This window comes from Coffea arabica, chromosome 8c (genome assembly GCF_036785885.1).
Source record: "Coffea arabica cultivar ET-39 chromosome 8c, Coffea Arabica ET-39 HiFi, whole genome shotgun sequence".
Classification (NCBI taxonomy): domain Eukaryota; kingdom Viridiplantae; phylum Streptophyta; class Magnoliopsida; order Gentianales; family Rubiaceae; genus Coffea; species Coffea arabica.
This window is the reverse complement of record NC_092325.1, coordinates 4,546,773-4,617,939: the sequence shown is the minus strand read 5'-3', so window position 1 is coordinate 4,617,939 and position 71,167 is coordinate 4,546,773. Positions and strand designations below refer to the sequence as shown.

At 34.8% G+C, this 71,167-nt stretch overlaps 7 protein-coding genes and 1 pseudogene across 16 annotated transcripts in view; 3 read left to right on the top strand and 5 right to left on the bottom strand.

Moving 5' to 3' along the window:
• Positions 1 to 4,125, top strand: part of LOC113707308 (uncharacterized) — a 5,015-nt gene extending 890 nt beyond the window's left edge. The window contains exons 2-3 of the mRNA XM_072063219.1: positions 687 to 872; positions 3,644 to 4,125. Of these exons, the coding sequence (XP_071919320.1) occupies positions 687 to 872; positions 3,644 to 3,838 (381 nt within the window). The 3' untranslated portion in view covers positions 3,839 to 4,125. The remainder of the gene's footprint in view (positions 1 to 686; positions 873 to 3,643) is intronic.
• Positions 4,126 to 17,158: 13,033 nt separating this feature from the next.
• On the top strand, positions 17,159 to 23,442 carry LOC113702758 (26S proteasome non-ATPase regulatory subunit 13 homolog A). The gene is made up of 6 exons (XM_072063479.1): positions 17,159 to 17,587; positions 19,453 to 19,899; positions 20,740 to 20,820; positions 21,720 to 21,916; positions 21,997 to 22,096; positions 23,026 to 23,442. Exons 1-6 carry the CDS (start codon positions 17,438 to 17,440, stop codon positions 23,209 to 23,211), a joined length of 1,161 nt encoding a protein of 386 aa, XP_071919580.1. The 5' UTR covers positions 17,159 to 17,437; the 3' UTR covers positions 23,212 to 23,442.
• Positions 23,443 to 24,307: 865 nt separating this feature from the next.
• Positions 24,308 to 27,212, bottom strand: LOC113702971 (uncharacterized; annotated as a pseudogene).
• A 1,213-nt stretch (positions 27,213 to 28,425) lies between these two features.
• LOC113702756 (extra-large guanine nucleotide-binding protein 3) lies at positions 28,426 to 38,920 on the bottom strand. Its single transcript, XM_072064127.1, has 10 exons — positions 38,565 to 38,920; positions 38,244 to 38,431; positions 36,801 to 38,096; positions 36,565 to 36,702; positions 33,796 to 33,900; positions 33,518 to 33,697; positions 32,190 to 32,367; positions 31,267 to 31,514; positions 30,201 to 30,373; positions 28,426 to 29,432 (listed from the first exon to the last, which is right to left on the bottom strand). Exons 3-10 carry the CDS (start codon positions 37,779 to 37,781, stop codon positions 28,835 to 28,837), a joined length of 2,601 nt encoding a protein of 866 aa, XP_071920228.1. The 5' UTR covers positions 37,782 to 38,096; positions 38,244 to 38,431; positions 38,565 to 38,920; the 3' UTR covers positions 28,426 to 28,834.
• Positions 38,921 to 45,213: 6,293 nt separating this feature from the next.
• On the top strand, positions 45,214 to 47,564 carry LOC113693197 (pentatricopeptide repeat-containing protein At1g31920-like). The gene has a single exon (XM_027211769.2). The coding sequence runs from the start codon at positions 45,716 to 45,718 to the stop codon at positions 47,531 to 47,533; it is 1,818 nt and encodes a 605-aa protein (XP_027067570.2). The 5' UTR covers positions 45,214 to 45,715; the 3' UTR covers positions 47,534 to 47,564.
• Positions 47,565 to 48,700: 1,136 nt separating this feature from the next.
• Positions 48,701 to 56,506, bottom strand: LOC113693957 (phosphomevalonate kinase, peroxisomal-like). 10 transcript variants are annotated; one of them, XM_072063452.1, is made up of 11 exons: positions 56,105 to 56,501; positions 55,529 to 55,593; positions 55,254 to 55,404; positions 54,715 to 54,812; positions 54,385 to 54,497; positions 54,244 to 54,296; positions 52,884 to 53,243; positions 51,480 to 51,584; positions 50,702 to 50,929; positions 50,060 to 50,179; positions 48,701 to 49,338 (listed from the first exon to the last, which is right to left on the bottom strand). In XM_072063452.1, the coding sequence occupies exons 2-11, from the start codon at positions 55,534 to 55,536 to the stop codon at positions 49,072 to 49,074; spliced, it is 1,503 nt and encodes a 500-aa protein (XP_071919553.1). In that variant the 5' UTR covers positions 55,537 to 55,593; positions 56,105 to 56,501; the 3' UTR covers positions 48,701 to 49,071. The 10 variants fall into 10 exon arrangements, with proteins under 10 accessions (XP_071919553.1, XP_071919557.1, XP_027068564.2 ...); XM_072063456.1 differs by having other exon boundaries at positions 55,254 to 55,336; XM_027212763.2 differs by having other exon boundaries at positions 54,385 to 54,494; positions 56,105 to 56,499.
• A 4,917-nt stretch (positions 56,507 to 61,423) lies between these two features.
• LOC113694166 (cytosolic sulfotransferase 15-like) lies at positions 61,424 to 62,784 on the bottom strand. Its single transcript, XM_027213029.2, has one exon. The coding sequence runs from the start codon at positions 62,670 to 62,672 to the stop codon at positions 61,686 to 61,688; it is 987 nt and encodes a 328-aa protein (XP_027068830.2). The 5' UTR covers positions 62,673 to 62,784; the 3' UTR covers positions 61,424 to 61,685.
• Positions 62,785 to 67,448: 4,664 nt separating this feature from the next.
• LOC113692106 (cytosolic sulfotransferase 15-like) lies at positions 67,449 to 68,824 on the bottom strand. Its single transcript, XM_027210462.2, has one exon. The coding sequence runs from the start codon at positions 68,732 to 68,734 to the stop codon at positions 67,745 to 67,747; it is 990 nt and encodes a 329-aa protein (XP_027066263.2). The 5' UTR covers positions 68,735 to 68,824; the 3' UTR covers positions 67,449 to 67,744.
• Between the last annotated feature and the right edge of the window lie 2,343 nt (positions 68,825 to 71,167).

Below are 71,167 nucleotides of genomic sequence, written 5' to 3'. Positions count from 1 at the left end.
GGGGTGCTTTCTAGGACTAGTTTGACTTAAATTTGGGCTACACAGTTTTTTACCCTTCTCTTTGTGCAATTAGAATTTGATAGCTTTTTGTGGAGAAATTGATCAATTAATTGCATATGTTGTCGCACATCTTACACTTGAGAGAAATTTGCTGGTCTAGTTGTAGAGTCATGGCTGAGCTGAATGGTTTTATAACTGAAAAGGATGAGCATTTATTTTGATTTTGCATGATGCAAAAAGGGGAATAATCAATCTGAGGCTTAGATGCCCTGTTAAGTAACTTGTAAGCTAACTTTTCCTATAGTAGTCGACATTGTTGGTAAATTGTAATGTTTTGGTCCAGCCAGAGTGGGGAAAGGAATGCTTGGAGTTTTGTTACCATGTGATGCATGCATTTAGCTTAGTTTGAAGATCATTTAGCTTAGTTTGAAGAATTTGTTGCGCAATTTGAAGTTGATCATCTGAAATTGCTCCGATAGTGGAGTATCCATCCACCATGAAGTCTATGCTACAGCTGCACGTTTCATGTCTCCCTTTCGGTTTACTGTTTATCGTATAATTAATAGATGATATACATTAAATAAGAGATTTGGAAAACCTGCCTCTAGCATTTCGATTTATTTATGTCTTTGTTTTGACTAGCGTTTTGTTGTCTAGCATGTGCTAAGATCTCTTGGTTTCTGCAGGACGAGAGGGAAGTATTGCCCCCTAACTTAGAGGCAACAGGGGCAGTTACCCTTGCAGGGGCAACCTCTGCTACCACCCATGGGATTGAAATTGCCGTTGAATTTAAGCCGGTAGAACATCCAATTGAACCTCATGACAATGATCGACCAATTCAATGTCCATTGCCAGAGCCTTCAATTCTTAATGTAAGTATGATAGTTTTATGTTTCTTGCGCTTGTGCTTAAGATTTTTTATTTTCCTAGGAGGAGTTAGTTGCATACCTACCGAGCATAATCACTTTTGACTCCTGGTCGAATAAAAGAGGCCTGCCCTTCAGTGCAGATGAACCACAGTCAAATACACTTTTTAGCAGTCTGTTTCATCACTATACGTGTCATGGATCCTCCTTTTTGGTATGTACAGATTAGGTATGGTGCCAACTTGGATCACTACCTCTGTGGTTGTAAGTAAACTCTGTGTGAATTGACTTTTTCATATCTTGTGGAGCTTATGGTATTCAGATTGTGACTGGCAAGTGATATTTCCAGCTTCACCTCTTATGGTTTGCCAGCTTGATGACATGTTATGTTTAATTTCTTCAAAGTTACATCTTGGTTGTACCCTAAGAGTCGATCTTCACCATTCATACCTTGAAAACTAAAATTGGGCCATACTGATCTCATGTTCATTTTACAATGGAACATCTAGCATGTTAGTTTCTTGAGGTTTTGTAGTATCTGTCACGGTGTCAGGTTTGTTTCTTAACACAAATTAATTCTTCTCTAACTGTCTTTGCACCATTTAATCACTACCACCTTTGAATCTCTATATTGTTTGAGGGTGATTATCAGAAACCAATTAATTCATGATGACAAACAAAAGTTTCACTGTGACAGATATGAAAACCTCAAGAAAGGCCAACTTTTACCCTTTGTAATTTAATCTCCTGGAGATCTGTAAGTTTAAATCAGTAAGGATAAAAGTTTCTTGCTTGAGGTTTTTCATTCTCTGTCACAGTTTCACTTTTGTAAATAAACTAATTGTTTTCCAACTGTCTTCATACCATGTAATGACAATGACCTTCACATCTGTATGTTGTTAAATGGTGATTACAAGAAAAGGAAAAGCTTTTTATGGTGTTAGGAGCCTTTAACAGTGTTCATAGACTAACAGCAAAGATTTTGCGAGTGTTGTCAAAGGTTTATGATTAGGCATTATGGAAAAGCTTTTGAATTGTTTGGCAGTTTCAGTGCTAAAAGAATACAAGATTTCTGTTTTATTGATTGCCTGATCTTGGTGGTCTTGGATAAATTTTTAAATGCTTTTTGTTTGCTTGCCTTAAATCACCGCATTTGATAGGTAAAATTTTTCTCCTACTGGAGAAGCAGAAAATGAAAAGGTCTAATCTTGTCAGCTGGCAATCAATTTGGCAGCAGTGGTCTTCCATTAGAAGGTAGGCAATAATAGCTTGAGTACCATATGACGACATGAACTTCATGGTGGCTCTTCGAGCTTTTAAGTCCTGTGACTTACAGAGCATAAAACTAGGGATTTTGACATTTTTTAAGCTTTTAAAGGATTTAAATACTGTATATCAGTTTGGGGAATTTTGCTTAGGCTCACTTCATTGTTTTGTTAAGACTTTGTTCATGAAGTCAAACATTGATATTCCATCAGTGTTAAATATGTGATTGGCTGTTTAAACCTGGTGTAGTATTAGATATTTGATGTAGGATCTTATAAGGTGGTCGGATATCAGAGTATTAGATCTTATGAAGTCAAATCTGATGTAGGATCTTATAAGGTGGTCGGATATCAGAGTATTAGATATTTGATTCCTCTTGCAGTCAGGAGCTATGAAGTGGTGTACATGGTAATGCCAGAATGTCAAGCGTGATCTACAACCAATTATATTTCCATGTGGAGTCAAAATAAGTATCCAAAGAAATTTAATTATGATAAGAAGATAGGCACCACAATGAACATATTCGTGTTTTTATATAGTTGATTTCCTCATATTTTAGACATGTTAGAAAATGTGGTGCACCCTTTGCATGAATCACAGCATGTTACTTTGAGTTTCTGTGTTACTTTCCAAATAACTTCCTATAATCTTGGACTTTGTTCTTTCTCTTGTTTAAAATACTTAATCTTTTATCTGTCCATATGCATTAGATGGAAAGTTCCAATCATGCTAAGGAACTTGTAATGCTTCTAGGCATTAAATAAACTGTCGAGGCATTTTCCTTCACTAGATTGAACTTGACAATTATTTGGATGAAGCAAGACAAAAAAGAGATTCATATGAATATTTCTTCACCTGTTTGTTACAAACAGCCATGTAGCAGGCTATCTTGCCACCTTCCTTTTTCCTTTACTTTTATTCTTGGATCTTTTTCTTGAAGGGGGTGCGCCAGTGCGGAGGGGTGAGAGGGTGACTGGGAGGGGTTATGCTTAAGGGAATTTTTGCTAAGGAAACCCATAACTAGTTAAAGCAAGTGAATGAAATGCAAAAGGCATTACAGAATCGCATACCTTGATTTTGGACACCGTAGAAGAAAGATTACCCTGAACAGTAACATACTGCCAGCATCAAGTTCATTTTGAAGCTGGCATGAGGTCGAATATGATCACAAGAAACTGATGATCTAGTGAAGTGTTATGCTCTCAAACACAGGATCAACTGGCACAGTTTAGTGGAATGTGTTCTCAGCTTCCGATTTGGTTCTGATCTCTAGAAAGAAGAATGATCTATATTTACCCAATAATTCAGTTTGAATTTTTAGTACAGCATTAGTTGTTCTGTGTTGTCCCTAGTGCCAACCGGACTAGGAGAGTATGTTTTTAGAACCATAAGAAGGAAACAAGGCGAGGGACTGAGGATTGCATTTAATCATTTTGCCGGATATGGTATGACTTCTGTTTTGTCTTGTATTGTATGTTTATCTTCTGACCGTATATCTCTTTGGTCATTAGGATGGGAGAATATGGAAGGAGCGAGTGTCTGCTGGAGCACGGAGGTCTGACCTGCCAGTTATGCAAGAAGGGACTGCCATAGAACCAGAGACCACTGGACCTAAGCCTCGGCCCCCTCCCCACCGTGTGATTTTGCCATCTATCAGTGCCCCTGAGCATAACATCCTTAAGTTGCTTGAAGAATCTGGAATATAGAATTACATGGTCAATATCTGAGCATAACATCCAGCAGTGCCCCCGAGCAGAACATCCTTAAGTTGCTTGAAGAATCTGTAATATAGAATTACATGGTCAATATCTGTTGTTGCAATCTGCACAGAAACCTCACTCTTTTCTGTTTTATTTATTTGTCTTCTATAAAATTTTCCTTTCTCCTCCTCCAGTTCCAGCTTTGTCTGAAATGATGTACAAGGAAACAAAATTTTCACCATATGCATGTACATACACCGATTTCAAATTATTCATGTTTATCATTCAGAAAATACAGTTATTCCCATTTACCTGTAATATTTTGCTTGTAACTGCTGTTACTCTGATAGTTGGGCCAATTGTTTCTTTCATCCATTTGAATTGAGGTTCCTACCATTCTCTTTGCTTTTGTGCTGATTGTCCAAAGTGTAAGTATAATGACTGCTTATAACTGCATCAGACGGTCAATGTTATTTCAATATCTACTCCGGAATTGCAAGATATGCGTACAGATTATTCCAGATGAGGGATTGCAGCATGTTATATTTCTGCTGCAAAGCAACTAGACTATATATTATACTTGATTCAACATGGATACAAGTTAATGGACTTTGCAGAAAATGAAGTGACGACTTAGGGTGATGGCGCACGGAGGAGTTGCCTGTATACCTTGCGATGCTTTTTATCATCTATCAGGTGTCCAAACTACTTTGATGGCATAACTGAATATGTCTGGATGCCAAACAAAGTTTCCTGAGTTTGTATTAATAGCGTTGTTCAGAATAACCTATTGAAAAGAATGACCAAGAATATTTGTGGCTAACTTGCTTTACTATCTTAAGATACGAGGGTGCATCTTTCCTTTCAAGGAAAATCGAAATGCTATATCGAATTCGAATGGATTTGAAGTTGAAGATTCCAGCTGTGGCACAGGTTGGTACCGTATAACAAGAATGATACGGCTTGAGATTTGAGAGAATAGAAAATTTTAGATTTTGAACACAGGTGCATATACAAGAGATTGCGAGACCATGCATAGGAATAGATACACGAAGTTGACAGACACTGGACTAATTATAACACATCCAGGTGATAGCATCAAATATGATAGAACACAGAACAACTTCCGTCTTCTCTCCTCCAAGGAGCTAAACAGCTAATTTGCTGAACACAAATGGGTTCTCAGCTGTGGGATCAAGAAGGTGTTTCTGAGGCCCCCGAAAGCTTCCATGATTAAACCGTGGCCTCTTCTGCTGCCTTCCATGCTTCCCTTGTGCTCTCCTATGGACTCCTGCTGCAGCAGAATGGGCAGAGGAGGAGCAGAAAAGGAGAAAAAGGGCTAGTAGAGTCAGTAAGGCTCTCAGTTGCACCATTCTGCTAGAGTGCTTGTGTTTCTGTGCGGCCTTTTTTGGGAAGTCAGGATAAATAGAGAGTAGCCTTTACCTTTGCTTTGCTTTGAAGTCAGCTGGAAATGATTCCAGCTCCTAGGCAGTCATTTGGTATATTGATTGCTAGCTGCCTAGCTCTATTAGTATGATTGCTTGGTTTGGTTTCATTGGTGGGGTAAGTCTAGTGATGTTGCTGTCATTATTCTGTCCGGTCTGTAAACTAATTCAGGAAAATCAACAATCAATACACTGAATTAAGATGGCTAGATACTGAATGATTAATCTCGATGACTGGGAGGGATTTCACCGACTCCAGTTTTTCTTTTTTGTTTCTTTCCTTGAAAACTTAATTATATCCTCATTATAAATAAGATAATGCTTTTGTAGCGTGTAAACACTAAACACTAATAATCATTAGTATAATAACGGTTGAGGACAAACGGACTTCACAATCCTCATAGTCCTCCAACCATCAACAAAAACTGCTGCTGGCTGGCTATGTTTTAGTATCTTGATTTAGATCTTTTTCTTTCATTTTTTTTTTCCTTTTCATGTGTTCTGTGGTAACTCTTATGTCACATTATATTGATGATCCGGAAGTTTCACCCAATTGAAGTTCCTGTATTCATATTTTAGTGTGGTTTAGCTAATTAAAATTACATGATCTGGTACAAAAACAATGTTTTAAAACTCAGTTTGGACTAACTAATCGAACCGATTGAACCGTCGACCAACCTGCTTTCCAATCTAGGTTAGTTTTAAAAACTAGTTAGTATCAATTTTACTAGGAGGGACAGCCCGCGCGGCGCGCGGGAATTTGGTGCTTGTGATTCAAGATAATTAATAATTATTGTTTAATATTTTGTAGTATAGGAACTGAAGTATGATGATTTTATCATGTGATTTTAATAGAAAAATCATAAGTTATATAGTGAGTCAATAAAAATAATGTGCAATAAGACATCTTTATCGTTATACTATATAAGAATCTGTTGTGATCAAAAGTTATGTTTGAATTTCAACTGCAAAGATAAAGGTAGTTTGAAAATATATGAATGTTTGAAGTGCAATTGAAAAGTATTCAAAGGTCTCTTCTAAAACTTATCCAAAATGATAAAACATTTTAAAGTATCAATTGGACCCTTCATCTCTCGAATCTATATATGTTCGTGAAAGATCCTTCAAGCAATGCTTCTGATTTTTCCCTCGACTTAACCTCAACCTGAATTATCAAGTCAAGTTTATCCATCAATCACTTTGCATCCAATCTAATCTAAAATAATTTTATTTTTTACTAACTATTTATATAATTTGATGGGTATAATACGACTTAATCACATGTTTCTTACAGAGATAATAATGCCCAAAAATGATAGATAGATAAGAAACTTAAATGGTCTTTTTCAAAGTTTTGTAGAAATTATTCAGATTTGGTGTTTTTTGCTAGGGGCATTTCTTTATAATCTCATAAATAAGTTCAAATCTGCATAATTGTTAAAGATCTAAATTGAAACTATCTTGATTATAAAAAATTGGCGCAAATAACATTTTCTAAATTTGAAATTGTAGAAAATGGTAAGTAAAATCAGAAGAAATTTCTCATATGAATTCGAATTGCAAACTATAGGTAGAAACTGCTTAATGATATTTTCCAATATTTACTTGCATAAGTATCTAATATAACATCTCTACTAAATTGACTCGTTTGAACTATGGATAATAGTTGCTTCAATCAAATCAAGAAACATTATTTATCATTGTACAACATACAATTATGAGTAAATGAATTAATACAATGCAATCAAAATGGTGTTGTAGCTAAAGCATTTAAACTCAGTTCCACTACAAATTCTTTTACATAGCATAAAAAAACAAATTTTTTGTATTTGAAACTATATAAACAGTATAATACAAGAACGAGATCATAACATGGAAAGCAAATAGAGTGCAAATGACATCTTAGTACTATGTAGCTTGATTAATTTTCTTTTTTAGTTTCAATGAAGTACAAAATTCTAAGTTAATAAATTTTACAATGATAAAATTCCCAATTAAAATAAACACAAGTTGAATTCCAAATCATATTACATGAAAAAATAACTACTTGAACCATAACTGTTGGAATGTAGTCAACAAATCCCTGGAGTCAAGAATAATAGGAGAAAGTTCATGAGAAATAAGGTTATTTGACTTAAATAAAGAGATAATACCTTGGCTGAGGAGGAGAAGATGATAAAATTGCTTTTCTGATTATTTTAGAAAGTGACAACATTATCTCAAATTGTACTTTGACCAGAGACAGAATCTCTAAAATTTACTAAGAAAAACAATACAATTAGTAAGTTTTTGGAATTAGAAGTATCAAAAGGCAAACTATATGGAGTTCTTGAATAAACCAATCATCAGAAAAAAAAAAAAACTACAATCGAAGAAAACAAATCCAAAGAACTCACCTCAATTTAAAGGAAAAGCTATGTATTCCACCAAATATTTAATAGCCATAATAAAATTAAAGAGGTGAAACTGAAAAAGAAGAAAGGGTATCGGCTAAACATGGGGACATAAATATGATAATGATTGTTCAGATAATAATTAAGTTAATTAATTGTAATTAAAATCCAATTATGTAAACATCCAATTAATTCCTTAACGGATGAGAAAGGTTTCAAGAAATTGGAAGGCTTGGATGTTAGTATAATAAATGATTAAAAGAACTTTTATGTAATTCTATCAAAATACAATACAAGCTTTATTCAGTTGTACTTGATACTCAACTTGGCACTAAACATTGTAATATACCAAATCTGCCCCTAACCTTAAATGTCTGAAAGATTATATAAGTAATTATAGTGAAATTAAAGTTATAATGACGTGTACTCAATGTTCCAATTACTCTTCAAACACTCTCACATTTCCAAAATAGCCTCACCCCTGCGGTTGAAATCTAGTTCTAAACTCGTTTTTATGTAGTATAAGGATAAGGATATTGAACCAATTGAATCATCCGATTCAACCACTAAACCGTTGAACTGGGAACGGTTTTGTGAGCATCGGTCCAACCTTAATTAAGCAAACAATTTTGAATTTGTCAACAAATCCCATTAATGACATTCTAAATTTAATATCTTACCAATTACCCATGCATTATTATCTCCAATTAATTAGACAATAACAATTATTGACGTATTTTACACGTTTCTCTCTCTCTCTCTCTACTCTATAATTATATACTAACTCTTTCTAACGTTTATAACATATACAACTATATTATTTGTTTCAAATCTTGAATGCATTTAATTTATTTGTTAATGTCTTTTAAGCTTTTTATTTTTATCACATCAACTAGCACTCATATAATTTAAGAAAATCAAAAATATATTAAATAATACTATTTAAACCTTTAACGTATAAAGACTATTTTTGAGTCTCAGACAAATAATACTACTTAGAAGAATATAATGAGAATTGAAGTGATTATCTTTAACAATATGGCTTAAGTTCTTACAAATATTTGTTTTTTAGATGTTTAATATTTATTAATAATATTTATGATGTCACGATTTAATAATGGTTAGTCCAACGGTTGAACCAGTGACTCTTGACCCATTTATTTTTCTAGGTTAATGAATGGTTTGGTTTTTAGAACCTTTTATAAAAATATATCTTAATATTCATCTCATCAGGGATATTTATCTAAACTTATGATATCTATATAAAAAAAAAAAAAAGGATACAAGTTACCTAATTCCATCCTTGATAGACAATACAATGTGCAATTTTATCCTGCACAATTTTGTTTCTAGCAACAAAGTAGTTAAGGTTGAGACCCCAAAAATTAAAAATCATGGATTCAAATCCCCCTACTTCTTACTTGCTTCTTAAATCTCCTTTTCCCTATTGAAAAAAAAAAGGATATTTCTTATATACAAAATCACTAATTTTTTAAGGAATGGGAAAAAATGAAAGAGAAGGAAGTGGAGGAATAAGGTTTTTGATGTTTGGATTGGTTTTTGAGGTGGGAAAAGGAGAGATAAAATCTAGTTATTTTCTATATGCCTATTTTGAGTCTAGAAGAGGGTGAAAATGGAAGGAAAGGAAACTAAGATTGACAAAAAATTTTTAATTTTCTAAAAAATCTTATGTATTTACAAATTAGACTTTTAAATTATAGATAAAAAAATATAACTAAGACGTGATAATTTCTTTTACTTTCTTTCCTTCCATAGTCCAAATAATATTTTTATTGTTTTCTTTCATATTTAATCCAATCAAGATGGATGGAATTTGATTTTTCCTACTCTTCTTTCTTTTCTTTTCCACTAAAGTCCTCTTCTTTTCTTTTCTTACCTTTCCTTCAATCCAAACAATGCCTAGGGATGAAGAGATCATTGAGCAAATGATCTCCATAATCCCTCAACTATTTTACTAAGTCAAATTAGTCTATCAACTTTATTGTAGCCAATGTAATTCTTAAACTACTTTCTTGTATCCAATCAGAACCTTATTTAACTAAACCATTCAATTACTAAGATTTCTCTAATAATGAATAGTCAAAGTGGGAGTAAGGAAATCCACTTAGAACCCTTCTTATAACTAAAAAAACCAAATTAAGTTGGAAAAATTATAAAGAAATTGGACCGGATTGATAGTTAACAATTAAAGTTTTTTAAGTAAAAAGTTATTGCCAAAGCCCTAATATTTTTCTCTTGATTTCATCCAATTTCTTTGCAATTTACTAAACTATGACCCTATTTAATAACTCAATTCAATACTTAAAATTTAATGGGTTCAAATCTTAACATATTTAGATGCATTTGATAGCCAAACATTGAATATCTGAATTAATTAAATGAATTAAATTTTCTAAATAAAACTTGTTCTAAAAAATAAGTGATAAATTATTTACTCATCAATTAATGTGATATACACTCAAATATATCAGGTTCAATACTTAACAATTTAGTAATTTAACGGATTTAGACTTCAGATTTCAAATTTCAATTTTTAGATTTCAAATTTATCAAACGCATCCTAAATCCAATTTTCTTAAGAAGGATTTTAGGTGGCTTTCATATTTTGCACTGCTTTGACTAGTCATTAGTGGAAAAATCTTACTATTTTGGATGGTTTAGCCAACAAAGATTGGATTGACTATAACAAAATAGTAAAAGGATTAAATTGGAAAAATGAAGGTTAAATCTATTCTGGCTATGTTAAATTAGTTGAGGGACTATTAAGGTCATTTGGTAACAAATCATGAGATGGAGTTATAATTCTTTTATATTTCACATATTTCTATAATAAGCAAACAAAATACCAAGCCATTCCATCTTTCCCATCCCACAAGTAAGGCACATGTAGACATACATACATACATAATCTCTTATATTAGTTTAAAACTTTCAAATTTTCTCCATATTGTTTCATGTGTATTAAGCATAACAATGGCCCAAGCTTTAAATATGCTGCTAAATCCTCTAGTCAAAATTTGGAGATGTCAAAATTTGAGATCAAACTATTAAATTCTTGAGTTATAGCTCGAAAACAAGGGTCCATTTTGGCACCCCTATTTTTTGCATGTTTTTAATGGACAAATTTTTTTTTTAAACTTTAGCTATAGGAACTTGTTAAAACGCCCTAATTTTTATTTTAAAAAATACACTCCAAAATTCCCAAAAATACATTCCCAATTGTCTCTTCTACCACAATCCTTCCTAATTATTTCCACTTCCGCCATTGTCGCCCCAACCTCATCCCACCATTGTTGCCATCACTTCCACCCCCACTACCCCCATTCGCCACCTTCTTGCACTTATTTCTCCCTTCCTCTCTTCTTCTTTCTCCCCTTTCTCCTCCATTCCCCTCTTTTTTTTCTTTTTCCCTCTTCCTCCCCTATGGATAATACGAATAATAAATGACAAGTATGTGAGATATTAATGGCATGAATATATTTAATTAGAATTCTTATTATCCATTTAATATAATTTCATTCTAATTTGCATCTCATTTCATTCTAAAACCCTTAATATCATTATTTAAAATTCAAGAAAATATAATGATTCAAAATCAATATATTGGGGATTAAAAGTACAAATTTAAGGTTGTTGATTAACTGCAATTTGATATTGACCGTTAGTGATTCTTGAATTTATTGTTTCAAATGTGCCTAAAACTAGAAACTTTAGAGATAAAATTTGCTTTAGACGAAACATTAGGGACTAATTTAACACACTGTTCAAACATTAGAGACAAAACTACAATTTTCTCTTATAGGTAATATGCACTTATTATCTTATCAACTAATAATATAATTATTCTAACAATTTCTTAAAATCCTAAATATCATAGATATATTGGGTAAAATACACAAAACTCCCTTGTGCTTTCGTCGAAAGACACATCACACCTCGATAGTTTAGAAACCTTTACCTAACCATCTTATGCTTCTAACTAATATGGAATTTGACCCTTAATTGGCTAGGTGACCTACTAGTGAGGTCTACACGACATCCTTTTGAGGAGACCTTGACGACATGACAATTTCATTCCCAAATTACCCTTAAGTGGCCAAATAGAAGAAAGATATTAGGGCAAAAGAGCTTTTTAGCGTCCATTGCAGCCGTTGGAGATAGAAAGAAAGAAAAATCAATGCATGAAATGAAAAGAGATCGAAGAATTCAGAGGTGCAAGGAAGAAGGAGATCTGAAATACAACATGTCTACTTATGCAAATTCTAGAGGAGAATCAAGGGATTTGAGGTACCAGTAGTGACAGTGCTTGTGCAAAAATAGAACAAAAATCAAAACTATCGAGTTAGATAAACCCATGAAAGAAATGTTGTATTATGATTGTGAAAGTAATTCCCGCTTCTTTTCGTTATGGTGTAATCTGATAAGAAGCGATCTGATTGGCAATCAATCTACCTATCAAAGCCTAGAAGCAAGAGTGGACTCAAGTAGTGGGTTTCCTCTAAGAATGAACAATACTGAGGGAAGTTTGGAAGAGAACAATAGTGAGGTCCTCTTGGAGCTATATGCGACAATGAACTTGATTGAAGGCACAATAGGAATGTTGAAATTGATAATGATTGTGTCCTTATCAATTTGTTGTTTCTTACTAGTTATTGCTTGTATTAGACAATGATACCATTTTGGTTTTTAGAAGAATGTGATGTGCAAATTAAGCGATAGATGTATGAATGATTTTGCTTAATGGAAAAAAGTTCAATTTGCTAATTTGGTAATTGTAGCCTGTATGATTGGTAGGTTGCTTACTGGATTGTTAAGTGTAATATGAAGTATAATAGAGTTTAAACCAGCTAAACATGACCATATTCCATAGTTTGCAATGATAAGAACCTGACAATAATGCCAGTTTGTATTGATAAAAACCTGGCAATAGTGTCTGTTTGTATTGATGAGAACCTAGTAGTAATGCACTTTGTATTTACAACCACTTCAATTCAATTACAAAAGATGGCAATTCCAGAAATAATGCATTACAAAAACCTGGCAATAATGCCACTACTATTACTAAAACAAAAAAGATCCAGCAACACCAACTAAATAACAAAGTGCAAAGGTGACAACATCAAATAAATAGCAAAAAAGAGTTCCTGAAATGTTATCATTCCCTAAGTGTTGAATTCATGACAATTGGTCACTTTTGTGGGGCTTCTAACCCTTTAATTCTTCTTGATCATTTGGCGTGAGAACAAGCACTACTAGTACTAGCTTTAACAGTGCTATTTTGTTGAGAAAATGGAGGGCTTGTGGCTTGTGTAGCTAGGGTTGAAGTAGAAGTTGGCACAGTTCGGGGGCCACGTGAAGTCAATCCACCAAATAAAGTAGTTTGGTTGTTGCTTGCTTGGGTCTATAATGAAAAAGAAAATACAAAGTTATCAGAAATTAGGTAGAAAAAAAGATGTCACATAATCAATATTCACGTAATTGAATTTATCCTGTACAATTTAGACTTGGGATGAGGGGGACACTTGCAAGTTCTCTAATTGTGTCTAGCCCCTTTAGTACCTTCTGCAATAACTGTCAATCCCTTTATGAATGCTTTTGGGGATCTCTAGGCTCATTAGGACTCTTTTCCTTAGTTTTTTTGGTCTGACAAGTTGTTTCTTCATAAGTGGTAGATTGAACAGCTGTATTTGATTATCAACCCAATGTTCTTTAGAAGGCACAGTGCCAATACTATAAGCATACGCCCTCAAGTATGCCTCATTACTGTAGCACTTATCAACATAGTCCTCAACTTTAAGTTGCGTACTTTGAATGGTAAAAATAGCAAGCACTCATGGATTCAAATTAGCTGGAATGAACCCCGTGTATATGTATTAGTTGTCAAATTAGCAGCTGAAGTTTTGTTGAAGCCATCAACTTTTAACGAATCAATTCCATCAAAAAACAGCTGCCTGCTTTTCTCAATACCCTTGTGCGGTTTCTCAATAATGTTTGGACAGAATTTGCCTCCATATTTCTCTATGCCTTGTCTCTTCACAATCAGCCGCTACATCATCTTTCTTCTAAAATTCAAGAAGAGTCACAATTGGCTCGCTTCTTGCTTTGAAAACATGGTTGTTGAAGCTTTCATTCAAGTTATTGACTAGTATGTCAGTTTTTGCACTGGTACCATAGTGTGCCCTAGACCAAAAGTGTAAAGGCAACCTCTTTAACCAAGCTGCAGCAATCAAATTATCTCTATGTTATGGGTCAGCTCTCTCTAAATCAGCCATGGCCCTTTTGAAGTCGTCAATATTGGTAGCTAATGCTATATTCCATAACAATTCTTTAAGATCATTGTCTTTGAACCTTAGCTTGAAGTTCTTGAACAAATGCTTAAGGTAAAACCTATGCTCTATATCTGGAAATAGCTTCTTTATTGCATTTACCTGCCCTTTCTATCTATTTGAAATGAATTTATAAGGCACTCCATTTCACCTCCCAACATGAGTAATCAACTTTCTCAAAAACTAGGTCCAACTATCATAACATTCACTCTCTACAATAGCTATGGCTATAGGAAACATAGTATCATTTCCATCTCTTCCGAATGTTGCTAACAACTGACTATGATTGGTTTATAACCTACTAGAAAGCCATGTTTTAATCCATAGAAAGTCTTTCAAAGGTTGCCCTTTGATCAATAGTCCTCCTATCTATTTGTATAGCTATGTGTGTGTAAGGACTTGATTGTCTAATAGTAGCTGCATAATCCTACAACCGTTTATATTGCTCCATATGGCACCCTTTGATTGCCTCATTGGCTTTCTCTTAGTCCTATATGTTTTTTTTCAGTAACGTTAACCATATAAATCCTCCTGACATCATTCATTTTTCCATTTAGGCTGCAACTAGAGTCATTTCTAGCCTTCTCTTAGAACTTGTTGCTCAAATATGTTGAGGTTGTATGCCTATTTGCATAGTGGTGCTCTCCATTTAAAGTCTTTATCTGACAAGTACTAGCCCCATTAACCTTTCTTGCATGGATCCCATATGAGCATCCTTTCTTGCACTTGACATTTATCCTCTAACTATCATTGTTAGCATAGAGAAACTCATAGCTTTCTCTAATGTTCCACTCCCCTAATCTCCCTAAACTTTTTAAAGCTTGTGAACTTTTTCCCAATTTTTAACTCGAACTTCGGCTTCTAAAACTCCACTTCAGCGTTGAGGTATGAGTAATCAAGACCATTCTCATCATCATTAGAATATAGAAATACTTCATTTGTAATCATTGGCTCATTCCAATTGTCATTGTTATACTAAATATGTTCATCTCCATGTTGTTACTATGCTAAGGAATCTCTCCAATGACTACTCTCAGGTTGTTGATTTGTCTGTTGTTGCTCTTAAAATTAACCAAATTCCTGATTTGTCTGCTGCTGTTCTGAAAAGCTACCAGATTCTTGATTTGATTTAGGTATAGGTGAACCACTAACTACAAAGTGACTAGATTCCTGATTTGTCTGCTGCTGTTCTGAAAAGCTACCAGATTCTTGATTTGATTGGGGTATAGATGAAACCACTAGTTGCAAACATGCCCTCATCTTCTGGAAATTCTAGACCTTTTCTAAACTATTATGAACCTTATGATGATTCAAATTTGAACTCTCCATCATCTGTGCATGGTTGTTCTTGATCACCTCTAATTTCAGCCTCCAAGTCAACATGTTGCTCCTCTCTTTCAATAGGTTCTACTATTGTGCTATTGTTGACTGATGATGCCTCTTGGTCGATAGATTCTGTTGGTATATTCTTCTAGAACAACTTTTGGACAAATTTATTTGATGTTATCTTCACCAATTTCACAACTATCTATGCCCTTTAACTGGAGTTTTACCAGATTTTTTCCTATGCTTCTTAATTGCTTCAGGTGGAACTTTTAGTCCTCTAGTTTCATCACCATCTAATTCATCAATACCCAAATCTATGCAAATTTGTGAAGGTCTATTGTCATTTCCAATCAAATCTTTGTTCATTTGTAAAGAATTCTCATGGTAATGTAGGGCAAGTGGGCCGTCATGTTGGACCCTCATGAATAAGACTTGCCATCTGGTGAAAGAACTCTCAGAGGTGCTTCATTTACCTCAACATAAATATGCATATAGGGCAACGCTTCATAGCAACTAGTCTGCAACTCTATATTTACATCATCATTTATACTGATCACACCCACATCTAGGTCATGGTTTGGAAGGGAATACCAAAACTTTGCATAGGGCACATGTTTTTCAATATTGGAGTACCAATTTAATAGCGAATATGTTAATAATTCATTTGGGCCACATCTAGGAGATACCTTCACTATGTCACTTGTATACCTTATCTTGGCATTGTATATAAACCGCCTACCATAGTGCATATGGATATTGATTGTTCTAAAGGCTAATGACTTGGTCCCAACCTAATTAATTTATGAAAAAGTAGATTTCAAAATTCATATATAATAACTAAATTAAGCAAGAAAAACACATAAATCAGACCACTAATTCACTGAGTAAACAAAAGCTAGTCAAATTACATGGTCAAATCCAATATATTAATCACATACTACAAAAAGCCACAAACTTTTTTTAACCCTTAATTTGACTGTTAAACCATCTAAATATGTACTAAAGTTAACCCATGTGAGCATGATCATCTATATCCGAAAATGTTATATCCACACAAATACTCACAAATATAAAGTAGATGTCAAAAAATAAAATAATAAGTTGCTTAATATTCTACAAATACAAGAACAGCTCTATGTCCTTACCTCTAAGCTATCATTCTTCACAATTAGATGCAACCTAGTCTACTTCTCAATGACATTCATGAGATTTTGCCAACAATGCACCAATTGATCGGATCCTCGATTTCGTAGGGTTTTTGCTCTTCTAATTCTATAGACGAGAAAGAAAGGAAGTCAATTGTTCAATCTCTCTCCTGGTTGACATTATAAAAGAGGATATTTTGGGTATTTCACCAATTGCCGATAACTTGTTGGTTTTACAGTCAACTCCACTATAGTTGGAAGCATAAGGTGGTTCTATGGGTGTTTCTAAACTATAGGGAGTGATATATCTTTTGATGAAGCCAAAAGGGGTTTTGTAAATTTTACCCAAGGTATATTACATGATCATTTTACATATTACTTGTTATTGATTTAGAATAATTTAAATCAAGGGTTTTTTTCACATTTACCATATTTTAGAGTTTTCGATAAATTAAACTTGGATAAAAACTGTGATCACTTGGTGAGAAAATCAAATTTAACACAAAACTTGGTGAGGATTAGGGTTTGTGTGAAGTCAAGTATCATGTTATTAATTTGAATTAACTTTGCACAACTTTACTCGAGTTTTTACTATGTTGTTTAAGGTATAATATTGAACTAGGAGGGAGGTTTTATACTTTTATTCCAAGAAACATGATGGACCCTTCCCAAAGGCAAAGAAAAAAGATTAAGGAAAAAAAAAAGAAGAAAATACAATTAAAAAAATCCCTAACAATTGGCTCAAGAAACCCCAGATAAACTCCTTTTTCTATTTCCTTACCCCAGAATTATTTTTTCTTTTAATTTTATTCCTTTCTTTTTACGGAAGAAAAGACACATATAAGTTAGGCGCGGAGAGAGGGTTTTTCATAGCAGTTTTCCCCAAAACAAGAAGCAGCTCCAGCTCTCTTCTGTATTCGGCATCATTTTTTGTCCGCAACAGTCAGCTATGGCGGCACTCCAGTATCTGGAGACCCTCAGGAATGTCCATCCCGAGCTCTCCGAGTGGTACGACTCCCTCGCAGATCTGTACCAGCGCAAGCTCTGGCATCAGCTCACTCAGAAGCTCGAGCAATTCGTGGCTCTTTCCGTGTTTCAGGTGGGTTCCGCCTTAATTTTGTTGAATTGTGGACAGGCATACTGATTGACATTTGTTTTGGCTTTGTTTGATTTGATTGGAATTTTTTCTGATTGAATGTTGGTTTGATGCATTGGAATGGGGTGGGATTTGGGGAATTTGGGGGTTTTGGTTGTTTGACTTGGTGGGTTTCGTTAGTTAGGGTTGGGGATTTAAGAAAATGGTTTTCTCGGGGAGGGTTGAATGGTAGTAAGAAGAAATTGGGTTTATGGGGTTTTAAAGGGAAATCGTTATCCTTTGTGCCATGCGTATGCGCTGTGATTCAGTAGATGGGGAGCTTTAGCATTAATTTTGATTTGGGTTTGTACAAAATTGAAAAGTTTTGGTAGAATGAAGATGGAGTACAATTGCTTGGTGTACAAACAATTGGAAAAGATTTGGGCGCTGATAGAGAGAAGAAAGTGCAGGTTTGGCAGGAAGGTATTAGCTTATTTGGCTGGGATTTGGAGTTAGCCAATTTCATCTAAATGACCCTTTTCTCTGTCCATAGAGTGTATAAAATGGGGTGGTGTATTGTGTGTTGATTGATTATAGGTTGGAAAAACTTCAGATGGGAATTAGGCATTTCTTATCTGGAAATTTTGAGGTATTTCAGTTCTAGTGTCAACTTGTGAGATGGATGACGTGGGATTATTGATGAACAATAACCGTGATTTTATGATTTGTCATCAACGTAGTGGAATTCTCGTGACGCGTTTTGAACCCAAAAAGCAACAAAAACGTTCAAATTCCAAAGCGGCTTTTAAGGACTCTCTTAAGTTTTGGAAGGAACATATTTTGACCGTTCATTGAATTCCTGACGTGTAAAAATCCAACGTTCTTCCATTTTTTTGGCTTTTTTTTGGGGGCCGGGAGGGGGGGGGGGTTCTTGAAGGTCCCTCATGTCACCGAGTTTCAGCCTGGAACAATTATGTCATTATTATCTTTCCTATCTTGAAAATAAATGAAATATTTGGCACACCAGGTAGTATTCGACAGTAGCCCACCACAGAAAAAATTAGTGGAAGCGTGCTTATAAAGTTCATTAGAGAAAATAGATATCTTAATCCACCACAATAAAGACCTTTGAGGATTTGTAAATCCTTACTATCTCATTTTTCTGACTGTGTGAATGGAATGTACTTCATATAGATCTAATTTGTGGTGGGCTGGCATTTACAATAGCCCACCTCAACAAAAACCACATGATGGAATTTGTTTTTTCCTCCTTTAATTGTTACTTATCTCTTTTCTGAAACAGTGTGCTTCTAAATTTTGTTAGAGAAAATAATATCCTTCCCCACGACCAAAAAAGACCTTTCAGAATGGCTAAATGTTTATCAGCTCATTTTGTTGACTGTGTTTGGAAAGTATTTCAGAGAGATTAATGTACGGTGGGTTAGCATTTACACAATCACATATTGGAATCCTTTCTTGGTTGTCAGTCATCTTTTTCTCAAACACTGTGCTTCTAGTGTTTGTTAGAGAAATAATGATGCCACCCCTCCACAATAAAAATTTTCAGGATTAGCAAATGCGTGTCATCTCATATTTCTTGTTTTTTGTGGTGGGCTAACAATTACACTAGCCCGCCTCAACAAAAATCACATATTGGAATCTTTTTTTGTTTTTTACTTCTCTCTTTTGTCGTGCTTCTAAAGTTTGTTAGAGAAAATATAGACCCTATCCCACCATGTTAAAAAACTTTTAGATTTGGTCTATGCTTATTGCCTCATATGTCCAACTGTGTGTTTGGAGAGTATTTGATACAGATATGCTTTGCAACTTATTACTCTTTATTGACATCTAATACTTTTTGGTCCTGATTCTCTTATTTCCTATTTCAGGCTGGGGATGCTTTGATACAGTTGTATCATAATTTCATTGCCGATTTTGAGACGAAAATTAATCTTCTCAAGCTTGCACATTTTGCTGTTATAGTTTCTAGGCAGTACTCAGAGAAAGAAGCAGCTATTAGCTATCTTGAAGGGGTGATTGAAAAGCTTCGTAACACCAGAGAGTTGCGTATAGAGGAACCCATCCTCTATATTAAGATGCAGAAGGCTTTATTAAAGCTTCAGCAAGGGGATCAAAAAGAGTGTAAAAAACTTTTGGATGAAGGAAAGAGTACGCTTGATAGCATGACTGACATCGATCCATCTGTGTATGCGAGCTATTATTGGGTTTCATCTCAATATTACAAAGCTCGCCAAGAGTTTGCCGAGTTTTACAAGAGTGCCCTCCTTTTTCTGGCTTATACATCAGTGGAAACTTTATCTGATTCGTTTAAGCTTGTAAGTTGTCAACCTAATTTCTCTTTTAGAGAATGCTCTCTTTGATTCCCTAATTAAATATGCTCTTGGTTTTTATTTAATTAAATACGCTCTTGGTCTTTTAGAGAATTCTCACTTTCACTTTTCTATGTGAATAATTTATGATATGCTCCCTGTTTCATTTTTGTTGTCCATAAATTCATTTTCAGGATCTCTCAGAAAATGGCTATTATCAGAAGTCAATGATAATTTTTTGTCAAATTCGGAAAAATACCACAAGGGAAAATGCATACTCCAAAGGAAATTTTAAATTTTGCAAATAATCGGTTCTTAAGCTGTTGATTCTGATGGTTCATAATTTCCTTTAAAGCTAGGAGATATAAAGTAGATTTTTTTTATTAATTAGCAGACAAAAAGGTCAAACTAATCTTATAGCTGTTGTTTGTGATGATTAGTAACAAGATGTTTAGAAGAGAATACATGTATGTTTACATAATCCTACTGCCACAGCTGCTTTGTCTATGGACTATTCCATCTGATGGGAGAAGGATAGTATGCTTACTTTTTAGGCCTGTTACAGGTGTTGGTTTCATACTGGTTAGGTATATAAATCTGATGTAGCAAGTGCTTTTACTTTGTGGGCTGACTGAGGGAAGTTGTGAAGCATTTATTCTTTTAAAGATATTAACTGTTGTTTATTTTAAGTTGTAAACTGTTGCTACAGTTGAGGCAATGTTTCTATCTAGCCAGTAGCCAAGAGAATAACTGATAAAAATCTTCATGTTTTAAACTTTCCTTATTTTAGTACTTTAAACAAATAAGTTGCTGTTATCGTTTTGATGGGTGTTTATTTTCTACTAGGATTTGGCTTTTGATCTATCCCTATCAGCATTGCTGGGAGAAAACATTTACAATTTTGGGGAGCTGCTTGCGCATCCAATTGTAAGTAACTACTGATTTGTTGGATCTTGTACAAGTGACTTTGTTTTTCCTGGATGAATATATTTCTAGCATCTTATATTTGATGGATGGAACTTATTTTCTTCATTTTTTGTACATTTTTATATTTCTCATGTTGGACTCCGAAATCACTCGTAATTCCTATTATGTGTTTGCTTTTTGAAAATGCAGAGGAATAAGTTTATGTGAGTTTCTTGTCAAATGAGTTGTTGGTTACACAGCACCTTTATGTTATATGTTTTAGCTACCCAGTGTTGATAGTCATGTGATTGTAGTTCTTTTGTTTGTGATTGATAAGTCAGTTGCTGATTCTTTTCTATGTCTACACTATATAGATGTACTCGTGGTCTTGGCATAAAATGAGTAACGGATGTACTCGTGGTCTTGGCATAAAATGAGTAACAGAGCTTTCTGTCTGTTTTTTGTCAATACTTTAGATGTCCATTTGGAAAGGGATTCAAAGAATTTTCCTCTTATCTTTATTGGTCAATTAATGACAGTGGAAATAGTTCAAATTTTACTCTGCTATAGATACTTTAATGTTTCAACACAATGAGGGAAGTGGTGATTCGATATTGAAATTTGCTAAAGTTTGGATGTGCTAATTATTTGTGTTTATTATTTTTACAGTATTATGTATAGTTAGATCTCAATTATTTTTTGGGGGTTTCTGTTGGAATTCTTTTGTTGTTCCGTATCTAAATCTGCTATAAGTGCTTATGATCACAGTGTTTTTTTGTCTTTTTTTTTAAATGTTATGGTTGTTTAAAGTTAAGCAACCCAACACAAGATGGGCAAGTGAATGCTGCTTATTCTTTGCTTTTGTAAATTTTAGAGCACTTATGCCCTTACCGGGCTAATTCATCATTTCCCTTCTACAGATCAAAAGTCTTTTGGGTACTAAGGTTGAGTGGCTGTATTATATTCTTGAAGCATTCAACACTGGTGATTTGGTTCGTTATCAAGAATTATGCAATGTTCATAGAGCTGCTCTTAGTTCTCAACCAGCACTGGTGCAGAATGAGAAAAAACTCATGGAGAAGATTAACATTCTCTGTTTGATGGAAATAATCTTCAGGTATAACTGTTTGCTATATATCTAGCAAAACTTCTGGAATTGAGTTCACAGTTCAACTAAACATTTGTCTTTGCCTGCAGTCGACCATCTGAAGACAGAACGATCCCCTTAAGTCTGATTGCTGAGCGCACAAAACTTTCTGTAGAAGATGTGGAGTTTCTCCTGATGAAGAGCCTCTCTGTAAGCTTATCATTCTTGCTAAACTTAGTAGACCTGGAGTCTTGCTTTTCTTCCGTTAGTAGCACAGATGTTCGTTGAATATTGAAAATTCATTTTATCTGCTGCATGTATTCTCCCTCCCCTGCCCTTCCCTTTTAAGTTTGTTGGACAAAGCATGGATAGCAGTAATTGATTTTGCTTTTTAGTTACATCGTCCTCTTCCAGTTTAAGTATTGGTTCTATCATAATTGTTTCAGTTATGAGGCTAAATTGTTTATATGCTTGCCATATGAAGGACCGAATTTGGGTTACTTGATCGCATAAGTTGATATCATATCTTTCCTCCATTCAATTTTCAGATTTCTTTTAAATGTAAACATCTGTTGGAGATGAAACTGTCGACTAAGGTTGTCTGAATTACACTTTTGGTTTCGCCATGGGCTGATACCAATTTTTATTGATATGGAATTAGTGATTGATTGGTTGTATGGTATTCTATTCCATGTCCCATTTATTGGATGCATAAGTTGGGAATACAGATGATCTCCATATGGTAGGAGTTGTATCTGCAGGAATATTTCACTTGCATGTGCATTTCAGATATGTTAATATTGTTGCTAGTTTCTTTCATGTTGTTGAGTTCTTTTTGTCCTCCCCTCTCGCATCTTTCTTACGCTACATATCTCTCATGTATTTGTCTTGATGACTCTCTGGAAATTTAAATTCAATGAATTTCCAGTAAAATCCCTCCACCCCGGTCCTCGCCTCCTAGAAGAACAGGGTTTTTTTCATATTTTCTAGGGGGTGTGGGCATATTGGGGTAGTTTTGGTTTAGAATGTTCATTTAACTTTTTCCATGTATTTGAATCGCTTCTGCTCCGTGTTATATGTTATTTGTTTTTCTGAAGTTTTTGAAAAGAGTTTTGAAATGTTTTCAATATGATTTGTAGGTTCATTTGATTGAGGGAGTCATTGATCAAGTTGATGGACTAGTCCATGTTACCTGGGTGCAACCAAGAGTTCTAGGGATCCCTCAGATCAAATCTTTGCGGGACCGGCTGGATAACTGGGTGGGGAAAGTACATACTGCTTTGGTATCTGTTGAGGCAGAAACACCTGATTTAGTTGCTGCTTAAGTTTAGGTCCTGACCTCAATTTTCTGTAACATAGTGCCCTAAACTAGCTAATGTTCCAGCTGGGAAATGAAAGAAGATGGATTTTTTTAGTTGCCTGGGCCTGTTACCCCGCTTTACATGTTCAAGTATCACATTTTGTTGGCAATGTGTTGTTTTTTCCTCTGTTTTTCTGTACTGTGGAATTTACATCATTCTAATGACATGACGGGGGCAAGATACATTGATGGATAATCTTAAGACCTGTTTTTTTTTTTTTTATCCAAAAATACTTTTCCAAACATTAGACTGGACAATTTCAGCTACGTATATTTGGCTATGACTGGACAAAATGCATTTTCTATTCTTAGCGTGAGCTGGTGGCTAAACGTTGTGGTACACTTCTGTTTACATCAAATCAACCAAAGTGGTTTGGTAGATACTAAGATGATGGTGGCGGCAGCAACACAAAACCAGTGTAGTTGGCCGTTTTGTGGCTGCTGATGGCCAAGAAAGAGAGGAAGGTTTGATGGCAATGGAGGTGGCAGGAATTGAGAGAGGATCCTATGAAATAAAAGAAAGAAGCAGCCTGAGTGGACGGTTGATTAAAAATGGCAAAGATGCTGATAACCAGCTTGCATTTCGTCTTGTTTGATATTGTCATAGAAAATTGATTAAAGAAATGGCTAGTGAAAGACAAATGCCTACCAAGAAAACAATTTTTTTGTTTCAGTATCGTCTGAACAATAGATAGGTTTAACTACTTACATGATAGCAGAATTAAAATGAGCGCAAAATCGAGAGTTTATGTTTTCTTTCTTGTGGTTGCAAACGAGTTCATTACTTCGATTTACTGTACTATTAATTATTTACTACTTTCAACTTTAAGAGCAAACAAGAACGTTGAAAATCAGAAAGTAGGAAACATGTCTACCCTCTTTTGTTGGGGCATAACTAATTTTTGTAGCTGCAAGTGCAGGAAATTACACCAAAGAAAACAGGCTTGCTTTTGAGATTTTGTTCTATATTTTCAGGTTATTTAAAAACAAAATCAAAGAACAAAATACTAACAGCCACTCAATAAAAATAGATCCAGGCTATCAAGAAACTAACGAGAGAATTTTGGAAAGTGGCAAGAATTCATTTGGCAACAATTTATTTTTTAAATAGTCACCAAAGATACACGACCAGTAGCCAGAGCCCAAAAGCAAGACAGAAAAGTGAAGAACACAAGCCAGACAAAAGAAAACTACGATGGAGGATTCAATCATGTCAGTCAACATTCCACAAAAACAGCAGACCTTCCAGACAAAAAACTTTTGCGTGTCTGAAGAACTCTCAACTTTTGCATCAAAACCATAACACCAGCATCCTGTCTCATCCCTTCCTTCCCTAAATGCTTGAAGTACATTGCGAGCCAAATGATGCACATCAACCAGACTGCCTGGTGTCAGCAAGTTGCAGGAACCATGACGCCCCAAAAACAGTAAGCCATTCCAAACCCATTTAGTAAGAGATCCACAAGCAACAGCAAGAAAGATGATACATAGCCCCACTCGCTCACAAAGTTAAAAAATGAAGAACTAGAGTGGCCAGCCGTCATGCCTGCAAATGCCAGGAAGCACCCCAAAAAGCCTGCATATTTTGCATCACACACACGTATTACTCCATGACAACCAAAATGCTTATATACACAGTTAAAACATAATATAGCTGTCAAGAAGTACAAAAGACATCCCATCAATCAAATGCAATTCGTAATTTAACTTTAAACATGAAACCAAACAAGAGTATCAAGTGTTCAAGGAACATTTACAACATAAAATAATGGTATTCAGAAAAGCAAAGCGAAAGACTGTGGAACGCAGCATCATCCCAACCTTTTCCAATTTATAGACACAAGGAAACAAAAAAAAAAAGAAGGGAAAAAAATAAGGTTGACATTTCTGTGCCTATGGTAACTACAATAGTAAAACCGACAAGCTTATATTGAAGCCATAGAGATACAACCAACAGAAACATAAAACAATGTCTTAAGGCAATAGCATGCTTATGATACTCACATAGAATAGCTTTCAACGATTTTATGCATTTCATGGCTTCATGGGATGTCAAGTCACCTTCAAGGCAATATGTGGAATGTACTGTCAATTTATTGGATATTCAGGTACTGGCAGTGTAAGTAGCAGCCTGTAAATTTTTACGCAGATTGCGAGTTGGCTTCTTAGTGTAACAAGAATTCCATTCTCCACCATCCTGAGCATAGTAATCCATGGGATAATCCACAACAACCTCATTCTTCTCCTTCCTATCTCCATTATTACTCGCACAACATGATTTATTCTCAGAACACTCTGATCCACTGCTGCAACTCAACTCCACACCAGCCTTTGATTTCCTCTCCCACCACCCCGATAAATCACCAAGAGCAATCTCTGCTTCAAAAGTAGTCAAAAGCGGCTTCCCAAATGCATCCCCCCAATCAATTGACAACCTAGGACAAGCAATTTGAACCCAAGCATCCACTGAGTCCTCAAACAATGCAATCCTTTGAGGAGATAACTCAGACATCAAAACCACCATCCAATCCAAACCTTTCTCCATCATCTTCCCTTCCAACCTCTCCAAAATCCTCGGATTCCCTTGCCTCCCCAACGTCCCCAACACAAGCCCCCAATTCTTAGCCCCTCTTGCCCTCTCAATCGCCCTCCTTCTCTCCTCCTTCATTCCGTCATAATCATACTCCTCCAAAAACAACTTCCCCAAATACGGATCATACCTAAATGTTTTAACCCCAGGATTTGCTATCATAAACGCCTCCAAATGAAACCTGCCATCCGCCACAAATATTATAACCTCCTCATTTTCCTCCTTTCCCTCCCTCTCAACGCGGGTGAATTCTTTATTGATACTCACACTAGGGGCAGTGCACCCCAGTACCTCCCCAGCGGACAGGGGTTTTGCCTGGGGAACTAAAACCCTAAACCCTAATTTCTCCAACTCGGGCTTTACAGCCCTAATAGCATGGGAAAATTGTATAGTCCCAGCTAAAATAAAGCTGAAATTTTCAGAACTCGAAAAATTCAGCTTTATTTGATTAAACAATTTATTACTATCAATAAATATCTCGACAAATATATATAAACAAGGAATAGCAGTAAAATCAATGGGAACGAGGCAACTATGACCGAAGTGGATTAACAGGTCGGCGGAGAGAGCGGCGGCCGAGAGGTCGTCGACGCAGCACGCGCCGTATGTGACGTCACCGAGGACGAAGCAGTGGGTGACCGAAGTAAAGGTCTGGAGGATATCGGAGATGATGAGAGAGTACATGAGAAGGCCTTCCGGGAACTGGAGGGCAACGCGCTTTGCGGCGGAGGAGCGAACGCGCCACACGCACTTGTGGATTTCGAAATTGTAGTTGGATGGTAAGACGGAGATGGCAGAGTTCAGAGCGGCGTCGTTCAGGATGGAGTCCGGAATTTGGTTTTTTACAAAGCGTTTGGGGCGGGCTTTGGAGGCGGCGGCGGCGGGGGGTGGAAGGCGGAGGAGGTCGCTGGATTTCAGGTCGGCTTGATCCATTTTATGGTGATTTTGTAAAATGGGTGGGGGGCCTATCGGAGCTTTTGTAGAAAGTGGAGGGAAATTAGAGTTAGAAGGTGCTATCACGCCTTGAAGTGTACGGGTAATGGGTCGAAAAGAAGGCACAACTTCGAGACAGTACATAAACCGCGCTTTTTCCACGCAAGTGTCAGTTTGTCCACTTAATAATCACGCCTTCAAGGTAGTAGTTTTACTGGTGAAATAACGATTTGGAGAATCGAGAAAGAAGGCGTGTCCTGATTCGGCAAGCTAAAACTCAGAGCCTCGGCAGTAAGGGCGATTCAGGGTTAAATATGTTGAAATAAGGATGACAACTGGTAGGGAAACCCCAACTAGCCGTGGGTGTCCAACCTGATGGTTAATCCGATTATACAATCAATGGATTATCCGTTAAAATTTGGTCATCGACGGGTAGTCGGGTACTTTGATAGGATTTTGTAACAGGATCCTAATATATATATATATATATATATAATTTTATAGTCTGTTATCGCTTTTCTTAATTTTATAATTCAATAAGATACGACTCTCATCCAACACAATTAAAGATAATTATGATTAAAAAAACAAAAGAATGTTGATTTAACCCTTCATTGAATGTTGACAAAAAGAAATATCAAGGTGAATCTTTAAAGTTAAAGTAATTCCTATAAAATAAAATAAAAAAAGTACAAAAGCTATTGCAAAGGATTTCAAAGATTTAATCTATTAGTTTTTTATTCAACCCTTTAATTAAAATAGCTATTTACTAAAGGTCTTATCCCCACTCTTCTAGAAAAAGAGATTAATCTAACTTTGACAAATAGGTCGACGGGAAAAGTTTTACTTAATGTTGGATTTTTTCCATGTAACTTCAATTGCTTTACCCACATTTAAAACTCAATTTAACATGACATAAGTATTGATTTTTGTTTGATAAAGGTTAATTTTTTTTTAGCTATTAAGTTTAGTGAGTAGAAGGTATTCGATGGATAATCCGAACCTCCAAGTAAGAGGGTTTGATAGTGGGAATTAAAACCCGTAGGATTATTCGATAGGATTGGATAAAATATATAGATATGTGGATTAGAATTTGATAAGAGAGATTTTAGATGGTACTCGATTTGCTACCATTTCTACGGTGAAATAGCAAAAAATCACGACTTTGGCAGTTGGGCATTTCAAGATTAAAGAAGGATATCATTGCGTCTGAGGATAAAGCGCAGTTTTCTAGATATGCCTTTCGGGTGGGCATGATTCAGACAACAAGAGGTAAAATCATGTTTTCTTTTTTTTTTTTTCCCTTGAACAATATGCGTTTCATGTAAACTTGGACAAGAACTGAGCTTTAGGTACATCATTCAGATTAGCGAGGTGATGAAAGTACGTTCGAGATTCATCATCCTCAATGCTCATTTCTACTGAAGTGAAAATCAACTCAGACAAAATATTAACATGGACCACAACTTGTATCAAATTTTGAGGTGAAATGGAGGTTATAGACAAGCTAATCTCCAAAATTTTACACACTTTAACTATAAACACCATGTTTTATGTTGACACTTCCAATGAACCAGCTCTCAATAACAACATGAGCCACCTCATGAGTAATGAAGCATCATGGATGACAAATCCGTTACCAGATACAGGCATCTGTGAGTTGAACACACTGAAAAATATTAGTTGTATGGACCTGGAAAAGTGCCTCTGAAGCAAAGATACAAGCAATCTCCTACATGTATTACAACAGCATCAAGTGCAATAAGATAGAAGACACCCTGCTCATTTGTAACATGGCAGAAGTGGTTACACAAAAGTACATGAAGTTGGGATCAAATTCAACATAAAACTTTCATCGTTCTTGTCCACCTGTGAAAACTTACAGCCTTAATATACAGTTGGGATGGTCAAATCGGATGACTTCCAGCTCAAATGCTCAAACAGCACCATAACGGATTGAGCTTTGATGGCGAAAAACTTCCAAAAACAGGGTTTATTCGATAATCATCTCCTCTCTCTTCTCCCTATCCACAATCCCAATCATATCTAAGATTAGTTTATTATTTCATTCTTGTCTGACAAAGGGTGAGGAGCTCACATCTGTCGTACTGTAAAATGAATCCCCTTCCGCGCCATAGAAATTTTCTTCCCTGTCCTCGTCCCACTTGACAACCTCCCTTATATACTTGAAGGCCTCATCAATTGTCACCCGGTCTCTTGCCCTAGCTTGCCACACAAATAGCTTTCGAGCTGTAAGGGATGCATAAAGATCTTTGAACTTCATAGCAACATAGTAGTAAGCTTGATGCGCCAGTGATTGGTTGTTGTGGTGGGGTCGCACCGGACTAAAGTCGGTAAACCACTCACAGGTACTCAGAGGCGCCCTGTTGACCTTTTCCTCGAAAAGGTCATACTTGTTTAAAATCAACACAAAAGGAGTGTCTTTGAAACAAGGGTGCCTGATCATTGTTTCAAAGAGTTCTTTACTTTGCATCATCTTGTTTTGGAGGAGCACTCCGCTACCACCTTGCTCCGGAGCCACTGAAATTTGATCGTAATCACTAAGAGCAGCACAGAAAACAACTACACGAACATCTTCAAACATCTCCACCCATTTGCATCCTTCATTCATTCCTTTGGCATTTACTCTAATAAGCTGGTATCTAAACAGCAAAACAGAAAGCTAACATTAAATATCACAAGTAGGTATTTTAAGTACACTGCATCTGTTTATCGGTCCTAGGAAAAAAGAAAAAGAAAAGAAAATTGCTCCACCACATTTGGTGTCACAGATGGTCAAAATCATTTGCCCCAAAATTTTGCCATTTTTATTCTGCCAATCTGTAATGCATAAGAATTCTGCCCTTTTCCCCTATCAGATATCAGCATGTCCAAATTATTCATGAAAAAAGATAGCATTGTCTGCGGATAAGAGTGTCTGAGCCTCTTATGTCTTCATTTCGTTGCATAAACAAGAAAGATTGCAGTTAAGAGATCAAAGTAATAACATTTTCCCGTGGTAAGACGTAGTAACATTTTCCCATTCCTAACCACAGTCAAAGGAAAAATACCTACATTTCCAGCCTGACACTAAACAATTAGGCACAGAAATTTCATCGAGTCTTAAGTTTTGGATTTACTAAAAAGAATTGTTTAATGCAAGTGCTGATGCTAAATGCCAAACAAATGAAAACTTGGGAAAAGGATGAATTTTCGAATGCAAGGGCAGTAAGAATTTTCCCCCAAAAGATGATATTGTATAGCATCTCTGCCCAAGTCAACTTTCAATTACGAGATGTACCAGACCAATTATTGTAATAATACATTACTTTGAGAGTGAAGAACTTCATCAGCAAAACCTCCAACTTATTAGCTTTATTCCCCAATAAAAGGAAATACATGTGAATATATGAGACAGGAAAGATAACCACCTTGTAAGAGGAGGGGGTGGAGCATCCAGATTGTCTGTATAGGTTTCTGACATTGGGCTACGCTCATCCAGGGAGAACTCCATAAAAGCAAGGCCATTGCCTTGGGTGACACCTTCTGCATAGAGGATGTCTCGCTCTGTGGGTTCATATTCATTGCTAGATACTTCAACAGCCTGAGAAGGAACACATCACGATCAACTAAGTTTCCAAATTGTGAACCAGATACGAGCTCGTGGAGCTAAAACATTTTACTCGTGCAACATTGTGCCTACAACTAGTCTATGTAGACAATGAAATTAATGCAGAAAGAAAACGAACATATATGTATTATACAGCAGCTGAGGCTCACAAGTCCTGCATAAAACAAATCTCCATCTTTATTGGATTAAGAGTTCACCCTCCGCTAAGACCAAATAAGTAATTTCCTTTCACTAAGTAGTAAAGACTAGCTCTTTTAAAGCAGAAATGCCTGTATTTATGTTTGTATAAGCAATCTAACTTCCACCAAAATGGCATTTGAAAAGGACAAGCTGCTAAAGTAACATGCTCTCTTTATGCAACTTTCTCAGATATCACTTGGAAAACGCTCACAGATACAAACACACACAACTGGCCAGTGTGCTTAGTTCATGATTTATAACATCAGAATTATCAAAGTAAACTAACACACTAGTTGAGGCTATGATGGATTCATATAGAGATTCACCCTTCAAATTTCAACAAAAAGATGAATCATTGTGACTGTGTTTGGATTGGAGATTATTTGAAATAATTTTTTGAAAAAAAGTGTAGCACTTTTTGTGATGTGATGCATGTGACATAAAAAGCTGGTTGGAAAACGTGTTTATGATGCAATCAAACAAAAATTTTTTTTTGGCAAATAAGAACATATCCAAACCCAGTATAAGACCTAAAATCCAAAACCCTTTGGTACACTAACTACATAAATAGTCATGGACAACAGCAAAGTTTACAATAGGAAATTAAGATAATAAAGGATAACATGTACACTTAGCTACCAAATGTGGCTAACTAGTAAAGCACTGGAACTTAGGAAATGCCATACCCTGCTTAAGAAGTACTCTGCCACATCTGGAAGGAAGTGAAGTTCATCTTTCCTTCTGTATGACTCCTGTATGGAAGGATCTCGCCACACCTCCTCAACCAATGGAGCATATTCACGTGTTGCTGCAGGGAAAAATGCATCCAAATCTCCAGTTGCAATTATATCTAGGAGCCAGTCAGAAAAGTGCTTCAGCCTTGGGTTCAGGGAGTACACACATTGATTACTGTCACTGGAGTCAATGTCATCACCTGAGTGGAGTACAAACTCAAACATCAGAAGCAGTAGGTAGGACAACTTGGAAAGCCGAGAATATATTAGGTGGACTAGTTATGGGTTTTATCATCAAAAAGTTTCCAATGAAGGACTAGTTAAGATTTTAAAGTAGAAGGCACTGTATTCAAGAAGAAAAAGAGGAGACGCAATTACAGAAGATGAAAACTTCTCTTTCAAGAAATTTAGAAGTCCCTTCCCCCCCCCCCCCCCAAAAAAAGCATTCTCTCATATAAAAGGCTTGTCACAGAACTTTGGTACCAGCAATTTGGCTGGCAGCAGATTTCTCACATGGATTTGGAAAAGCTTCTTTCTTGAGAATCTATGCTTTGAGACGACCATTTAGCTTCAGGTATCACCAGGATTAGACTATACGTATACTGTATAAATTCTTAGACCCTACATTTAGATTTGTAGGTCCCATAATCACGAGCATTTTATGAATATCCCATGTTTTGAAGTTCATCACTGATAGCAATATGCAAGACAAAGACTAAGTATCTATTTATGGATAGTGTAGTTACAAATGATTTTCACTCAAATCACAACAGCCCAGTTATCTAGAAGAAGAAAATATTGTAGCACATGATTAAAAGTTGGTCGATGGGGAGTTCAAAAAATGGAACATGAATTGTCATCGCTTGAATCATTACCTGTTTCAGTGGTCTGTTCATTCAAAGTTAGTTCTTTTGTCCTTGACAAGGCCTCCTCCTCAAAACGCTCTCGTCCATCAAGTAAAATGCTAAGATATTTGTACATGTTGCTCGGGATCATGAGCTTAATATCCAGCAGTTCTTCAGCAGTAAACTTGTTCCCATACATAAATTTAGCCTGTTGAACCAAACATAGAATTCACAAAAAAGTCAGTACAGTGTATGACATCACAAATATGCTCTATATGGGAGGTGGTTAAGAAATAATTATGAGAAAATATTACTCAGTGCTTTGTCAACACAAGTTAAAGGATCATGCCAATTAACACCTTTTGAGAAACATCGCATTCTCAATGTATCCAACCAAAAAGTTTTAGTAAATAATTATGGCAAGTGAAAACATTGCCGAGGATGTCAAAAGAGTGCTTGATAATTGGGAAACATCCAGTTCACTTACTTGATTTACATAAATGAGATTGTCTTGCTGATCAGAAACATCTCACTTTATGAAGAATCAGTTTGAGGTTTCATGGCAACCACCAAAAATGATTCAGGCATTCTATTTGAAATAATACATTTGAACTTTTCTCTATTCATCTCAAGGTGTAGTCTTTATCTTGGATTTTTCTTTATCACTCATGATCTATCCTTTATCTTGAGCTTTCCCTTTTTTTCCTTCCCATTTTGGTGATCACAGGGATCACAAAGACTAATGCTGAGAGCAAAACTCTTCTAAGATGCAGATTAAATGTGGTGTGTAGTTCCATGTGTGCATTACAAAGAAAAATGTTAGATGTGAAATTCATAACAGAAGGAAAAGGTAGAAAAGAAAAGATGGAAAAATCATGGGGAGTGGAACTATGGAATGCAATACGCAAGGAGATTCCCACTATTAAAGAGGAAATTATCTACCACCTCTTTCAGAGAGATAATATTTCATACCAAATTGAATATCATATGAATGGAAGTTAAGATGTCTGGTTGAGTGAGTCAAAATATAACTAGAAATTTATGATCATACAGCTCTTTTGTCAAATGCAGAAAGCCAGACTGACAGATGGCTTATAAAAGGATCATACTCCAAAATCTTTAGGCAAGAACGGAATTTACTCATTATTTAACAAATAAACAAGTTGTGCACCAAAAACTTAGCTTGCTTGGAAACACAGAAAGATGGAAGCACATTTATTCTGTCTAAAGATTACAAATTAGTATCATTAGGCACAACAAGAATAACTGATTATAATTTCGTACAATTTCCATCTAAACAAACAACTTCAACAATATGCTCTAAACAAACATCAGCATGTAATCCAAATTGGAAAGACCTGTTTGAAAATGGTGCTAGTTCCAGAGCCTTGAAGTCCAATAAGTAGAAGCTTCTGAGTTCTTTTCTGTTCCAGATAATTTGGAACAGTAGTATAATTACTAGGTTCATCCCTCTGTGGATAAGGCTGACCTTGGGGTACAGGCAAGGAGAACAAAGAGCAGACAAACCGTGTTGATGCCTGTTCACCAAAGCTATAATGTTTAAACATTTCATACAACATTATTAAGACAGTATGCTCTAAAAGAAATCATTAAATATGTATATAATGATAATTACCTTTTCCCAGATATTGCCTCGGATATTATTTTGACCTTCTTCCTCATAACGACCATCATCATAGACCCAGAAGTGGGTATCACGAGGACATTGCACATTTGCAAGCTGAAACACAATAAATCGATGTTAGAGTTAAACAACTCCAGATTGCATTGAGAACTCATCCAACAGCTGCTTTGGATTTGAACAGACATGTCTCAAAATGAGTTCAAATCATGTTGGAATACATGTTTTATCTTGCTATCTACTCAAACTAAATGTCAGCAAGGAGATATGCTCAGCCCAGAAGTCTGCAAGCCAAACTTAAACAACTAGCATTTTGGGTATGCACGAAAGAATGCAAGTATATGTATCCATGCAGTCTAGCATAAGAAACATAAGATGGATGGATTAGCCAATCCAGATTGAACCAAGAGGCTTCAGTGACATTCTTAAAATTAAGCTGATTGTCCATGCAGCTTGAAGAATATCTTGGAACACAACAACCAACTTTGCTTGACATTAACTCAAGCCAATAGCGTATGAATTTTCCCAACATGAGGCAAAAGTCATTGAACATATCCAATTTATTGCATGTGATATCTAACAAAACAGAAGTCGGAAATTCACTAGCGAATAAGAAGACTCGTGTTTTTGTCCAATTGAGAGCAGAAAGAACCATTTCCCAAGTACCAGAAACAGCATGATTAGACATGATACTGTTTCCAATAGAAGCTAATTGGACCGCGGGCTGAAACTGATTTTGAGTATTGACATCTACCTAGGGTATGCTAACTTACACCTAAAACTTAGTAGATCTCTGCATACTAAGTTTAAATCTCACTAAATGATGTCAAGGAATGTTTTCTGGTTTGTTTACGGTGTTTATAGGGACTTTTTTTTTTTGAGCAATTTCCATTTTTCTCAATTCCATTTGCTGGATGATTTCCACACTAAATACTCGACAGATTCAAGAGCGTCCAGCATGTAGAACAACAGAAAAAAGAATTTTGATAACCTGACTGCTTAATGTCACTCAGTTCACAACCTGTGGATCCAGAAAGATCGCTAAAGGTTGGGCCATAAGTAAGTCTTGTCACAAAAATGCTCAGTCATTGAACAGGTATAACATATTTGACATCCCGCAGCTGAAAAATGAGTACTCCTGAGGTTCTGGATTCATGAAAAATGAATTGAAAGGAAGCATTCTGTAACAAGAGTGTAAGCAAACTATACAAGTATTTGAGGTGAAAATGAAACAAAAATAAAGAAACAAGTTAATACTGGAGAAGTAAGCATTATAGTGACAGCATATAACAGTCTCCCTTTCCGACAAGTAAAGACAGTAACACTAATCTTGAAGCAAATAAAGCATTCCAATCTTCAAAAAGAATTGGAAGGGCCTTTCTGATTCGTCTGAAAAATTTTCGAGAAAAGTAGGTTGTAAAAACTAGAAAGTAGGCTTCTGAGTTCTCATTTCAGGTTGTAAACAGCTGCAATCCAGTTCTTATTTGATCTACTCGATTTTATCTTCGTCCAGGGGTGTCTCTTTAATAATAAGAAAACTCAAGAAAGGAATCAATGTTTGGAATCAAAGAACATTTGTGTCATTAGGTATAGGTATTTGAAGAAATTGTTAACACAACTGTTTCTACAATTTTTAGTAATCGATTAATCAAAAGTTCCAATTTATGCTCTCAATGGAGTCTAACATGCAATTCTAGACCTGACCAGGTGCCTATAGTATTTTAAGTGTGACTGGAAAGATCACGCTATTCTCTAATCTCAACCAACACCACAACTAATATCCCCTACAGCCTCTAGTTCCTTTATGCAACCAAGCAGCCCACAGAGCGACCATAAACCTGATTTTTGGCTCTTCAAGCCTTTCCCTTTTGAGACTCTATTATCTCTTTTTCCTTCTCAATTACCCATACTACATACCCACTCAAATTTAAAAAAAAAAAAAAAAAAAGCACCTGTTCTACATCACTTTGCATCCTAGAGAACTAAGAACTTAAACACCACTTATGAGATCTACTACTTAATTAGTCAATGTAATTGAGGTTAAAACATGTAATTAGTTATGAAATGTCTTTTATGTCTTACGACAGAAAGACAACAGGTGGCCCAAATCCATGAGAATTCATTAGCATATAATTGAGGAAAGATGAAAAATCATGCCACTAGGATTGCTTAACTTTCTATCAGTTTATCTTTCTAAAAGCTTGAAGTAGGAAATTATGATTTATGTTATTGACCAAGTATTTGAGCAATCTTTATAAGGAACTACCCATATGAGCTACCATTTGACGTGTACTTCATTTTCCGAAAACAACGTACAACCAAAGCTCGATCAAATCTTGAAAAGTTTTCAACATCTTTTATGCCAAAAAGCTTTGGACTTTATGACTACTTTGTTCTTGAACTACTACAGTTCCAGAAAAGGTTTTGATAGACAAATTAAGACATGAGATTGGCAAGTTAAAATATGTAACCCATCACGAATATCACTGACTCATTCCCATGCACTAGAATTCCAATCTAATCATGCATAATCTGAAGGGGCTTCCCCAAACGTATCAATTACCATTACAAGACAAAGTCAGTATTAAATCTGAAAGAAAGAGTGAAGGTGGCTCTTCACTTGATTAACTTATTACAGACTAATCACCTGCTAAATATTATCTGTTAGAAACTGACTGCCCATATATAAGAATAAACAATAAACTAAGGAAATTTGGGGGGGGGGGGGGGGGGGGGGGGGGGTGGGGGGGGGGAGGAACTGACCCTCAACACTCTCAGTTCACGCTTTGTAATTTCTCTGCCATTGATGTAAACTTCAGTGTTCCCATTGCTTGCATGAGGGCTGAGTTTTCCTGTGAAATTGAGGTTCGAGCTTATGACTCTGTCTGGTTTTTCTCCCTCCTGCCAAATTAAAAGTAGGCATGCATAAGCAATTATTATTTCCAGTGAAACAAAAGCACAAGCAGTCAGCTGAACGTTAATATGGAAAACGAAGTTACCTTTCCCCACATACCAGATTCCTTGTCATACCAATACCTACCAGGTTTCAATTTTCGAGGGGGCAAAGGGCAACCAAACAGTTCAGCCATCTCTTCTGGTTTCAGAGGAAATCCATTAACAATCAGCTGCTCTGGGCGGAGTTGATTAGCAGCACATTCTTTCTCGGCTCTCATTATATGTTTGACCTCCAAAGGACTAAGCAAACGTGACAACACCCTCGAGTGTTTTCCCAGTTTGCTCCGTTTTGACTCATCAATTGGCTCCCCAATGCAGGTAACACACTTCCGCCCCTCTGGCATGGATCCCATTGCTCTGAGCACACAATTGCTGCAATACTTTGCATTGCATACAAGACAGGATTCCTTGGTTTCCCACTTTCCTTTTCCACACCTATAACAGACTCTACTCTTCTTCCTTTTTTTCTTTTCTGTAGAGACACCATCATACTCTGGGAAGACTTGCTTTTCTGATTCTACCACTCTCCTTTCAGATCTATCAATGGTATTAAATGTAACCACAGGGGCTCTCCTTCCTTCATTAGCTACATTCTTAGGAGCATTATCTGGAGGATTATGCATAGACCCTGGCGATGCTGAAGCAGATGCAGAAGAAGAATCAGGATTATGCAATACAGACACCACTGATTCTGAACTCCCTGATAGCCTTGGACTCTGATCAGGTGGACTCGTGACACTTGCAATAAGAGATACTGGCAAAGGGATAGGTTCTATCACTGGAGGAACATCACGAATCACTGATCTTCTAGACTCTGAAAATGATTCTGCAACAGATGCAGTTGGAATTTCACCTGAATTCTTACCAAGGGGTTCTACTCTAGGAAGCTCATATGGAACAGGAGGACCCTCATATTCCATAGCTATAGAATAGTCCAGATTAGCCTCGTCTTCAGGGATAGGAGCCCCGGGAGGAAGCATCTTCCTAACCATCTCCCTCCAATCCCCCTTATCATTATTCGCCATCGTTCAGATTCAAAACCACCAACTTCCCTAAGCTATCTATCCTCACAGCCTGAAGCTTTCAATCTATACTTTTAAACACCCTAAAAGTTTCATCAATCCACTTCACGAAAACGACCAAAACTGCAAGCAAAGTCGGCTACTACACAACTTTGAACACAAACACCCTTTAAGTCAGATACCAAAATAAAGATGTTAGTAGATTTTAATCACCATCACAGCTAAAAAATCAACAATCGTACACTTATTCAACTCCTTCTGATTTGCCCCACAACAAAGAAAAACGTAGCCTTTTCCCCAAACCCAGCTCTCCAAAGCCTACAAAATTGAAAAACAAAAAATAATTAATGCCAAAAATCAAAGATTGACAGCCAAGAAAATTCAACAGTCCAACCACCTGAATTTTCAGCTCCAATAAATATACAACCACCACCAAAAAAGAAAAAGATGCTTCCAAAATCGAACCTTTCTTAAAATCCAGAAGTAAATTTGAAATCTTGAACAGAAATAAATATCCAATTCTCAAAAGTTGAAACTGTTGAAAGTTTCAGAGTCAAAGTTCCACTAAACAAAGCCGCATCCTGTTAGACAAATTCAACCCCACATCACCATAAATGATACACAACTGCAATACCTCAGAATTGGACTAGCAACTGAAAATAGGAAAATGGACTGTTGAAATGTAAGCATAAGAAGTTAAGAAAAATCTAAACTTGAAGGCAAAGATGGACTGATATTATAAAAAGTAAAGAGAGAAGAAAAAAGGGGATTTTGGAGTACAAGTACCTGAGAAAGGGACATTCAACAGTGGGTTAAAAATTGATTCCACCTTTTTATTGAGCTTCAAAGGTGTGAAAAATCAAAAAGGGAGTTAAAGTTCATTTTCTTGCTTTTTAGGATTCTACTACAAATACCCTTTTTGAAAGAGGAAGAAAAATCTTCAGAAAAGAATCAAAAAGAATGGCATGTTTTCCGAACAAAGGATTGTGTAGATACAATTATAGCTAGAGAGAGAAAAAGGAGAGGGACAGGTAATTTTGCTGAATACAAAGAGATGTGTGGGGTCCACAGGAGTGCACGATCGGGCACTGTGTGCTGTGTTTGCAAGTTAAGTGGGGTGGTCTGGTCTGGAGAAGATGATGATGATGATGAGACAGGTGGGATTCTTTGAAGTGTAGGCGCGTGATCTCACGCGATGTGGGCTGAGAGTGAGATAGAATTGATGGTTAATATGTATGTGTAAAAAAAAAAAAAAAAAGGCTCATAACTCCTTTTGCTCATGCAAATGGTTGTATTTTAATTACTAGAATTTTTGAAGCATGATTGATGATGGTAATATATTAGGGACCACAAACGCTGTGTAGTTGCATTAATTTCCTTAAGATTTAGTTTAATAAATAGAAAGATCTTTTAAGTCAAACATTATTGTATTTGAATAACACGTAATTATTTTGCATTTATTTTACATTCTTTTGTTTGTGTAGGATTAATATTGAGGGATTTTATGAAGTGGAAATTATAATTCTTGATAGCCTAAAATGATTTGTGCTAGCAACTACAGCTTTAGGGTAATTTTAGTTTTTTTTTTTCTTAAAAATTGTTCCTTTTGCAACATTTGGAGAAAGCATTTTAAGAAAAAAATTCAAAAGTGATCAAATTATATTATTTCATTTTACTTCTAGAAAAAACTCGAATAAAATTATGGTTGGCTAAAGGTTGAAAATCACATACACTGAGAAACTAATCTCTATTAGTTTTTAAAATTATCACTTGAGAAGACTTAGTTAATTTGATTTGGTTTTACGATTACTAAGTAATTTTTACTCAATGTATTTTCGAGTTCCAAATAATGGAATGTAGTTTTGCAGTCTGTGAGATCAAGTGTTATACTATAGTAGAATGGGAGGGGGGGGGGGAATAATTGACAATTTGAAAGGAAATAACATGTTGCTAAATATGTTTGTAATAGTCTATTTTATACCCGAATCATTTTGTGAAAAATACTTAAGAATATCATCATGTAGTTTTGAAAATTTTATCTGCACGAGATAAAATGAGATAATCAAAATCATTTGGTGGAAATAATTTAAAATTTGCATTTTTTATTTCCAAATTTTTGGAATTTGAGTTTAGGAGCTTTACGTTTCATGGGATATGCTTTAATGTTCAACAATATGAAAAAGAAAAGGCAAACTAGTTTAGGCTTTAAAGAATTATTTGTTCATGTCATTCTAAAAATGAGTTTATTTGACTAAACTTCTACCTTAACAAAGTTGAATTCAAAAAGAATATGATTGTTAAATCCGTTATGATGAATTTCATGGTAAACTCATTCAATAAAAATTGCTAGTTAAACTTGGGATTTGCATAACAAGAGCCCTAAAGTACTAATTACACGTAGTACTTATCATTTAGATTGTCAAAAAGGTACTTAATCATTTGAAAAAAGTAAAGTCAATTAAAATGGCTGAATATAAAAGAAAGCAAAATAGTCACTTATCATTGTTTCAATGTCCTTATATAATCAACTCTAGAAAATTAATGTAAATATTAATATAAAATTTAGATCTTCTTTTAAAGTTTGACACGCATCAAATATGTCAAAATCACTAATGAATGTGCAAGTTCACCATTAGAAAAAAAAAAAAAAAAAAGAACAAGTGTACATCACAATGAGAATGAGTTATACAAAATATCATTTTGGTTTCTCTTCCTTTTTTAGTTTTTTTGTTCTTTTTTTCTTTTAGACTATTAGACAAATTATTAATTCCACTAACATAGTAAAACTGTAAAAGTCAATGTTATTCTGTCATTTGAATGAGTTACTCCTAATTTTAAATTCAGAGGTCGATATTTATTTAATTATTATTTTTTACATTTTTATACTTTGACAAAATGTATGTTCATTAATCCTCTTGTAGTTAAGACTTAAGACATTAAAGATTACCTTTAATAAAAGAGAAAAAGTCCTTAAAGAGCTAGGTCAAAATACTAATATGGAAACAGTCAAACAAGTCATGCTACTTATATATCCAAATATGTGACCTACTAAATGGCTAATCTCAACTCCCATAAAATTAGTACAAACACGTTGTCCCACGCGCCCTGGTGAACGTTAGCTTAATGTGTGTAACATTTTGCTTCTCAGTTGACCATTCAAAGGATTCAATCAAATCAAATGGTGGCAAAACTTAGATTATTTTGACATTAACCCCAACCGCATTAAAAATTTAACAATAAAAACTTTGACATTATTGGCTTTTGTTTTCTTTGTCTTGTTCCCTTGTCACCTCTTGCTAAATTTGACAATAGGCTTTCAAGTTTCAAATCTCCAAATGCCCTTCCGGGAAAGCAATGGACCAAGAATGCTAGAAAATCATCTAGTTCTAATTCTTTGTTCTCAATACAATAGTAGTAAGTTGGCATCCCTTGTCTAATTTTGCCTTTTTCTGGTTACTGCCCCAAATGAAAATATGCCTGACAGAGAAACCTTTCAAAAGTAATTATAGGCAACTTTCCATCATGTAGCATTCCTATTATGTATCTAATTGAAAAGAGCAAGTGTGGGAAAGGAAATGACATCATTTAAAGCTTCATTAGAATAAAGAGGTTTACGTGAAATACATTTCCAAAATTAGGAACTTATTAAAAGTATTTTTCAAGCTAATATATATAGTTAACTACCCATAATGTTATCCAAAGTATTTCCGAAAATTAAAGTAAGTGACTAACCATAAACCTATCTTTTAACAAGTGGTTGAGGTATTTCAAAGTTGGATTATTATACTATGAATTGATCTTTCTTACACAGTATCGGTATTTGTACATATTAACGTGAATGATATGTGTTATGCATCTGCACCAGTTAGCGTAAAAAAAAAAAATTGTATTGATACCGTAGGAAAATTAATCCCTATTTTATTTGAGATGCAAAAAGCAAGCTACTATGTGTTCCACATAAAGAAAAAAATTAACTTCCCTTTTGTTGTTCGTGTATCTATCTAAAGGAATATTAATTGGGAGTTTTTGGAGATAATTTTAAGAGTAAAAAGTTGTAGCAACATGGCATCTTGCTGGTATTTTACAGCATTTTTTTCCATGCATCCCAAGCTGCATATTCCAAAATCCAATGTCAAAGGAAGAATGGGAGGCAAAAAAGGCAGGCAAAGGACCACATTATTAATGTCAACTGGGACCAAGGAAGACTAGTCTTTCTATCTTCTCAAGTTCCTCAATGAGACAGTGAATTCACTTGATGGTGGTACAGTTGAATTATTGATATAGTCCATAACTAAATTGATCTTTTTGGTACTACGGATAGATCTTCTTCAGTCTTGATTGCACCATATTTCTACCCCATTTTATGTCGTTTGTGGTGGCCAACTGCACTTGGCAAGCTGGATTGGTTGGAATAGTGCTGTCTCCCAATTTAAAAACCAAAATAATAAGAAGAAAGGAAAATAAAAAATATAGCTAATGAGAAATGAAACATGCTAAATATTTAGTGAATATAAATATCGTTATAAGTTTAAAAACCAAATCTTTAATGGTACTTTCTATTTTCTTTACTTATTTATTTTTTTATTTTCTTTCTTTTTTTGTATTGGGGAAAATTAAGATCTATTAGATTTGCCAGGCCAAAGTACAATTTTTTAAAATCATCTCTTTTTTTTCAGAGGTAAAAGAAAAAAGAGAAAGAAAAGGAAAATATTAGAAAGCCAAAAATAAAGTAGTAAAAGGGTGAATCCGTTAATTTATTAGTTTGACTTTTTAATATTAATTGTTAGTTTTAAAAAAGAAAAACCAATTATGATAGTTTAGCTCCAATGTCGAGGAAGTTTTGGTCCAGTGGTTAAGATTGATATCCCAAAATTTAAGACTCTAAGTTCAATTTTTCTTTCCTTCTTCTAACTTTTGCTTGGAAAAAAATTTTAAAAAAAAATTTAATTCCAACCATGAGAAGGTTATATATAGATTTTTAAATAATAAAAAAGTTATATGAAAAAACATTAAATTATAGGAGGATAAAAGATAATTTACCTTCTTTTCTATGAGATCATGTTTCATAAGTTATTAGTTAAAAAAGGATTGGCTCGGATACAAAGGTTCAGCTATCCATGAACTTTTGCCATGACTCTTAAATTGGAAATACAAATTATTATTAAAAAATTGCAAATACAAATTGATTTATACTTGAACAATTTCAACGTCTGTGGTTAGGGGGGCAACTCTAAAATGTTTTAACTTCAGATTCATTTTATTTTGGGCCTTCCAAGTAACAAAATATCTCAATTTGGTCCCTCAAATTGCAAGGATCTCAATTTGGTCCTCAAAAATTAGCAAAACATCTTAATTTGGTCTCTCAAACTGTATAGGTCTTGTAATGGCCCTCTAAAGTGGTATAAAATCTCTACTTCCTCCCTCAAAATAAATAAATCTAATTTCAGTCCTCCAAATAAGACAATTGTTCCAATTTGGTCCTCAAAAATTAGCAAAACATCTTAATTTGGTCTCTCAAACTGTATAGGTCTTGTAATGGCCCTCTAAAGTAGTATAAAATCTCTACTTCCTCCCTCAAAATAAATAAATCTAATTTCAGTCCTCCAAATAAGACAATTGTTCCAATTTGGTCCTCAAAAATTAGCAAAACATCTTAATTTGGTCTCTCAAACTGTATAGGTCTTGTAATGGTCGTCTAAAGTAGTATAAAATCTCTACTTCCTCCCTCAAAATAAATAAATCTAATTTTAGTCCTCCAAATAAGACAATTGTTCCAATTTGGTCCTGCAAAGTTATTATATTAATAGTTTAATAACTATGGAAGAATAATTTAAAAAAAAACCATGGAAGAGTCAAACTGCCAAAAAGAAAACAAAGGAACATTTAATAATCTATTTACTAAGAGTTTTTCCTACTTTGGTGATTTCAATCAAAGTGCCTTCTTTCGTGAAATTAAATATGTGCAAACCTACTCTTTTTTTTTCCTATTGATAATTTTCTAAATTATTTTATATCCAAATCACAACTAACTTGTGAAATATCGCACCTTTATTATTAAAAAAAATAAAGAACAAAAGCTTCATGGAATTGTAGAACAATTCAAAGTCTGAACAAGTTTGCTATTTCTGCATTTTTTTTTTGTAATCAGCTAATTTTTTATGCCTTTTATGAAATATAGTTGAAGGATCAACTTAGCATAACTTCTTAGTTTGGAGTAACAAATTGAAAATTTTCAATTTGAGTGATCAAATTGAGTTTTTGTATTGCATTGGAGGACCAAAATAGGACTTTTATAGTTTGAAAGACAAAATTGAGATGTTAGATTGAGAGACTATATTTAGATATAGATTCGCTTTAGATGACCAAAACGATATTAACCCTTTGAATATTTACTAGCCCAATGTTTTGGAATATTTATAGGGTTAATTTTATTTTGGTCCTCTAAAGTTGTTCAAAATGTTAATTTGGTCCTCAAACTAAAAGGTCTTAATTTGGTCCTCCAAAGTAACCAAACATCTCAATTTGGTCCCTCAAACTAAAGTTATTATTTTTAAGGGTAAGGAAATTCCGATTTGGTACTCCAAAGTAGCATAGAATCTCATCTCAATTTGGTCCCTCAAACTAAAGATATTATCTTTTAAGGGTAAAGAAATTCCGATTTGGTACTCCAAAGTAGCATAGAATCTCAATTTGGTCCCCCCAAGACTGAGAAAGTTATTCCAATTTGATCATCCAAGGCTATTTTGTAAATGCATTGAAATTCGCTGATTACAGAGGAATTTAACTTCGAAAAGATATTTGAAGACAAGTTATATTAATTGTTCTTCAAGAAGCATTGGTGCATAGGCAACTGGGAAAGACTCTAGCTAGTATCTTCAAAGTTACACACAAATGAAGATACAATACCTCCTTTTGTATACCACTGACACACACACACACACACACACAAGTTTAAAAGCAAGAATATGCACCTTTGGACTAGGATTATGCTAATGAATGAGCGATTAGTGACTGTAATTATGATTGTTATTACTTATAAAGAAAAAAACCTTAGGTATCATCTTTCTAGAAGGACACTGTAAACATAAATAGGCGAAAACGGTTTACTGCCTAGATAGGATTAAACAAAGCAACAAGGAAAATTAAAAATTTGCTTATATTTTGACATGAAAATAGAGATGGCTCAATGGGACCGTTGCCATGAATTTTTCTCAAATGATGAATTCCATAATCTAGCCTTTCTATCTCTTCTCTTTTCTGTCAAAAAAAAAAAATCCAACCTTTACTAAATTTCAGCCACCATTGGGCCAATAAAAGCTGTTTTAGATACTACTAAGAGTAGGAGAAATTTAACAGTGATATATTAGTGGCTGTGGATATTTTTGAAGGTATCTCTCATAGCCAAGTGGCAGAAACATTATCCTATCACCAACATCGTTCCATGCTGCATGGGGACACAATCCTTAGGCTCAGATTCTCTCTTCTTATCTCATGGATGAGATTTCCTCCTTGTCCGTGAAACTCTTTGAAAACTGTTCCAAAAGTTTCGATCAGAATACCAAACAAAAATTTCCCAGGCTCTAATAAATCTTGCCCAAGTATCATCGCACCAATGCTCGACTGCATCATACTTTGGGACATTTGTTACTTCAGTGATCAGAATTTCACTTCAAATTATGGAAATAACTATACCCATTTTCTGTTCGGTTGATCAATCCATTAAAATTCAGCAAACATACTTTTTCGTGTCCAGGTTTGGATATCTCTGATTGTCTTTGTTCTTGATGCTTAAAAGTAGAAAGTGGAGTGAGCTACTTAGCTGCTAAAGTAGCTAAAACGTGTACATACAAAATCTTCAAGTTGCATGGTCGGGGGCCTGATTCTTACTTCATGTAGTGCTAACTTAGCCACCTCACATAGTATGACATGTTATAAGGATGGTGGGGACATCAGTCCTTTATCAGAGTCATTTCATGACACCACAGGAGGATCATTCAAGAATCCCAGAATCTGATTTCACATTGAAGGAACAAGAATGTATCGCTTTCGTGAAGAGATGCAAGAGCCTCAGAGATATGAAAGTAGTTCATTGCCAGATTGTGAAATTGGGGTTGATTTGGAGCTCTTTCTGTGCAAGCAATCTAGTTGCCACTTGTGCTCTTTCTGACTGGGGCAGCATGGACTATGCCTGCTCAATTTTTCGCCAAATAGACGACCCAGGTACTTTTGAATATAATACTGTAATTAGAGGACTAATCAAGGAAATGAGCCTAGTAGAAGCATTATTTATGTATCTTGAAATGCTTGAAAGTGGGGTGGAACCTGATAATTTCACATATCCTGCTGTTTTCAAAGCATGTGCTCTTTTAAGAACACTTGAGGAAGGAATGCAGATTCATGGGCATGTGTTTAAGCTTGGTTTTCAAGAAGATCTATTTGTGCAGAATAGCTTGATAAATCTGTATGGAAAATGTAGAGATATAAGGAATTCACGTATGGTTTTTGAGCAGATGGATCAAAAGACAATTGCTTCTTGGAGTGCTCTAGTTTCAGCTCATGCAAACTTGGGCATGTGGTCTGAATGCCTTGGGATTTTTGCTGACATGAATTCTGAAGGTTGTTTGAGGGCTGAGGAGAGTGTGCTAGTAAGTGTGCTCTCTGCTTGTACTCATTTAGGTGCACTGGATTTAGGTAGGTCTGTACATTGTTATCTAATAAGGAATATGAGTGGCCTCAATGTCATAGTGGAGACTTCCTTAATGGACATGTATATGAAATGTGGCTGCTTAGAGAAAGGGTTGTGTCTGTTTGAAAGAATGGCAAACAAGAACCAGATGTCTTACAGTGTAATGATTTCAGGGCTAGCAATGCATGGATGTGGTCAGGAAGCTCTAAGAGTCTTCTCACAAATGCTTGAAGAAGGATTACCACCAGATGATGTTATTTATGTCGGTGTACTCAGTGCTTGCAGTCATGCTGGCCTTGTCGAAGAAGGTTTGAGATGTTTCAACAAGATGAAGTATGAGAATGGGATTAAACCAACAATTCAACACTATGGGTGCATGGTTGATCTAATGGGCAGAGCAGGAATGCTTAATGAAGCTTTAGAGCTTGTCAATGGCATGCCAATGGTACCAAACGATGTTTTGTGGAGGGGTCTTCTTACTGCTTGCAAGATCCATTCAAATGTTGAATTGGCAGAGGTAGCAGCTAAAAATCTGTTTCAACTGAATTCTCATAATGCCAGTGATTATTTGACTTTATCAAATCTTTATGCAAAAGCTCAAAGATGGGAGGATGTGGCGTCTACTCGCACCAGATTAGCTGAAGAGGGCTTGAACCAAGAGCCTGGATCCAGCTCTGTGGAGGTGAAAAGGGAAGTGTTTAAGTTTGTATCTCAAGATAAGTCACATCCCCAGTGGGAGAGCGTATATGAGATGCTTCACCAGATGGAATGGCAGTTGAAATTTGAAGGGTATTCCCCAGATACATCACAAGTATCGCTGGATGTAGATGAAGAAGAGAAGAGACAGAGATTGAGTACTCACAGCCAAAAATTGGCAATTGCCTTTGCACTGATTCATACATCGCAGCATTCTCCCATCAGAATTGTTAGAAGTGTCAGAATGTGCAGTGACTGTCACACATATACTAAATTCATTTCAACCATTTATGAAAGAGAAATTACTGTAAGAGATAGGAATCGCTTCCATCATTTCAAAAATGGAACTTGCTCCTGTGGAGATTACTGGTGAATACAGGATGTTCAAATTTTTTTTTCTTCCACATCAATTTTAACTAAGTTCTTCCATCTTTAACCTTAAAGAAAGCATGCATCTCTTACCCCAAAAAAAATGCATGCATCCAGATGCAAAACTGCTGCTCAGGGAACATGAGGAAATAAATGCTTAAAAACTGCTGCATCCAACTACAAAACTGCTGCTCAGGGAACATGAGGAAATAAGTACTTAAAAAGGTGTGACAATATATTTAGGAAAATGTTATTTGCACTCCATATGTTGTTATTTGTACCCTCACTATTTGTTTTATCATATAGGCCCTATTTGACAAGTGAATTTTTTGGATACTTATATAAAATTTACTGTAACTTATCATTAAAGTTGTAGAAAAACTTTCATAATATTGAGGGTTTGGAAAAAAATTTTCTTTTCTTCTTTTTCTTTTCTCTTTCTTTTTCGTTTTCTTTTCCCTTTCTTCTTCTTCCTCCTCCTTCCATCCCCACTACCGGCCACCGGACACCACCATCTTCAGCCAACACCACCTCACCCATCTTTTTTTTTCCCTCTCTCCTCCTCCCTCCCTTCCCTCGCCCCTCCTCTAGTTGCAACCAGATGGGGGCGCGGGGCCAGGGGAAGGGAGATGGTTTGTTGCATGGTTGGTCCGCACAACTAGGTTGGCGGAAGGGGAGGGGGCTTGGGGAAGGGAGGGAGGAGAACAATAAGGGAAGAAAAAAGAAAAGAAAAGAAAAGAAAAGGACTTGCCAACATCTACGTTGGGAGGCAGAGGTGGTCTGTTGAGGTTTTTTTGTGTGTGGTAGGGGAGGGGGGGGGGGGGAGCAAGGTAGAAGAAGAAAGGAAAAAAGAGAAATTTTTTGGTGTGTTTTCCGATATTTTGAGGTGTATATTTTAAAATTTTTAAAAAGTTTTTAAAATTATTGTAGTTAAAATAGTTAAAAAACTTGAGAAAAACTTAGTAATAGTCTAATAATTGAAACTATATGAGTAGAATGATAGTGAAAGTGTGATTAATAAAAATGGGAGTGCAAATAACATTTCCCCACATTTCTGGTGCTCCCATCCCAATAACATTAGCCATTTATACAAGAAGTTTGTGACAATCATCAAGACATAGAGAAAAAAAAATACATGCGGAGGGAGTGGAGGCAACCTGCTATATAGTACTTGAGACGTAATCAATATTGAGTTTATAAATCTGATAACTAGCAGCAGCAAGCGCCGTCAATGACAGAACAATTGACAATGTTATTTTATCTGTTTCTTTCACATGGGTGGCAGAAGGCATCTGTGCCTCCAAAGACGCCCAAATTTGGATAAACTCATCAGCCTAACAAGAGCATTAGTAATCACGATGAGAGTTAAACCTATTTGTTACAACATATGAGACCCCACAGGTATATAATTAGGTGTTTATTGTCTCAAAGCTATTACAGCTTTGGAAAAGAACTCAGTAGAAAGTTACCTGCTTGCAAATTATATATGCTGCTAAAATATTGGGGGTGATTGTTCACTTTCACATAATTTGTGATCTAGGTTTATTCAATCCTAATTGAAGAAACAGCAGTTGTGATTTCCTTTGCTCGTGGATCATTGTTCTCTATAGAAACACCATTAGGATCTTCTCTCACTAGCAAGGCAAGAACATTGCGAGAGCTCCAAGCTCTGATGACATTGTCACTTGAAGCTCCTAAGGTAACAGCAAACACAGCATCGAACCCGCCTGCGCCAGGGACACCAGCCAGCAAAACTCCCTCCATATTCATCGTGGCATCTAAAAGCTCACTTTGTGATTCAGGTTCTATCTGCAAAGTGGAACATGGCAGAAGTGATGGTCTGATCGACTACAGACATGCAGTGTGAACAGTACCTGCTTCCATGTTAGACCTAGGACATGATAACTGAAAGAAATCAAAGCTCACACTTGGACAGATGCACCTATAGAGATAAAGGAAGTCGGGCAGATCAAGAAATGCTCAAATGCAAAACAATTACAGAGAGAGAGAGAGAGAGAGAGAGAGAGAGCTGTTGCCTTTTCCAAATCCATTGTGCCAACTGTATGTGGACAAATCAATTTCAGATTTTCTTTCTAACACGCAAATTCTTTCTGCATTTCCTATGCAGTTGTTAACTGTGGGCATGAAATAACACCCGTGGCTAATGTGAAGTATCACTTCTGATCTGATGCACTTTGAATCAAGTGTAAAGTTTTCGGTGTCGTATATTCTAATTAAAGATTTCTTAGAGAGGCAAAAGAGATTCCAATCGGCTTATCATTTGAGACCATCATATCCGACAAATATGTTTAAGTAGATTAAACTGCTATTGAGAAAGGTTTTAAATATTTCTTTTCATAATTCATGGATTTCTAAGTCTCCAACCAGAATAAGAAAGTGCTGGGATAGATGGAAAGAGGAATTATGTTTCTAACCAGAAAGAAGAATAAAAACACGTACATGCATGCAAGACAAACAGACAACAAAACATAGGCAAGTGCTGTTTCGAACCAGAAAGAAGAGAACTTACTGGGATTCCAGCTGCCTCACCCATCTTCCGCATGTGGTTTCTGATACCAAGCATGGAATTTCTAGCTCCTAATAATGCTTCTATAACTGCTTGGCTTGATTCATCTTCTCCTCCTACCCACTGTTGATAAGAAGTTGGCAAGCTCATTTTAGAGAGAGAGGTTACAACAAAATGAGAAATGCTCACCAAAGTGTTAAAGTTGACATCCACAACAAAATACATTAATCAACAAGAAGAGAAGTGGTTGTCCCTCCATCTGCAGTTTGCGGATGCAGACAATTCAAAAGGACTTTTCTAGCCAGTAAAATCAATCCATAGCTAGACAATTACAGGGATGATTTGTATCAAAATTTCTTTAGTATTTAGATATTGGATTACTGTCACAAACGAAGATCCTCATTATCTGCATTAAAATTTCTGTTGCTTAACTAATACATTGTTGAACAAGGAGACTAGCACTTTATGAAGATTGGAGGAAAAAATGCATGTTCAGCCATGATGTTAGCAGCAGATGAATAAGGTATCTGCCTGTGGCATGCAAGTCATACAAGTCAGGATATAGTAATTGAGGAAGACCGAAGGGATTCATTTGTTAAGAGACCAATTGCCAAGAAATTTTGCTGCAGTTGATTGAAGATTTACCTTTTCTGAGGTAAGCACACTGCACCTGTTGATGACATTTTTGTACGCATCACTATGTTTTTCAGCCAATCCACTCAAGGCATTCAGATGCAATTCAAGTGCAGAGTTTGCTTCTGACAACTTCCTCCATGTTTCTAGAGAATTTTGAGGGTCAGACTTCTGCCACTTCTTTACAGCACCTACCATTGATGGTGTTGATGATCCTCCAGTTCCTGGTTCTCCCAGTAACTGCAAGTGCATCACAACATTAGGAAACTAAGTGAACATACTCCGTTAGTTAGAAATGATGGGAACCCTCAAAACCAGTATAAAGTTTTTGACAAGTGATACAAATTAACATGGTGTTGTTTATTTCAATTTGAAGCATATTCTCATCATCTAGAATTGGAGGAGGCATACTGGAGCTCACGTAATGCAATACTGAACACATGCTTGAGCTCCCAAAGATGCAGTAATGTACAATCAAACAGCTATTTGTTATATAAAGAAAGATGGTGTATGTTGTTTTGGCAACGATCATGGCATAAGGTCAGGAAAGACCCAATTGCACCAGCAAATATCATTACAATCAGTAGGTTTCCAATCAACGTTTAGCTTTTAATTCTATTGAAAGTAATCAAGGACTGAAAAAAATAATAAAATCAATGACTGGTTTCTGCTTGAGAAACAAATCCAGCAAAGGGACACAAATGCCATCGGCATCCATGGAGGCCATATCATAGACACAAGGACCTGGGGCACTAAATTCCATCAAATGCTATATTTCTGTACAACTTACAAGAGTCATTGATGGAGGCAAAGAAAACTTTTTCCTCTCATGGTCCCACTTGGCTTGAAGGACATCAGATATGACTTCTTCCAGAGGTATTCCTTTAACTGCACCCTGCAAGTCCACAATGACACTGATTTATGACTCAAATAACATCAATGAAGTTATTTTATTTTAGTCTGCTAAACCCAGCTGTCCTACACTATAAAGTTTCAAAAAGCATTTAAATTATTTCAAGTTAAGAAGAACATACAAGATGGCTGACAGCAACTTAGAAGGAAGCTAATTTTTAAAGCATGCTATCAAACTAGCTCTACATAAAATGATCTACCCTGAAAATAATGAACTTCTGTGCTAAGTTGAGAAGAACCCGTTTTTAGATGTACAGATCATTAAGCAGATTTCAGGAGTTCACAGCCATCATATGTCATAGATGCAATAGTAAAATGCTCAATGATCCGACAACTGGAAGTAGGTCATTTTGACGACTATAAGAAGTTTCTTTATGACTGCACCATCATGAACTGTCATGTTATAAGCTGAATATGAGGGTGCGCTTTACCAAAGGTTGATGCCAATTATATAAAAGAGAAGCTTTACTTCACAATTTTAAGAGGAATTCCCCACATATTTTCTAAGAAAGCACCTTACCACATATCAAAGACTATAAGAACCAAACTTTACTCCTCAAGTAACTATTGTTGAAAGCTAAGCAGAAAACAGAACAAATTAACCCAAGTAAGCCTCACCCTTTAAGAAAAAGTTACACTAGAGAAGCCATGGATGATCATTAGCCAGTATGACATTATGATTCTGGGAAAGAAAACATCAGATGCAACCATCGGGCTCAGGATTGGTCATTGTCTCTCCATCCTTGAGGCATGGCAAAAAAATTTATTTTCCTCTTTGCCTAACGAAGCATCCCAGTGGTACCATCTACCTATAATGATTTAATGAGGCATACTCAAAGGTACTATAGCACTGTTTGACTCCTTTGAGTAAATACTAGTTTCTTACCTAATCAAATGTTCTCCAATTTCCATCCAGGTGGACACTAATGGAAATAAAAAAACTAGCAGATGAACCAAACACTTACAAAAGCATTTCAGACGACATGGATCGCACATAGAGATAAAGTAACTTGGCCTTTTGAGTTCTTTTTGACAATAAAAAACTGTCACTCTCAAATCTAGGAACATTAAAGTTTAGCAAGTGATACTAATAAAATGAAAAGAACTCATTTATGGACAACTAATACCTAAGCTGCACGTACACACACACACCCACATGAGGGCATTTACACGTTTAATCATATGCCTTAAGTGGTGTTAAATGCAAAATGACCTAAGCTGCCTTCATCTTTCACTCAAACATAATCATCAGATAATCATGAGGAGTTGGGTGGTATGGCACCTGAGCAGAAGAAAGCACTTCTGGTGAGAACCGAACATAGCGTTGGCTGCCATAAACTGCAGAACTCACATCAAATCCACTACCCACTTTTCCCTGTGCAATGCAGTGAGCTGTTTGAGCTATCATGTGCACAATATCAAGATCTGCATCAACTTTCTTTCCGGAAGAAAGGTCAACAACTCCAAGGTAATGGAGCAAACTCGCAACAACTGCAGTTGTCATAGCTGCAGATGATCCCAATCCAGTTTTTGCAACTTCAGGCTTTTGTCCACTTGATTCTTCTGCATTGAAGGTGATAGAACTAAAAGGTGGAAGCAAAGCCAAGGATTCTGGTGTCAAAGGTAAACCTTGCAACTCGATCTACACAAAAATGTATCCAATTTACACTTTAACTGTCGACATGTTCACACAAGAAACCCAAAACAAGAATGGAACAAATATTCTATTAAAGCGTAAGCATAGAATATGATATTATTAACCTAAATAGTCTAGCAAAAGGAACATGAAATATTGAGTCGTAATGATGAAAGATAAAGTAATTCAATCTTTCATTCCGCAAATTCCAGATTTCAGTATGGATGAAACCCTATTGGATGACCTACCAGAAAGTGATGCTTCTAGCAATCTAGATATTGCCATATGGCATAAGAAATCCAAAAAACTTTATCAAGTCCTATGTGGAAACAGAGGTTGATTCAAATTCACAAGTATACATCAATGTTCTAAAGAAAATAAATTTTGCTAACACGAGTTCCTAAAATCAGTGGGTCTGGTAAATCTAGTAAGTACATCATTTTTCTTCAATTAGATAGAGTCAGCAGCTTCAAATATCTAAAATTTCCTAATATAAAAGACTGATCTAATTTAGTTTTTTGTAGTCGTTTCTCAATCTGCAAGGGAAAGTTCCACTTAAGAATCTCACATATATAAGTTGATCTTAGAAAAGTTTCATTCAACTATGAAAGTATGCAGTGACATATACAAAACAATAAGATCCAAATAACAAAATCCATTCTTATATTGGTTAGTTAACTGGAAAGCATGACTACCTCAAGAAGATATTGAACTACAAATCTTTGCTAAACATGAACAGGAACCTCACAATGATATAAGTAATAGATGATTGTGCCGAAGGAAGCTAAGAGAACATCAATTGCAAGAGTCAAACTGAGTAAGCTTTTATTATTATGAAACCTGGCACTCGAACAACTAGCAAATTGCTTTTTGGTGCATAGATATGATTCAAGTCAACCACTAATTTAGAGACAGCCATTGTGTTAAGAGGGACAAGAAGGAAATGATCACTAAACACCACTATGCTGTCACGGCTTGAAGATACATGACAGGAAACGTGAAATACCTGATTCCTATATGAATAAAACTCATTGCATCCTAGAATCGTAATATCAAGACCTGCATGACTAATCCATCAGCAACTTGGATTCATTTATATTCATTCAGCTTAACGAACAAATATGAAGAGTGAAATGTCAGACATTACCTTGCAAAAGTATCTTTTGTAATGCATCTGTCTTGTCCTTGCCCAATTTTGCATGAGCTGCTGCCACTGCATATTGGACCGCATGTTCTACAAAGGGGTTTCTTGAGGCACTGCTATTAAGCCAACAACATAAGGCATTACTCCAGTGAATTCCATTTAATACATGAATCCTTTGCATGTGGTTTTTAAAACACGAATCCAATCCAGAATTCCACAAAAGCATACATATATCTAATTGTAAAATTGCAAACAAAAATGATTGAAGTTAAATGGAAAGACATCAGCAGATATAGTTCGACCAACGTAAGGCGTGAAAACAGATAGACTTACCTTGAAGACACAGGCTGAAGAGTTAAATGTTTGAGGGACAATTTGTATATAGTTTCTCTCGACATCTGTGGAGAAGTTAATTTCACATCTGTCCATGCCTAAAAGTTAATAAGAACAAACTCTATTCAAATTCTGCGAAATAAATTGATCATGGTTAAAGATACATAGGTAGAGAAAAAAGACACTTCATACAGTTACATACTAGAGAGAGGTTGATTACGAATGAAGAAACTTAGGTAAAACATGCTTGCTTCAAATAAAAGATCAATTCAAGTAACCTCGTTAAAGCCCATCCTAATATAAGACATAGTCCTTTTATCATTTGGTTATCAAAAGGCACCAAATTAATTACTTCATAGGGCTTCTAACTTTCTTAAATAATATGGGTTTATTTATCCTCTACTGAACCAAGCATTCTTCTCAGGGAGTAAACTTCATACAAATAGTATTCAAACTTATGACTTGCATAATAAAGAATGAAGTGGAAAATACTTATTACTGAAAGAAAAGTTCACAATATGAGAAAAAAAAAGACTCACCCAAGCCCAACTCTCAGGTTTAATTTCCTCATAAAGTGGCTTCACTATGGCATAAAATCGTGCATTTGTGCTCAGGACAATCCCTGCATTAGGCCTCTCCAAAATTAGATAACCTCCAGTCATCAAAACCTTTCCAGGAGCAGAAGCAATCCTGCTCAAATATCATTCATGTTAAAATCAGCTAATTCTATTTCATTAAATACAAAAGGATACAATTTTCACCATAAAGCTGAGAAATAGAAGAACATGAAATGTTGAAGAAACTTTAGACTTACACGGCCATTTCTTTACTATACTCAATGGATTGATCTTGGAATTATCGATATTCAACAAAGCAGAGCTGCAATCAGAAGTCACTAATGTCATAATTTTACTTCAATCGAAGAAACAGCAAGACCAGTAGAGAAAATAAACAAGACTCTTTTTCCAGGCAGCTGAGAAAAATGCCAAAATGGGAAAATAAGGCAAGCAAGTCGCCATTCTCATAATAATAATAATAAGGCAGAAACAATAAAGTTTACATCAAAAACCCAATATCACATCCAAAATGAAAAGCAGAAAAAGATTCTTCCTTTTTTCTCTTTTGGCCAACAACCATATATCATACGACCAAGAAACTGAAATGCAAGAAATGTAACAATGAAACAGACACGGCAGATTGAATACTTCAACTGGGGTAAATTGATGGTTGGATGATCAAATGGTTTGATGTCAAAAACCCAAAAAATTTCAGATTGAATGCGATTTATTGATCTCTTGGTTATATATCAATTGAAATAAGTCTTCTCACAAGCAATTCTAAGCATAATTCCTGCAAATGTTGATAAACAAAAAGGGATAGATTAACTTACTAATAACCGATGCAAGGATGGAGAGAAGAAGATGCAGATGGTATTGTTGTGTTCAAGTACGTTCTGGGATTCGCAGATTCGGATTCAAGTGATCAGTATCTTCTTTTTTTTTCCTCTTTGTTGGGACAACGCCAAGGAATAAAAGCAGCAAGGGCAATAAAACAATTACTGCTCTTTGTTGACTCAATTTGTTAAGACTTCAAACCTGCGTAGCTACTTCTCAGTTTTCAGTTCTCAGTCGCTGACTTGGGAACGTGGTCCACTTCTCGCTGTGCAACAGATCAGGCACTTACCAAGTACTACAGCGTAAAAGAACCAACCACCTTTGGTTTAAAGTCGTGGGCTGCCGAAAGAGTTTTAAGGCTCTTCTTGGCGCAGGTCAAGAGATTTGGGATTGAATTTCTTGATTTGCATTCACCTTTAGTATTTTTTAAAAATTTCACAGTTCCCTTCAGATTTTCTCTTGACCCATTTGAATCCATCCCTTCCCTCTTAGTAAAGTAGGTGTAAGTATAGAATAGAACAAACTACCGTGTCAACCAAAAATAAAATAAAATAAAAGAATTTTTATTTTTTATTTTCTTTGTTTATTATTTACTAGTATTATGTAACATATATTAACAGATCATAAGAAGAGAAAAAAACAAATGAAACAAAAGAGTACATTTTCGAACATTTTAAAAGTGCTTAGAATATTAACCTTTAATTAGAATTCAATTTAGCAATCCATATTTTTCAATTAGAATTAAGCATGGAAATAGCAATATCTACATATTTTTAATTCCATAAAGTTGAATTCTAAATATTTTTCAAAGTAGAATATGAAATAATATTGACTTCTTAATGCTAATATCTAGCATCTAATTATCTGTAAATTACTATTAAGGACAATTCAACAAAATAAAGGTAGTAAGTTATAAAAGGAAATAGAAAAAAAAATTAAAACAACTTCAGCGAAAACATAAATTTTGGAATGAAATAAACAACAAAAGGGATTTCTATATAGGACTACAGTAAAGCTTATGGTATGAAATTTTTTCCTTTTACAAAAGATGATACTAGTCTTGAGATAATTTAAACATTATAAAAATTTTAATTTAGTATATAAAAGCTAAAGGGCGTGAGTGTCTAAGAAATGTATAGGATGCGGATTTAATATGAACAGGTACGGGTTGGACTCCACCCATAAAAAAATTATGTTAGGCTTGGCTCATATTGGATCATTCATGTAAAAATGCTATAGTCTCTTTTGAGTATTATGCTTGAGGTTGAAAATTACATACAAAAAAAAATTCAATTTTATGTTTCGTAAGTTTAACTTTAATCTTACGGTTACCAAAATTCAAGTCAAAATAACTTTTTAAAAAAATCATAATATCAATTATCTCATCCATTCCTCATCCCACGACAAATAATGTGTTTGGATAAGAGATTATTTGGAATAACACTCTATAACACTTTTTATAGTATGACGTGTGTAAGGTAAAAATGTGATTGAAAATTATGTCTATGATATAAGTGGACTAATATTTGACTTTTTTTTTTAAAACAAATCAGGCTAACCAAACAGACCAATATCAGCTTCGCCTTCGAATTTCTACATATAATCCTGCTTTTTTAAAATCTTGGGATCACGGACAATCAAATGAAATAAAGTTGGACCTTTTTATAAAAGAAAGAAATGGAGTAAGGTTGCAAGCAAAGCGTAATCCAATGTTTGGTTACTTTTTTGAACTCTGGATTAATGATTTTATAGCAAAACTGAATTGTTATGTACATTGATGGTTGGATCAATCCTAGAATAAGAATAAATTTATTTGTCGTTCTCGGAAATCACATCAAGCCCCTTCCCCGCCCCGCCCTACTTCTCTCGCTAGGGCATTTGCGGAACTAATAAAAATTTATTATAATCAAATTTTAGCAAATAAATAAATATTAAAGTATTAACATATCATCAAGTTATTATTTATTATAATTTCACAATTTAAACTTATAAAAACAATCAAACAAAAGTTATTTGAATACAATAATGGAATAAATACAACTAAAGTAGTCAAATTTTCACTTTTAGCGCAAAAACAATCACTAATTCATTACTGTACTTGTGTATTTTTTTTTGAGAAAAAGTGTTATTATATTAGGTGTAATTAAGAATTTAGTATAAATGTATTAGTAAATTTAGTATAATTAATTAATAATTTCTATTAGTAGACATATATAATTATTAGTATAATTAATAATATCAATTATATTATATATACTAATATGCATTATATAATACATATAACTAATAATATCATCATTATAAGTTTGTAACTAATTAAATTAAATATTATATATATGATTATATACATATATATTTATTTATACATTTATTTTTTTTAGTGGGTGGCGGGGCAAGGTGGCGGAGCGAGGGAGCATGTCCCCGCCCCCTCCCCATTTCTAAGTGGGGTGCGCCATCCCCCTGCTCCATTAGCCCCCAGTAAGATGGGTGCCTATAGCTTATGTTTTCAGAACTGGACCGAGTATCGACTCGATCGAGCTCAGAGATTAGGAGTTAATGAGTTCAACCAGATTCTATCGGGATTGAATTGGATGATGTCATAAATAAAAATTATTTAAAAATTAAAATATTATATGTAAAATACCTAATAACATGTTAATATTAATAAAGGTATATTTATATATATTTGATGTCTCAAATATATTTAACAGGAAAATACAAATAAATTAGAACAATCAAGTAGCAATTTATATTATTTAATGAGTATTAACAAATTTAGAATTAAAATTATGGATTTAATTGAAAAATAACACCAAACTTTAAAACAACATTTATAAAGTATGAAATATTTGAAGTATATTAATAATTTTTAATAACTTAGGGTCAAAACATAATATTAAAAATATTTTGACCTTTCAAAAAAAAAAAGAGACTGGGTTCATATTTTCCAATCAAACTCGATTTTTGACCTGATTTGACAGAATTTTTTATTTTCCAATTTTTAGAATTAACTCGGACCGAACAATTGGCACATTCCCGATTCGACTAATCGGATCAGCCGGTCCGATCCGAGTTTAAAAACAGAGCCACCTGCCTCATTACAGTTGAATCGGCCGGTCCGATCCGAGTTTAAAAACAGAGCCACCTGCCTCATTACAGTTGAACTCATTACCATCCCTATGTCTCAATCATCTGAAACTCTGAATCAAATTAAACTTGTTACTGCTACAATATTTAGTATTTATAGCCACTTCTTTTTGTTTCTTTTTTGTCAATCATCCTTACTGTTTTTTAAGGATTATTTATTGCCGACTTTGTTGCAGACAAGAGAAAGTGACTTGCATTCACTTGCTTTGTCAATTATTGAGCTACCTCTACATCTGGACACCATTAATAATGTGTCAGTCTAAATATGGGCCAGTCTTCCGAACACTCAACCAACCCCCCCCCCCCCCCCCCCCCCTTTTTCTCCCAAAAAAAAAGGAACAAGAAAAATGAAAAGGAACTATGTTGGTTAGTCCATATGAAAATTAATCGAATTTGGAAGCTATTTGCCGGACTATAACTCAGAAAAAAGAGGCAAAAAACCTGAAGTGCTCGTCAAAATATCTTTTAATCAAAATTAAAAAAATTGTAATCTAGGATGTGTCTATCTCGCTATGGAACACACCATTATAGAGTTTTATGGATAACTAATAATAGTGCCAAAGCAAAAAAATTCCAACAAATGGGTGGTACTAACTTCACAGCTCTATTAATCGAGTTTGAGTCGAGCATTATAATTACATGATCCCATAATGATGGATTGAAAATTATGTGATTTTTTAAGATTCTAATTATGCAAAAGACTATCCTTGTAATAAAAGATGGATATTTCTCGTGGCATTTGGTTAGTGAAGAAAAGTCATTGTGAAACGAATTAGTTGACCAGAGATAAAAGTTGAAGTGTTTTAAATATAATAACATTCTATATTAAATCTTTATTTTTAACTTATCTGTGTCGTCATTGTTTGTGTAATTTGGCTGAGGTATCAAGAGTTAGGGCATATTTATGTATCGAAATATTATATACACTGTAATTTTAAGAGTCATAGAAGTCTACAAATCATTAATAGCCTTCTAATATAAATAAACCTCTCAATTTCAACTTAAGTTTATCATTAAATTTTAGATAATATTTTCCCTTAAAATCTAAAAGGGTGAATAATCTCTCAATTTATTAAAAGTTTAGACATTTAGATTGTGTCTGTGACAAAAATCACAGCATCTATGAATTTGTGAGAAATAGGGGTGAGGTGAGGGAGAGAGGGAAGAGAAGGAGGGGGGAAAGGATAGGAGAGGAGGAGTGAGGGAGGAAGAAAGAAGGAAGGAAAAGCGGAAGGACGAGAGGTAGGGCGAGGGAAAAAAATGGTGTTGGGGGAGGGGGGGAGGGCGAAGAAGGGTGCTTGCGGAATGCCAGCCGATAATGATGGGTTGAAACGACGGAGGAAGAAGAAGAAAAGAGAAAATAAAGAAAAAACTTTGTGTATTTTTGACTTTTTGGGGTGTATATTTTGAAAAATCGTAGAGTATTTTAGAAAGTTATTAGAGACAAAGTTATAAAAAAATTTTGTGTATTAAGAATAGGCCAAAAAAAACTTGCCTCCCAAACAAAAGCAATGTACGCGCAAACTGATATAAAGCACTACCTTTTCATTAAATTAATTGATAGAACTAAGAAAGAGAGCCTATCACCAAAAAAAAAAAAAAGAGTAAGAAAGAGAGATAACCGACTGTACCATTATCACACACACCATAGTTAATTCCCAAATTTCAGTTTTTCTATTTCCAATGAGATGTTTACCATTATGACACAAAAATTTTGAGCTACAATTCTGTGAGGACGTCATTTCCATTTGGAAAAGTAAGAAAAGGAGATAATCGAGTCAAAGTCAAAATTGGAAACATATGGTGAACGGTTTAATCCTCAAGAACACTTACATATGTTGATGTATATGGTAACATGGTTGAACAGATTATTCATGAGCTTATGAAGGCACCCCAACAAAGCACGAAAGCCAAAGAAAAAAAAAAACTTGTAGTTCAGATAAACAAAAACTCTACATAGGAAAACCACAATATACTTCATCGTTAGGTGATTAAAAAGAACACAAAACAGGATTTACAAAAAGTTCTTCTGACTAAAATCCAATATTTTCTTGGAGTTTCAAATGAGAATAGTCCTACTATCAGGAAAACATTTTGAGCACGATTCTATGCGCATATTTATCATTTCGGCTTGAAAAAAGCAAGGAAGGGAATGAACCCAGTCAAAATGATAAAGATATTTTGGTGCACGCATATATGATATTTTGGTCATACAACAACAGAATGAAAAGTAACCGATACAACCATTACATAGCAATATGCAACAAATAGTTGAAGATAAACGTATTAGGTCTTCTCTTTTGTTTTCTTGTTTTTGGAGCTGAACCGTTGATCAGATTTGCTGAACTAGTCCAGGAGGGGAGAGAGATATCCACATGAAACATGCATGACAATCTAATGAGAAATCTCACATGAAACACGCATAATGATCTATTTGCTGTTGATTTCCAGCGTCAACCCGGATTCCCCAAGCTTTTCTTGAAACAATTTTTCAAGTCGGTTGGCCATGGAAGGAGTTAGTACATTTACCCAGTCACCAACTTCTGCCTTCCTGAAAAAGGAACTATGCTTGGCTCTAAAAGCGGCTTTTATCTCCCCCTCCTTGTTACAGTCCAAATTCTTAAGATTTTCGAAGCTGCAGAGCATTGCTATCTCTTCAACCAAACCGGCTTCCTCTTCCTCAGCTGAAAATGGATATCCTAAAAAGTCAGCTATCTTCTTCACGGAGCTATTGATATCCTTTTTTAGATCCTCATACTTCAAAAACAGCACTTTTTGAGGGTTTTTCAAGCTTGCATCCCAATATCCTAAACAATGGTCCCAGAATGGACCATACGGGTGTATGCCCTGACAAAACTCTTCAAAAGGTACATCAATAGACATCGATGGGCTTGAAATACGACCATTTTGCAGTAAGAATTGCAACACTGAAGTGAACACATCCAAAGGGTTTCGGCACAGGTAGATGATTCGACAATTGGAGCAATCCAAGATGCTGCTAGGAAGGAATTGATAAGGGAGGTGAGTAGCGAGGATTCGTGGGCAAGGCATAGAGTCTATATCGGGAATATTACCATCCTTGTACAGATATATCTCGAGAAAAGGGACGAGATAATGAGGGTTGGAGAAGAGCAAAGGGCTCTCATCGACTGAATGATTGTTGCGGTTAACAATACTGAAGGTGAGGGCTTTAAGCCATGTGGTTCCTGATTTCGGCATGGTGGCCAACATAATGTCAGAGTCAATGGCTTTGAAGTGCTTTTGAAAGGTTAATGTAGCTTGAAGTAAATCTGCACCAAACCAAACGCCTTGGTAATTAGCCAGCAGGCTCCCTGCTACAGGCTTCTTTGGTTGCAACCTCTGGAAGAGCTCTTCAAAGCGATCATCTTTTTGCTCCACTTCAGTTGAAGATGACATCTCCTGGATTACTTGAACGAAAATCTGTGTGTGTGTGTGTGTGTGTGTTTTTGTTTTTTGGATTGATACCAGCAAAGTTTGAGCCAATACTTATGTGCTGCACCAATTAGTAATGAAATGCTGAAGTTTATATAAAGATGATCAACTGTCCTTTAATATATTATCTAGACATCCAAGTTAGGACAGATCAACAGTCCAATATGTTATCCACTCATTCAAGTTGCGCTATAGTTTATGATATGCAAATAAATTATACAATGAAAGAGAGTAATGGAGTGATGATCCAATGAATGTGATCGTTTTAGAATAAGATAATCCCCTGAGAATCATGTTAAGGATGGTTCGAAAGACAAGTTTTATTCATGAAATTTCAAAATTAAAATCGAGATATAAGTGAGCTGCTGGGACGCTAATTCAAATTTAGATGATATTATTCTTGGGAAGGACTGGTCAACTCAACTGTGAATTGTGTCATTCATACTGTTAAATGTAAATATAGCTACTAACTAACTCATATGTCTTGAATTTTCTATCTTATACTCCCTTCGTCTCACTTTGATAGTCCTGTTTTCCTTTTTCGTCTGTCCCAAATTGTAGTCCACTTTTCAATTGAAAAATATAGTTGTATTTTAATTTTTCTAAAATACCCTTATTTAATATAAGTTGTTGTTACTATAAACCTACCCCATTTAATAAGAAAATGTGATTGAAAATGTGGTTGCAAGCAAAGCGTAATCCAATGTTTGGTTACTTTTTTGAACTCTGGATTAATGATTTTATAGCAAAACTGAATTGTTATGTACATTGATGGTTGGATCAATCCTAGAATAAGAATAAATTTATTTGTCGTTCTCGGAAATCACACCAAGCCCCTTCCCCGCCCCGCCCTGCTTCTCTCGCTAGGGTATTTGCGGAACTAATAAAATTTTATTATAGTCAAATTTTAGTAAATAAATAAATACTAAAATATTAACACATCATCAAGTTATTATTTATTATAATTTCACAATTTAAACTTATAAAAACAATCAAACAAAAGTTATTTGAATACAATGATGGAATAAATACAACTAAAGTAGTCAAGTTTTCACTTTAGCACAAATACAATCACTAATTCATTATTGTACTTGTGTATTTTTTTTTGAGAAAAAAGTGTTATTGTATTAAGTGTAATTAAGAATTTAGTATAAATGTATTAGTAAATTTAGTATAATTAATTAATAATTTCTATTAGTAGACATATATAATTATTAGTATAATTAATAATATCAATTATATTACATATACTAATATACATTATATAATACATATAACTAATAATATCTTCATCATAAGTTTGTAACTAATTAAATTAAATATTATATACATATATATTTATTTACACATTTATTTTTTTTAGTGGGCGGGGGCATGCGCTCCATCTCCTGCTCCACTAGCCCCCAGCGAGATGGGTGCCTGCAGCCTATGTTTTCAAAACTGGACCAGGTATCGATTCGATCGAGTTCAGGAGTCAAAGATTAATGGGTTCAATTAAGTTCGATCGGAATTGAATCAGATGACGTCATAAATCAAAATTATTTAAAAATTAAAATACTATATATAAAATACCTAATAACATATTAATATTAATGAATGTGTATTCATCCGATCCGAGTTTAAAAATGGAGCCTGCAGCCACCTGTCCCATTGCCATCCCTGTGTGTCAATCATCTGAAATTCTGAATCAAATTAAACTTGTTACTGCTACAATATTTAGTATTTATAGCCACTTTTTTGTTTCTTTTTTTGTCAATCATCCTTACTGTTTTGTAAGGATTATTTATTGCCGACTTTGTTGCAGACAAGAGAAAGTGACTTGCATTCACTTGCTTTGTCAATTATTGAGCTACCTATACATCTGGACACCATTAATAATGCGTCAGTCTAAATATGGGCCACGCCGCCCCTTCTCTCCCTCTTCCCAAAAAAGAAAAGGAATAAGAAAAATGAAAAGGAACTACGTTGGTTAGTCCATATGAAAATTAATCGAATTTGGAAGCTATTTGCCAGACTATAACTCAGAAAAAAGAGACAAAAAAACCTGAAGTGCTCGTGAAAATATCTTTTAATCAAAATTCAAAAAAATTGTAATCTAGGATGTGTCTATCTCGCTATGGAACACACCATTATAGAGTTTTATGGATAACTAATAATAGTGCCAAAGCAAAAAATTTCCAACAAATGGGTGGTACTAGCTTCACAGCTCTATTAATCGAGTTTGAGTCGAGCATTAGAATTAGATGATTCCATAATAATGCTAAGGATGGATTGAAAATTATGTGATTCTTCAAGATTCCAATTATGCAAAAGACTATCCTTGTGATAAAAGATGGATATTTCTCGTGGCATTTGGTTAGTGAAGAAAAGTCACTGTGAAACGAATTAGTTGACCAGAGATAAAAGTTGAAGTGTTTTAAATATAATAACATTCTATATTAAATCTTTATTTTTAACTTATCTGTGTCGTCATTGTTTGTGTAATTTGGCCGAGGTATCAAGAGTTAAGGCATATTTGTGTATCCAAATACATTGAAATTATGCATTGTAATTTTAAGAGTCATTGAAGTCTACAAACCATCAATAGTGTTCTAATATAAATAAATCTTTCAGTTTCATCCTAACTTTATCCCTAATTTTAGATATATATATATATTATCCCCCAAAATCTAAAAGGTTGAATACTCTCCTGATTTATTAACAATTTAGACTTTAGACATTTAGGCTATTTGTGACAAAAATCACAACATCTATGAATTCGGGGTGGGGGTAAGGGAGAGGGGGAAGAATGAGGAGGCGGAGAGAAGAGGAGGGATACGGGGCACAAACGGTTGCAGGTGCAACCGTTTGTGCCAATTGTCTTCATTTTGCACTGCGTGTAACATTGGTGCAACACGATGTAACTTTTTTTTCACAGGACGTATTTTCACAACAGATAGTGGTGGGCCCCACACTCAGCGCGGAAATCGAGTTACATGGTGTAATCTCAGCCATACAAAATTTTGAGGGCCAATCTTGGCCCTCAACCGTGCAGGGACGGTCATCAGTATGACCGTCCCTGCCCCAAATCCGAAGAGGAGAGGGGGAGTGAGGGAGGAGGAGGGAAGGGTGACAGCGGAACATCGGCTGGTAGTGGTGGGTTGAGACGACGGAGGAGGAAGAAGAGAAAAGGAAAAAAAAGAAAAACTTTATGTATTTTTTATTTTTTGGGGTATATGTTTTAAAAACTGTAGAGTATTTTAGAAAGTTATGAAAATGTTATATACACTCTTTTTTGTTATTTGTACTTTCACTATCATTTTTATTATATAGTTTTCATTTATTGGACTATATGATGTAACAAATGGTGAGAGTGTAAATAACAAAATATAGAGCGTAAATAATATTCCTCGAAAGTTATTATGGACAAAGTTGTAAAAAATTTTGTGTATTAAAAATAGGCCAAAAAAAAACTCCCCTCCCAGACAGAAGCAATTGTCCTTATGTGTATCGTACGCGCAAACTGATGTAAAGCACGACCTTTCCATTAAATTAGTTGATAGAAGTAAGAAAGAGAGCCTAAAAAAAAAAAAAGAAAAAAGTGTAAGAAAGAGAGATAACCGAGTGTACCATTATCACACACACCATAGTTAATTCCCAAATTTCTCCGTTTGCATTGACCATTTTTTCAAAAACAAATTTTTTAAATACAATACTATAATAATACACAATAATTGAAAAAATATTTCATCCATACAATATATCAAATACTTCAAAAAAAATCTTATAGTAAAAATTTTTCATACACACTGCTATAATAAAATTTTTTAAAAATATCTCCAAAAATAGCTAATCCAAACGGAGCTTGTTTTTCTATTTCCAATGAGATGTTTATCATTATCACACAAAATTTTTATTTACGATTCTGTGAGGACGTCATTTCCATTTGGAAAAGTAAGAAAAAGAGATTATCGAGTCAAAGTCAAATTTGGAAACATAGGGTGAACGGTTTAATCCCCAAGAACAGTTACATATGTGGATAGTTAAACAGATTATGAAGGCAACCCACCAAAGCACGAAAGCCGAAAAAAAAAAAACTTGTAGTTCAGATTAAATAGGAAAACCACAATATACTTCATCGTTAGTGATTAAAAACAACACAAAACAGGTTTTACAAAAAGTCACAACGGATCTTCTGTACCACATTTTGTGCCAATCTCTGTCCCACTTTTTATTATATTGCTATTTCTCCTTCATAAACATCATATTTTAATTCTTTTTTATTTTTTTAAGATCTAATAACTATTAATTCAATACAAAATAAATACAACAGCTTCAAAAAAGCAATATATAAAAGAAAATTAAAAAATACAGCAGAAAATTCGTAAAAAATCTCATTTTTTATGCATTTTAATTTTTTGAATTTGTTAAATTTTGTGTATTACTCAATTAATAGTTATTGGATCTTAAGAAAACAAAAACAATTAAAACATGATGTTTATGAAAGAGAAATAACAATATAATAAAAAGTAGGATAGAATGTGGCACAGGATGTGAGACAGAAGATCCGTTGCGACAAAAAGTTCTCCTGACAAAAATCCAGTACGTGACTTAAGTCCCAAATATTTTCTTTTGTCCTTTTTTCTTGGAGTTTCAAATGAGAATAGTCCTACTATCAGGAAACATTTTGAGCACGATTCTATGAGCATATTTATCATTTCGGCTTGAAAAAAGCAAGGAAGGGAATGAATCCCGTCAAAATGATAAAGATATGGTAATCTTTTTAATCCTTAAGAATAGTTGCATACATGTGCACACATATATGATATTTTGGTCATACAACAACTGAATGAAAAGTAACTGATACGACCAATACACAGCAATAAGCAACAAATAGTTGAAAATAAACGTATCAGGTCTTCTCCTTTGTTTTCTTAGTTTTTGGAGCTGAACTGTTGATCAGGATTTGCTGAACTCGTCCAGAGGGGAGAGAGATATCCACATGAAACATGCATGACAATCTAATGAGAAATCTCACATGAAACACGCATACTGATCTATTTGCTGTTGGTTTCCAGCGCCAACCCTGATTCCCCAAGCTTTTCTTGAAACAATTTTTCAAGTCGGTTGGCCATGGAAGGAGTTAGTACATTTACCCAGTCGCCAACTTCTGCCTTCCTGAAAAAGGAACTGTGCTTAGCTCGAAAAGCGGCGTGTAACTCCCCTTCCTTGTTACAGTCCAAATTCTTGAGATTTTCGAAGCTGCAGAGCATTGCTATCTCTTCAACCAAACCGGCTTCCTCTTCCTCAGCCGAAAACGGATATCCTAAAAAGCCAGCTATCTTCTTCACGGAGCTATTGATATCCTTTTTTAGATCCTCATACTTCAAAAACAACACTTTTTGAGGGTTTTTCAAGCTTGCATCCCAATATCCCAAACAATGGTCCCAAAATGGACCATACGGGTGTATGCCCTGACAAAACCGTTCAAAAGGTACATCAATAGACATCGATGGGCTTGAAATACGACCATTTTGCAGCAAGAATTGCAACACTGAAGTGAACACATCCAAAGGGTTTCGGCACAGGTAGATGATTCGACAATTATTGGAGCAATCCAAGATGCTGCTAGGAAGGAATTGATAAGGGAGGTGAGTAGCTAGGATTCGTGGGCAAGGCATAGAGTCTATATCGGGAATATTACCATCCTTGTACAGATATATCTCGAGAAAAGGGACGAGATAATGAGGGTTGGAGAAGAGCAAAGGGCTCTCATCGACTGAATGATTGTTGCGGTTAACAATACTGAAGGTGAGGGCTTTAAGCCATGTGGTTCCCGATTTCGGCATGGTGGCCAAAATAATGTCAGAGTCAATGGCTTTGAAGTGCTTTTGAAAGGTTAATGTAGCTTGAAGCAAGTCTGCATAAAACCAAACGCCTTGGTAATTAGCCACCAGGCCCCCTGCTACAGGCTTCTTTGGTTGCAACCTCTGGAAGAGCTCTTCAAAGTGATCATCTTTTTGCTCCACTTCAGTTGAAGATGACATTTCCTGGACAACTTCAGTGAAAATCTGTGTGTGTTTTTTTTTGGATTGATACCAGCAAATTCTGAGCCAATACTTATGTGCTGCACCAATTAATAATGAAATGCTGAAGTTTATATAAAGATGATCAACTGTCCTTTAATATATTACTATCTAGACATCCAAGTTAGGACAGATCAACAGTCCAATATGTTATCTACACATTCAAGTTGCGCTATAGTTTATGATATGTAAATAAATTATACAAAGAAAGAGAGTAATGGAGTGATGATCCAATGAAAGTGATCGTTTTAGAATAAGATAATCCCCCGTGAATCATGTCAAGGGTGGTTTGAAAGACAAGTTTCATTCATGAAATTTCAAAATTAAAATCGAGATACAAGTGAGCTGCTGGGATGCTAATTCAAATTTGGATGATATTATTCTTGGGAAGGACAGGTCAACTCAACTGTGAATTGTGTCATTCATATTGTTACTCAAAAGTTTGCCACGTAATCATCAATCATACAGTCGAGAGTGAGAGGATAACCATACTTGAAGTCTTGTCATATTTAATTGGTGGAAAAGGATTCTATATTAGTTCCATGCGATAATAGAGTAGGTGCTTTAATGTGCAGGGTACCCCGAGTTAGGTAGTCATAATGTGGGGAAAATACCGGTTTTCATCCCCAAACTTTGGGCACAAGACACGTTTCGTCCCTCATCTTTTGGGCATGACACATTTGGTGTCTGAATTAACAATTTTTAACCAAATGTCATCCTCAGACGGCAATTTAACCAACCTTTAACGGGCCGTTAAGTAAATGTGGCTAACCGAAGCAAAATCAGGTCGAAAATGATGTTGTCTTCACTTCCTCTGCAAATTTCCAAGACTAAGCTCCTATTGCAAATTTCTCTGAGAGTAAACCCCCTCTTCCAATTATAAATATATAATTATAATTATATAATACATATAAATATTACTTATACTAATATTTTATATAATTATAATGTATATTAGATATTAAATTTAATCATTATATAACCTTATATTCATAATAATAAATATAATTATAATTATATAATTTATTGATATTATATACACATATATATTATAAGGGATACTTTCATAAACCTCCCCTAAATTAGCTTATGGAAAAATGGGAAAATGGATAATTTATGGAGAAAAGCCATAAAGAGCTGATGTTTTATTGGAGAACTGGTTTATTTTTATTTTATCAGATAAATAAATTTGTTTATGAAAAAATGGGTACTCTGTTCTTATAATAGAGGAAAACCATAAAGAGCTGAAGTTTTATTGGAAAACGAGTTTATTTTTATTTTATTCGATAAATAAATTTATTTATGAAAAAATGGATACTCTGTTCTTATAATAGAGGAAAACCCTCAAGAGCTAGTCTTTTATGGGAAAGCGATACTTTACAAAAAGTGACCGCGATTTGGTTTATGAAATTATCCAAAAAAATAATTTATAATGAATTTGTTTATTTAATTAAATAATTATTATATATATATATATATATTTATATAATGCATTATATAATTATACTAATATATTTTATGAGTATAAAGTATATTATATATTAATTATAATTTTTAGTATATATTAGTATATTTATCATAATAAATATAAATATAATTATATAATATATTATTACTATATACACATATATATTAAAATATATGCACATATAATATACATTTATAAATATATATAAATATATTATTAGGGTATATACCCTAATAACTATAATATATTTAGGGTAATAACTATAATAACTATAATAACTATACCCTAATAACTCTAATATATTTATATATATATTTATAAATGTATATTATATGTGCATATATTTATAATATATATGTGTATATAGTAATAATATATTATATAATTATAATTATATTTATTATTATAAATATACTAATATATACTAAAAATTATAATTAATATATAATATACTTTATAATCATATAATATATTAGTATAATTAATATATATATAATATAGTTATAATTATATATTTTATAATAATATTAGTATAATTAAATTATGCATTATATAAATATATATATATTAATTATTTAATTAAATAAACAAATTCATTCTAATTTTTTTTTGGATTATTTCATAAACCAAATCGCGGTCACTTTCTATAAAGTATCACTTTTCCATGAAAGACTAGCTCTTTAGGGTTGACAGGTGTCGTGCCTGTGTAATAATAAATTCCTGCTTAAGAAAAATAAATTTTCTGTGTATAGTAGTAAGCAAGGTCGAATCCACAGGGACTGGGAAAAAATTCGATTCTTTTTAAATTCGAGACATGGGGGATTTTTATCAAAATGAAATATAAAATAAATAATTAAACAATTTAACTAAAAATAATTAAATAATTTAACCAAAAATAAATAATTAATTAATACAATTGTAAATAG

What these genes read in the sequence shown, in the direction of transcription:
- LOC113702758 (XM_072063479.1), top strand. Translation starts at nt 17,438, where the DNA reads ATGGCGGCACTCCAGTATCTGGAGACCCTCAGGAATGTCCATCCCGAG. An exon ending in TGGCTCTTTCCGTGTTTCAG is followed by an intron (nt 17,588 to 19,452) that starts GTGGGTTCCGCC and finishes TTCCTATTTCAG; the next exon opens with GCTGGGGATGCTTTGATACA. An exon ending in TATCTGATTCGTTTAAGCTT is followed by an intron (nt 19,900 to 20,739) that starts GTAAGTTGTCAA and finishes ATTTTCTACTAG; the next exon opens with GATTTGGCTTTTGATCTATC.
- LOC113702756 (XM_072064127.1), bottom strand. Translation starts at nt 37,781, where the DNA reads ATGGCGAATAATGATAAGGGGGATTGGAGGGAGATGGTTAGGAAGATG. An exon ending in TGAACAGACCACTGAAACAG is followed by an intron (nt 31,515 to 32,189) that starts GTAATGATTCAA and finishes TACTCCACTCAG; the next exon opens with GTGATGACATTGACTCCAGT. An exon ending in CCACCCCCTCCTCTTACAAG is followed by an intron (nt 29,433 to 30,200) that starts GTGGTTATCTTT and finishes TTTGCTGTTTAG; the next exon opens with ATACCAGCTTATTAGAGTAA.
- LOC113693197 (XM_027211769.2), top strand. Translation starts at nt 45,716, where the DNA reads ATGGTGGGGACATCAGTCCTTTATCAGAGTCATTTCATGACACCACAG.
- LOC113693957 (XM_072063452.1), bottom strand. An exon ending in AACCTGAGAGTTGGGCTTGG is followed by an intron (nt 54,813 to 55,253) that starts GTGAGTCTTTTT and finishes ATTAACTTTTAG; the next exon opens with GCATGGACAGATGTGAAATT. An exon ending in GTGAGGCAGCTGGAATCCCA is followed by an intron (nt 49,339 to 50,059) that starts GTAAGTTCTCTT and finishes TCCACTTTGCAG; the next exon opens with ATAGAACCTGAATCACAAAG.
- LOC113694166 (XM_027213029.2), bottom strand. Translation starts at nt 62,672, where the DNA reads ATGTCATCTTCAACTGAAGTGGAGCAAAAAGATGATCGCTTTGAAGAG.
- LOC113692106 (XM_027210462.2), bottom strand. Translation starts at nt 68,734, where the DNA reads ATGTCATCTTCAACTGAAGTGGAGCAAAAAGATGATCACTTTGAAGAG.